Source organism: Elaeis guineensis, chromosome 11 (assembly GCF_000442705.2).
Source record: "Elaeis guineensis isolate ETL-2024a chromosome 11, EG11, whole genome shotgun sequence".
Classification (NCBI taxonomy): Eukaryota; Viridiplantae; Streptophyta; class Magnoliopsida; order Arecales; family Arecaceae; genus Elaeis; species Elaeis guineensis.
Window position 1 is genome coordinate 106,223,205 of NC_026003.2, and position 72,089 is coordinate 106,295,293.

Consider the following 72,089-nt stretch of genomic DNA (forward strand, 5'->3'; position numbering starts at 1 on the left):
TAAAACGGGAGGTACCCAAGGGCTTGGTGAGAATATCGGCAAGCTGATCTTGGGTGGAGATGAACTGAACAGATAGTTGATGTCTTGCAACACGTTCACGAACGAAATGAAAATCAATTTCGACATGCTTCGTGCGAGCATGGAAAACAGGATTGGCCGATAGATAAGTGGCCCCAATATTGTCACACCATAGAATCGGGGGATCATGTAAGGGATGGCCAAGTTTCTGAAACAATGACTCAAGCCAGATAAGTTCAGCTGATGCATCTACTAAGGCTTTATATTCAGACTCTGTGGACGAGCGGGCAACTGTTTTCTGTTTACGAGATGCCCAAGAAATGAGGTTGGGGCCGAGAAAGATTGCATAGCCTCCAGTGGAACGCCTATCAGTCCCACTACCTGCCCAATCTGCATCCGAGAAAGCTTGGAGAGAGCGAGAGGTGGATCGGCGAATGTGTAACCCATGATCAGCTGTAGCTTGAAGGTACCGCAAGATGTGTTTGACCATAATCCAGTGATCAGTATTAGGAGACTGCATAAACTGACATACTTTATTCACTGCAAAGGAAATATCCGGACGTGTCAATATAACATACTGAAGAGCCCCAACAATGGAGCGATACTGTGTGGGGTCCGGATGGGGAGCACCCCCTGAATCAGAATCCTTTGTCATGGCCATTGGGATCTGAACAGGTTTACAATCAACCATGCCTGCCTTTAAAAGAAGATCTTTAATGTAGCGATTTTGAGATAATAATAATCCAGTAGAGTTCCGAACAACCTCAATTCCTAAGAAAAAATGGAGATCACCAAGATCCTTAATAGAAAATTCCTTAGCAAGCTGTTGAAGGAGAAGAGAGATCTGACTGGAGTCATTGCTGGTTACCAAAATATCATCAACATAGATGAGCACATAGAGGACATGAGACCTCATCCTTAAAATGAATAAAGAAGGATCAGTTTTGCTGGCAACAAACCCTAGTCGGAGAAGAAACTGGGAGAGACGGTGAAACCAGGCACGGGGTGCTTGTTTTAACCCATATAAAGATTTGTGGAGATGACAGACATAATCTGGATGGTCGCGGTCCTCAAACCCTAGCGGTTGGGATATGTAGACTTCTTCTGTTAGGTTGCCATGTAAAAAGGCATTATGAACATCTAATTGTCAGATGGACCAACCTTGAGAGATTGCAATACTTAGAATAGATCGAATGGTGGTAGGTTTGATAACCGGACTGAATGCCTCGTTGTAGTCGAGGCCAAGTTGCTGATTGAACCCTTTAGCAACTAGACGCGCTTTGTAACGCTCGAGAGACCTATCAGCTTTTCTATTGATCCTGTACACCCATTTACACCCATCAAATTTTTTTGATGAGATGAACGTGGAACAAGAGACCACGTACCATTACGAATTAAGGCATTAAATTCTTCAGTCATTACAGCACGCCACTTAGAGTGTTTAGAGGTTTGAGTAAAGCAAGTAGGTTCTATGGTGAGGATAGTGATGGTGAGGGCGGATGGCTGGTTGGAACGGGATCGAAGTACCATGGAATGTGACGGGTGGGTTAGGCAGGTGGGTCAGGGGAGGTTTTGTCTTGCTGGGAGCTAGTTGTAGGGGAAGGCGTAGGAAGGGAAGGTTTTGCTGATGTGAAATTGCAATAGAGGTCAGTAAGTAATCTGGTCCGAACAGGTGCAGAGTCGTTAATGCTAAAAGGGCTTGGAGTGGGATCGGTCATAGGAAAAGGTGTTGAGGCAGACCGAGAAAAGGGGGATGCAGCCGATGATGAGTTGGACAGACGATGCAAAGAAGAATGTGAAATCGGTGGAGGAATGGATGGTAGTGGGGTGGCCTCTTGTAGAGGTTGAAGTAATGTAACGCCCCAAGGTGGGGAAGAGGGAGATGATGGTGGTGGACAAGTTAATGAAGATTGAGATTGAAAAGGAAAGGTAGATTCGTCGAAGCGAATGTGCCTAGCGATATATATACGATTTATTTTTAAATCGAAACATCGATAGGCACTATGAGAGGGACTATAGCCGAGAAACACACACGGTTGAGACCGATACTCCATTTTATGTCGAGTGTAAGGACGAAGAAGAGGATAGCAAAGACACCCAAAAATTCATAAGAAGGTATAGGATGGTGGTTTGTTGTGAATGAGTTCGAAGGGAGATACATCACTAGAGACTTTAGATGGCATCCTATTAATGAGAAAAACAGTCGTTTCAAAGGCATAGTGCCAGTATGACATGGGCACGGATCCATGAGCAAGAAGGAATAGGCCAGTTTTCGTAATATGACGGTGACGACGTTCGACAGCCCCTTGTTGCTCGTGGGTGTGAGGAGTAGCAACACGATGGGTAATGCCAATTTTACGAAAAAATTGAGGAAGAGAGCAAAATTCTCCTCCCCAGTCAGTTTGGATTGATTTAATAGTACGAGAAAAATACCGTTCAACCAAGACTTGAAATTGTAAGAAAGTAGAAAATACATCAGATTTGTGCATTAATGGATAAAACCAAATATATTTACTTTGATCATCAACAAAAATTATGTAGTAGCGGTGTCCTAACAAAGATGGAGTAGGGAAAGGACCCCAAATATCACTATAAATAAGATCTAATGAAAATTGACTGCGACGATGGGATGGAGGTAAATGCAACTTACTAGACTTGCCTAATTGACATGAGGGACAAAGGGGATGAAGATGTGCCGACTTGCAGGGTAGATTATTGATCTTCACCATGGAGCGAAGCAAGCGATAATGGGGATGGCCCAAACGGTTGTGCCAGCCATCAAGAGTGGTGCTCTCGGCTACGTGAACAGATGCAGACAACGGAGAAGGGCTGGAATGGAGAGTGTATAATCCTCATTTACTCAGACCGGATAACACTATGGTCTTGGTAGTTCGATCCTTCACAAGAAAATGAGAGGGATGAAATTCAAAAAAGATATTGTTGTCTTTTGCAAACTGTTGTACGGAAAGTATATTTTTAGAAATAGAAGGAACGTGTAAGATGTTAGATAACTGAAAAGAAAGAGAAGAGTAGGGAGAGGAAAAAGAACCATGACCAATATGTGATATATGTAATCCCTTACCATTGCCTACATGCACCTGATCAGGACCAGTGTACTCATCATAGGAGGACATAGAATGAATGTCAGGAGTGATATGGTGAGATGCTCCTGTATCTGGGTACCAAGTGAGGGCAGTGGAGGGGTGAGGGGTAGGGAGAAGTGGTGGATTAGGGTGATGTTGAGATGGATTTGGATTTGGATATGGTGAATATGAGAAATTGGCATTGGGTTGTGGAGAGGAAAAGTATGGATATGGTTGCTGAGGGCGATAGAAGCAGGTGGCATTAGAGTGGTTGTTACGATTGCAAAATGAACACCATTGAGAACCACGGCCACCAGGTGGACCAAAACGACCACGACCTCGACCAAACTTGCCACGTCCTCCACGACCTCGAGTAAAGCCATGGTCAATAGAGGGCCTAGGGTCATTAGAAGAATGGACAAACCGTTGAGCAGTATTGACGGTAGGATTGGTAAAAGTGGCATCGCAACAGTTAATTTTCTAAATGCCCGCATGCTTTCATGGCTAAGTAACAGCCCATGAAGTTCAGTGTATGTCGGAGGGGTGTGTCGGTTGAGAATGCCAGGGACCGCATCTTGTAGATCATCACATAGAGCACGCAATACATGAAGATTAAATTCGGTTGGCTTGAGGGCATTACCAGAGGCAGCAAGTTCATCAGCCACAGCTTTGGCACGTCGGAGCAGAGAGGTGACGGTCTCATCTGGCTTTTGACGTAGATTCTGCAACTCTAGATACAGAGACATGAGCCTGGTAGGAGATGCTGAACCAAAGGCTTCATGAAGAGTGGTCCAACACTCAAAACTAGTCTCTTTGTCAAGAAGAAGAGGAACCAAATCTTCAGATAATGAAGCAACAAGAAGGCTTATGAGTTGGGCATCTTGTTATTGTCAAGCAGTAGCGGCAATCGGATCGATGGGCTGTGGGTGAGAACCATCAAGGAACCCAAACAGGCCTTGACCCTTTAAGAAGGGAGTAATTTGCTTTCTCCAGATTAAAAAATTGGATGCATTTAATTTGATAGATAGAAAATGCTGTGCCGATGGAAAGGTGAGAGGGGTCGTTGTGTTGGGTGGAGGAGGAGAAGAGGGATTGGAGGAGGTGGAGATAGATGAACTGATGGCCATGAGAGAGCACAGAAGGAGGAAGAAGAAGAGATGCTTGTTGGAGCTTCAAGGCTCTGATACCATAAAGAAGGTAATATCTTTATTAAGGATAATTTCTGATTCTTACTTTTTATTATTCTCTAATAGGAGTATATATAGATTACAAGGTCTAGCTATTGTAGCAATTACAAGAAGAAGGAATATCTCGATTACATACTAAGTAAAGAGAAACCAAATGTAGAATAGCTAAACAAGGAGAAAGATCAAATAGGAGTGCCAGCCAAATATGAATATGTGTTGACTTGCTAAACATAGAAAAGAGCCAAATAAGAGTGCAAGCCAAAATAGAATGTTGGGTTGGAATGAGTGTGTGCTGATACCTCTAATGAAATAGATGAATTTAAGAATTAAGAGGATTTCCTGTAAAAAAATATTGGGTGGATGTCTGGTCAAGACACCACTTCCCAAGATCTTTTCGGTACTGCACGATGCAGCAGGAAGAAAGTAGAAACAAAACAAAAACAATCAAAATACGTGGATCAGCCACAAAAGAGCTCACCTTCACGGGACATGCAAATTTCACTATGAAAAAGAAATATTACAAGAGGAGATGTTACCCTCAACTCTCATACATCCAATTTCTCTCTCACAGAAAGTTTCTCCTTACAAAAGCTTTCTCTCTAGGAAGATCCTTCTGAACCTCTGAAGCGACCGTTGTCTGCTGTCCAAAAATCTCCCTGAAGCTCTTTTTCTCACAGTACCACACGTCTCTCTCTCTTCAAGAGTACGGTCACCTCTGAAGCCCATGTGCATCCATGGTTTCTTCTCCCGTGAAAAACCAAGCCACAACCACCACCAAAGCCATTGTTCCCTATGCAGGCTCTTTTAAAGGCATTAAACACCTCTTAGATTAGGATTAGGAATCCTAATCAAGCTTAAAAACCTCTCCGACCGTTGGATCAAGACCGCAAGCCTCCTAGAGCCGTTCGATCGCAATCAGTCTATGGAATAGCACCATGGACCATGCGAAATGCATGGGAAATGCCCACACGGTCCACGCACTGGGTCATGGACCATCCGGTCTAGGTGGACCGGGGTACAGGCCCTAGGCGCGGCACCTGGGCCGCGCCTGCACCGGGCGCCTGGGCCCGGGCCGCGCCCTGCGTGCACACCTGGGTCGGGCCGCACCCTACGTGCTTGGCCCGCGTGCTGCCGCATGCTGAGCGGCATCTCGCCTCCTGCGGCCGCGCCGCCACCGCTCTGCCAACCCGCCGCTGGCCGTCGGTGATCCTCCATCGCCTCAAGTTTCGTGCAAGCTTTAAAAGCATGTATCTCGGCCATCTAGACTCCATTTGAGATGATGTTGGTCTCGTTGGACTCTATTTTTCGTGGCAAACCTCGCTGTGGCTCAATGTGGATCGAATCTTGAGGTATCAAATCCTAACAATCTCCACCTCGACTCGATATTCGACCTCCTCCTAACTCTGAGAGTTTTTGGATCTCCTCGCCCCATGCCCTGGGACAATCACCTGCTGATCATGGATGGGCAAATATAGAAGTCGAGCCAGGCCACTCAATTTCATCTCCGTCGTATGCTGTGCTCCTCTTGACCTGAGACCTACTCGGGGCATCATCCTGCGGCAATAGGAATCTCACCTTGCGACGTCGCCTCTCTTCCTCCCGAGTCTTCTGTCTCATGCCTAATCCATCTCCACCTAAAGCTCCACCTTGCTCTGGGCTCCACCTGGCTCTTGAAGCTCCACCTCGCACTAGGCTCCCTACCAGGTAATAATATCCTCTACTCCCCTTCTTCCCCTCCAGCACAATCCTATCACCGCATAGCACCCTCAGGATTTCTCCACCAGCTACCGTCCTGTAGCCTCTCGAATCCAATCTGCTAAGTAAGATAAGACTCCGCTTGAAATTGGGTATGTATCGGATCTCCCCCAATCTCCTCACTACACCATCATGTGTCCTTCAGCTGACCGTCTCGATGCCTCTGATTGCACAGCTCAATCTATCTGGCAGATATACGATGCCCTTATTATTTTTCAAGGAGTCAAACTGCTCCTCTCTACAACATACATGATGGATGCATGCAGAATCTAATATCCACTGCTGGAAAGAAGTAAATACCTCATCAGATATCTCTAGGATATCTCCCTTTGAATCGCTGCCGGCTGTCGCTACAGCAACCACCGTCCGATTTTTGAGTTGAGAGCAATCTCTGGCTAGATGCCCCAACTCCTCACATTGGTAATATCTGATTTTGCTCAAATCCCTCCTGGACTTGGACCGCCCTCGTCGCGATCTCCTGTCGCTCCATCTCTTGCATCCTACTTCTCCAGAAGCCACCAAAGCTGAGCTACCACCACCTGAGCTCGAAGCCAGATTCTCTCTCCTGAGAACCTCATTCTGGAGTATCGCCGCGGTGACCTCGTCCATCTTGATGGTGCTCTTCCCCACTAAAAGAGCAGTCACCAAGGACTCATACGAAGGGGCAAGCGACGCTAGCAAAACCAGCGCCCTGGTCTTCTCCTCAACATTCTCATCAACGCTGAGGAGATCGGTGAGAATCTTCTGAAAGTGGCTTAGATGCTCCTGCACACTCTATCCCTCAACCATCCGCAGTTGGTCAAACTACCTCCAGAGGAAAAGAGTGTTGGTGAGAGACTTCGCTATATACAACTCCTCGAGCTTCGATCACAGCACCACCTCGCTCAGCACATGGATCACCACCTCATCCGCTAAGTACATGCGGATGGTACTCACCGCCTATATTTGTAGTCATTTCCAATCCCACACCTCCATTGTGGTCGGCTTCTCACACAAGAGAGCATCGATCAACCCCTGTTGGATGAGCACGTCTTTCACCCTTGCCTGCCACAAGAAGAAATTGCTCTTTCCATCAAACTTGTTGATCTCCATCTTAATTGATCATGTCTTCTTCATCTTCAGTCTTGCTCACCACCGCTGCAATCTGCATCCTTATATCACCTCACTCTGATACCACTTGTTGGATGGATGTCTGGTCAGGATACCACCTCCCAAGACCTTTTCGGTACTGCGCGATGCAGTAGGAAGAAAGAAGAAATAAAATAAAAATAATCAAAATACGTGGATCAGCCACAAAAGGACTTGCCTCCATGGGGCATGCAAACTTCACTATGAAAAAAAAAATATTACAAGAACAGATCTCACCCTCAACCCTTGTACATCCAATTTCTCTTTCACAGAAAGTTTTTCCTCACAAAAGCTCTCTCTCTAGAAAGACCCCTCTGAACCCCTGAAGTGACTGCTGTCTGCTGTCCAAAAACCTCCCTGAAGCTCTTTCTCTCACAGTACCATACGTCTCTCTCTCTCTTCAAGGGTACGACTCCTTTGAAGCCCGTGCGCATCCACGGTTTCTTCTCCCAAGAAAAACCAAGCCACAACCACCACCAAAGCCATTGTTCCCTATGCAAGCCCTTTTAAAGACCTTAAACACCTCTTAGATTAGGATTAAGAATCCTAATCAAGGTTAAAAAACCTCTCCGACCGTTGGATCAAGATCGCAAGCCTCCCAGAGCCGTCTGATCATGATCGATCCACAGAATAGTACCGTAGATCGTACGAAACGCATGGAAAAAACCAATGCGGTCCTCGCACTGGGCCATGGACCATCCGGTCCACGATGGACCGGGGTACAGGCCCTAGGCACGGCGCCTGGGCCCGGGCCGCACCCTGCGCGCATGCCTGGGCCCGGCCACGCGCCCGTGCGCGGGCCGCACCTTGTGCACCTGGCCCGCATGCTACCGCACGCTGAGCGGCGTCCTACCTCCTGCAGTCGCGCCGCAGGCCGCCGGCGGTCCTTCATCGCCACGGATTCTGTGCAAGCTTCAAAAGCACGTATCTCGACCATCCGGACTCCATTTGAGGTGATGTTGGTATTGTTGGACTTCATTTTTCGTCGCGAACCTCGTTGTGGGTTCAATGTAGATCGAATCTCAAGACGTCAAATTCTAACAAAAAAAATCTATAAAAATCTCTCCCACCATATTGCTCGAGTCATGGTGGCAGCCATGCATGCAATTCCAATCAATCCTTTTCGAGGACTTCCCATGAATGGAAGAACATTCTAGCATCACTTCCACCATTGTGGAAATAGAAATTGTTAAGTAAAAGATTTTGAATTTTGGGAGGATATATCGCCAAAAGACTTTTCTCTTTGCCAATTCTATCCTCACCTTGTTAGAATGCAGCAAAGGGAACGTCATAGTTGCTTTACAAGGGAATTATTGCAGCCCAATATGGAGAACCAAAGTTAGGCTTCCACTACCAAGAATGGCAATGACAGAGCTCATTTCCATGGTGGATATTCTACTAATCTATATGCCTTCCACTCAAACTGATGCCATTTGGAGACAGAGAGAACTCTTCAGCCCACCAGTGCATTTCTCTCTATGGTCTGATTAATAGTGTCTTAACAGCCCTTTCCTTCTTATTATATGTTCATCTTCAAAATATCTAGATGGGTTGCCAAAAGAAACATGGATTCTTGTGGAAAGGGAAGGAGGTGTAGAATGGAACACTAAACGTAGTAGATTGATCATGATGCTGGCCCAAAATCAAAAATAAATACCAATGTAAAAAAAATAATTATAGAAAAATAAAAATTGGAAGAGAAAATAATTTATTAAAAGAAAAATAAATATCAAAATATCACAAAAGTGCCTAACGAAGGAGTCTCCACATGCATAAATAATCTCTCCTCTCTTTTTTGTCTACACCCTTCTCTATGATTTTCCACACACTAAAGAGAAACTAAGAGTCCTTTTAAATAGACCATCATATGGGTGGGAGTTCGACTCCTTTGGCTCACAAAATAAAATCCACTGCAATACAAACTTTTAGTCCTATTTCAAATAGAACATACAAAAAATAAATAAATAAATAAATAATCTTAGTTGGACATGTAATGATTCTCAACACTTTTCCTCATTGAGAAGTCCATACTGACAATGTTGAAGTTATTGATATCATGAAGTACCATCATAGCCATCTCCATCATCGCCGAAGTAATAACAACATGTAGTAATTTGTCGAACCAATAATTAAATAGCAAAACTTTTTAATTGGCTCAAATAATAATTCCTTTGCTGGCTTGTCCTTTTCGATGCATATATTGAAGATGATGATATCCTATAGTACTTCATCTCAGCACCAACTCTATAGTCATGATGTCGAGATTTCTTCGAGCATCCAGCTCATCTCAATGAACATCAAGTTATAGATTGTAATAACTATAAGTATCGATCATTACCTACACATAAGTAAAATTAAAAGCAAAAATTTGATCATGTCCACATGCCCCTGCTTGGGTTGCTTCAAGTATCTGCCTATAATTGAGTTTTTCTGAATATGGAATCAACTTCTCATGCATAGAGTCTTCTAACAGCCAAAACCTTAGAGTAGCTTCAGAATCAACTAGTACAAAGATACAATAAGAATCATCTCCACCAAGCATATCTTCTTATTCTTTGATTTCTAAAATTACTTCCAATTTAGCTAGTTCTTCATCTTCATGACTCACTAAATCCACATAAGAAACATCTAAATTTTGGATAGGTTCAATATAATACTCTTTTGCATGATTTGATTCCTTGTTAGGGATCTCTATAACTAGATCAAACTTTAGCATCTTTGACTCTTCCTAAGAAATTTCAAAATCCATGAATTTTTTAATTACAATCTCTTTTGAACTTGATGTGGTAGCCATCTGATCAAACTTTTCTTGTTCAAGATTTTTTTTGGACTTGATTGATCCTCAACCTGATCCACCTTGTCATACTCTGAATCTTCAGAACTTGATCAGTCTCTAACTGATTAGGCTCCTACTATTTTAAATCTTCATCTTTAAACCAATTTTGTTCCTCTTCGAAATTTTTAGAAAAGCCTGAAATGAGAATCCACTCTTCAGATAATTTTTTATTGTGATTTTTTACATTACTAGAATTTAGGTAGATAGCTGCAAGAATATCCCATACTTTCTTTGGCTCTTTTGCATCTCTTGAATATGAAGATAATTTTCTTTATCAACTGTAATTTAAAGAATCTATATTACCTTTCTACATTTCAGATTCTATCTTCTTCTCACCATCTCATTTGTTGGCATCATATTTGACTTCTCCAAAATATCCATAAATCTTAGCCTTTCAAATAAGCTCTAACAAGAGTTTTTCAATATAAATAATAGGTGTTGTTCAACATACGAAGACAAGTGGTAGTGGTAAAAGTAGTCTTACTAATGTTGGTAAGATCAGGCATCTCGTAGTTAAACCTATTGATAGAGATAGTAATAGCATTGACCATGATAATTCATCTCCTAAATCACTAAAAAGAGTCTATATGCTTATACCATCGTAAAATGAATTACTAAAAGCTCTTCAACTACAACAAGATACAAATATAGGAATACCAACAATCAAGTTGTCACTCCAGAAAAAAGCACTCCAAATAAATTTGATCGAAGCTGCAAACCACTCAACCACTTTCCAAGCCTATGACTCTAATATCATGTAGAGCCACAAACATGAAAATCTTCACTCTGATACCATATAGAATAGTATGCTACACATAGTAGATCGATTGTACCAGCTCAAGATCTAAAATAAATAGTAAATGAAAAAATATTTATGGAGAATCGTAAGAAAAAATAATTATAAAAGAATAAAAAATTGAGAGAGAAAAATAATTTATTCAAAGAAGAATAAATATCAAAATCTCACAAAAAGTGCCTCGCAAAGGAGTCTCCACATGTATAAATAATCTCTCCTCTCTCTTTCTCCACACCCTTCTTTATAGTTTTCCACGGAGACACCAACGGTTCTTTTAAATAGACTACCATATGGGTGGGAGTTTGACTTCTACTTTGACTCACAAAACAAAGTCCACTGCAATTCAAACTCTTAGTCCTATTTAAATAGAACACACATAAAAAAATAAATAAATAAAGAGAGTCCTAGTTGGACACGCAATGATTCTCAACAGGAGGTTGTCAATGGATTTCATTGTTCAGTAAATTAGGATAGTTTATGCAGGAAAAAGAAAGAAGGGGATTTGAGATTAAAAAGCACTAGGAATTTGAATTTTTGCCTTACTTTGCAAAATGGGCTTGGAAATCAATTAAAGGATAGGATACATCATGGTTGAAGTCGATCAACAAGGCTTATTACTCTCCCAAGAAACTTGGGATACATATCAGATGATCTTTAGCCAATCTCTTACCTCTTGGAGGACATTAGCAAAGAATTGGATACATTTTAGAACCGCATATCCTTCATACTGGGTAATGGTGAAACCACCCGCTTCTAGGAGGAATTCTTCAGATGCATCACACCGGAGGTGGCACAAGTTAACATGGAATATTAAGCCTCAATGAATCAAGGTAGCTTAAACTTTTGCTAGACTTTCTCCAATATTAGAGCTTCAAAATTGCAAACATGCTGATGTGGAAGCTTACCAAAAAAGTAACTTTATTGTTAATTCATACTACAAGTTCATCAACCGAGGTGGTATTCTCTGTCCATTTCATAAAGCAATATGGAAGGCAGCAGCATTAGATAAAGCAAAATTGTTTTGCTGGCTTGCTTTGAAGAATATATTGCATATGGGTTAAGTCCTTTCAAACAAACCAGTCTTAATTGCAAGATATACCAATATGATTACTATTTTTGGTGCATTTTAAATTTGAATTTAAATTTCAAACATCAGCCACTGATAGCAGGTTTGATTCATACAATCATGAGATATGCCAACATCATTTCTAGTTTTGCTGTAATTTAAATTTGAATTAAAATTTATAATTTAAACTCAAATCAATTGGATCAAATTTTTCATTTGTATTCTATATAATCATGAGTCTAAAAATATAGTATAATACAACACTGCAGGCAATGTGCGACCACTATTCTCGTTCTCCAAAAATCTAAGAAGAGCATGGGCTAATTGATCACTACACTTTAGTGGCAAATTTGGATTGACAGAAGCTCAAGAATTTTTCGAAGAAAATAAAATCTTCTATCAATAATGTTCTAAGTGAAATCCTCTCATGTAGACCTGGTCATAGTGATTAATTTTCCAATCATCATACTTCATAGTTCCATCTGTAATTATGTAAATAAACTTCTATTACTTCAATAAATAGGTCTCACTTCCTCCATTTCCATAAAAAAATTCTTAGGTCAATTCAAAGTAGCATCCCTTTATATTTTTTTGAAAAAACTTGGACAATGTCCATTTTTCACAAGAAAGTTATGCAAAGTTCGAACACCACTTAAGATTCAAGTCCTTACTCTATTTAGGATTCAAAATTATGCTCAATACAAGAGAATATTTATAGGAAAACTGGGCAGAATTTAGGTATCTTTTTTCTCTTTAATGGACCACTAGAATCCACAGTCAATTGCTCCTTGATTGTAGCTTTATTAAAACTATCTGGTTGGACATTCATTTGTATCCCAACTCACTCATCTTCTTATTTCATGGAGGAAGATGTCATTTTTTTAAAAAAAAAAAAATTAAGGTTCATCTTAGTGGTTCTAGGGTTTTCATTGGAGTCCAATGAACCTTAGGACATCTTTTAATGTAAATTAGGAAGAAGAGATAGACTCCCATTGAGAGTCTTTTTCTTCCATCTCATGTACCCAACTTGTGAGCTTCTTTTTTTCTAAAAAAAATCTTGCTTTCAGATTCGTACGCATCCAAGATTCTTGTTGGTTCATGGGTCAGTCAATGGATCGGGCCTTTACAGTGGATTCTCTACGGTATATATTTTGCAATATGAAAACTACATATTAATTTGGATGGGTGATATGTTACCTATTTTAGAAATAGATAGTTGTTGCCCATCATGTTAGCAAGAGAAACATGGTTGGCATCTCAAATCTGTCGTCCATCCACATATGTATAATCTTCTATAGTGTAAACATACACCCCAAAGATCCTAACTTGTATAATGGATTGTGTTGCTGCCATGCTTCGGAAGAGAGATAACGAGGTCAGTCTGGAACCAAGCTGGAGAGCCTCTAAGGGTCAAGTTGTAAGACTATAAATAGACTTGTAAAAAAGTCCTAGAACTAATAGGATACCCTCCGATTTTAGGATCCTTCGATAATTAAGTCAGCCATAGCCTTAAGAATAGATAGTGAAAACAGAGAAATAAATGCAAAAGGAGTGATTTAGATTGGAAGAATAAGAATTCAAGATTTTCTTCTGTAAAAAAAAAAAGTTCGACAGAGTTTGGGCTCTGTGAGTTATGACTTATCTTTCAGAGAGTATCATGTCTCTCTTTATATAAAGAGACTTGTTCAAGCCGTTAGGCTATTGAAGAGTTTGTTAGGTCGTTCGAATATGTTAGCCTGTTAGTTTATTGTAACAAATGACCAGTTATGTGAATTGTGTTGCTGCATGCTTCAGAAGAGAGATGATGAGGTCAGTCTGGAACCAAGCTGGAGAGCCACTAAGGTCAAGTTGGTGAAGACTATAAATAGACTTGCAAAGAAGTCTAGAACTAATAGGATACCCTCTGATTTTAGATCCTTCGATGATTAAGTCAGCCATAGCCTTAAGAATAGATAGTGAAAACAGAAAATAGAAGGCAAAAAGAGTGATTTAGTTTGGAAGAATAAGAATTCAAGATTTTTTCTGTAAAAAAAAAAGAGTTGACAGAGTTTGGGCTCTGTGAGTTATGACTTATCTTTCAGAGAGTATCCTGCCTCTCTTTATATAGAGAGACTTGTTCAAGCCATTAGGCTATTAGAAGAGTTTGTTAGGTTATTCAAATATGTTAGACTATTATTTTATTATAACAGAATAACCAGTTATATGAAGATCGTGGGTATTTTATCCTATGTGAATGGTAGCTGTAGTATAGCTGGAAGACAACTGTAATAGAACTAGACAGTAACTAATTTAGTATATCCGATTCTGGGTTACATTGGTTTAGGACCGACATCCCTATCTATAGATAGGTATAAAGCTAAACTAATCACAATATTCTATCAAGATCCAATCCAAATCAACTCAGATTGGTATAATATCAGGCTTAAAGCCAAACTAGATCAATATTTTATCGACTTGACTCAGAAGTGGACTTGGTCGATGTAATCTTCCCTCTTGAAGTTGCCACATAGCCAGAAGTCAGTTAGTTACACCAACATATTGCCCCCACTTCCAGATCCGAAGTATGCTCTTCACATCAAATGTGGAAAGTAGAACAGGAGATATTTTCTGACTTTTGTACCAGCAATATGTGCCGTATGACAATTGATAATATTAAATTTTTTAATCATTCAAAGTGATACACCGCTTTTCAAAAATGACTCATCAGCACCTTTAGTAATTATAAGGGCTTAAAAAATCAAAGCTCATTATTACCTAGGTGGTTATGCCCTAGTGCTCATTTGCTAAGTGTCACCTCATTATTGGTTATTTCAACCATCATGTGGATTAGGCTTGCATGGCCTAATTAGGAAGAGGTATGCTGAACAGTCTTTTCTCAGAACCACTAGATCACTACCAAGTATCACTGATCCAACAGTGGACGGAATTGATCTGAGCCATTGATGACTTCTATAAATAGGTCTGTACTTAGTTCAAAAATCACTTCACTATTTCTCTTACGTGGAAGCGTTGTCAGATTTTTCCAGAGCTTTCTAAGTGCAATCAGAGCAGGGAAAGAGTTCTTTGGTGCCATCGAAGTCAGGGAAGAAATCATTGGAGTCAGAGAAGAGTTCCTAAAAGCCTCTTAGAACTCTTTTCCGTTCATTAGTAGATTCCTTTGTTCCCATTCTTTCTCTTATGTAGTTTTAGAGTTTTTAGGTTTCATCATCTCTATTTTTCTTTTCTAAATAGATTTCTCCTTCCTTTTTGCTCACTTTCTCCTTCCCACTTTATCTTTTTCTTTATTTTTAAAAAATACCTTTACAATAGTGAGATAAGTCAGGATGATCGAGTACCTCGTCAACTCAGTCTCAGCTTAAGTTCAAAGTAAAATTCCATCTTGAATGATAGTCGAGGTCGGTACTTCAAGTCAGGAAGATCCGAAGTCTCTTATAAGGGATTCTTGGATTAATTCAGTCCTGATATCAAGCAATCCATCCTTTCTGATTCTGATCTTCAGGAACTAATATTATATTGCTAAAAATTTTCAACTTATAGATCCAGGTCGGGATGACCGATTACAAAACCTTCAAAAAATTATGTCGCATTCTACGATGAGACACTCCGATCTGGACTTCAATTTTCTCTACATCCTTCATTAGTAATATTCTGGATTTTTATGACTCCATCCAACTCAAGTAACTCCGAATGTCATTAGGATAATCATTATTTTGATCATTTGTTGTCAGTTTGCTATATAGAACTTAGAATTTCTCTTTCAGGTGCTGTTCATCCTAAAAAATATTCATACAAAAAGGCTGATGATACTTTTCATCTCGATCTAAATATAAATTCGGTCCCAACTTTTCTTCTTCATCCATAATTGGAAAGCCATTTCTTTTTCATATCTTCTAGTTTTTCTTGGTGTTTTAGTTGTAGCTAGCATAAGCTTGAGCTCAAATGAAACTCCAACAATGAGGTCTTGCCTAGGATGAGGAGATTTTTCAGAACTGCTAGATATAAAGGTATCCAGATTAAGCCAACTGGTGACCGATCAATCTCTTTTTGACACCAACATCAGCCAAATCTCTCCTCAGAGTGAGTCTGATGTCAAATTTTTTCTTTATCTCTTCTCTCTCCCTTTTTTAACAGAGTTTTTCCCTTTTATCGTAGTAATCATGAGGTTTGATCCGAAGAGTAGGTAGTGGAGGTGAAGAAGAGGAAGTAGGACTCTAGCGACCAGCCTACTACCAAAAGAAGCAAGAAAACTTCGATGAGCTCCAAATCAATTACTTCTCGACTTCTCCAATCCCAGCTCCATCCCAAGTCTATCCCAATCTTTGTAGTACCACCACATTGAAGACTCAACATCGGCAAACTATCGAGGTGGCCCATCTACCTTTAAGGAGGTGACCACATGCCTAAGGCAAAACTCTTCCCCAGCACCACCTCCAACATCAAGAAAATTTGGTTGGTTAGTAGGGCAACAGCAATAGCCTACAAAAACCTTCATCTCCTCCACCTCGATCGAAAGAATTGATCTTACTCTAGTATCTTTGTTAGAGATGCCAAGGCTCGGCTGAGATATTTTCACTGCAGTCTTGCCCCAAGAGATCTGGACGTGTGGAGGAGAGACTACATGATTGAGCAAATTATCAACCATGGTTTCACAGGCTTGCTTGATGTAAGTTTCTTCAGCCTGAATACTTTTTTTTGTACCCTTTTATATGGTTACTTACCGACCTCACTTTATTTGCAAGTAGAGTTAGATCTCAAGTTAATACATGAGAATTTGATTGGCTCTATGAAAATAAGAAGTCCTTGGAAGAAGACTCAAAGTCAGTATGACAAAAATAAGATGGTTGAAGAGAAGGCAATCAAAGAAGTCAAAATAACTGGGGCTTGAAGAAACAATCCAAGAGAAGATAGGCCAAATAAAAGAGAAGAAGCAAACTCTGCTAGACCAGCCAAGAAAAATAGAAGAGCATGAGGAGAGATGCGAGTTGCACAAGGAGGTCGATAAGATCTTTGAGTTGGAGGCCAAGTTAAAGAGGCCGAGAAGACCATGGCAGCTTGGGACAAAAGCATTCTCACATTTCAACGAGAGGCTAAGAGACAAAAAGAGAATGCTACAGGTATAGAGGATTATAAAGCTTCAGAGGCATCTTAAGATGAAGTTACTGAAGCTTCGAAGGGGCATTCACTTCAGATTCCAAAGTTACAAAAACTTGATAGAAAGCTCTTTCCTGACCTTGATCTAAGTAAAGCTACTTTCGAAGCACCATCAATACAGCAACCAAGTAGATCTTGAACAGGTGGCTGAGGTTGTCAAACAGTCAATGTCAGACACCACTACTGCTGCTGTGGCCCCTAGCCAGTTGTCGAGATGACTCAATCTCTACTAAAGCTCCACCTGCCAAGGTCCCGATCATCGAAGTTATATCAATAGAATCTCCAAAGGTTGACAGAGATCTGGTTCTAGCCCCTGCTCCTCCATCTGACAGACTAAGGTTGATGCCTAAATTTACTTGTATTTTTTTTTTCTTTCTAGATTATTGTATTAGCCCAATAGGGCTTTGTAAATATTTTTTTATATTATGAGAGAGCTTTTCTTAAATGTCCTCCCTTTTTCCTTTTATTGTCACATTAGATTTTCCGACCTAATTCAACCCAATCTGGTTTTGATGCCTTGAAAAATCCTTTAGATTCTCTTAAGTCATTCATGATAAATAACAACTGATTTTTGGTTAGATCAATCATAAAAATAACAACATATGGACCTTGGCCAAATTAACAAGTCAATATGGCCTTATATAATAGGCATCTAGTTATTGAAATGAACCGATCTTTAACAATCAGATCAGCTAACTGAAAATAAATCAATTTAAAATATTTAGTTATTCATAAGAAGTTCAAGGAATACCTCCATCTAAACTTGAAGTGGGCAGGTTGGGTTTTGTGCATATCTAAATGAATTTTAACCTGTGATGCCTTGCTATTGTTAGATGTTCATGGAGTTGATTGCAAAAATCAAATGCTTTAGAGTAAATATCCATGAGATCGATTTAAAGATTAGGTATCTTATGTTTATCATTTATGAGGTTTAATTCGAAGATCGAATGTCTCACATTTATCATTGATGATGTCCAATCCAGAGATCGGATGTCCCATATTTATCATTTGTGAGATCCAATCTAGAGATCGAATGTCCATTTTTATAATTTATGAAGTCCAATCTAGAGATGGATATCCCACATTTATCATTTGTGAGGTCCAATCCGAAGATCAGATGTCTATAATAAGTTGTCCTAGTTTGGTTGGGATTTTTACAACCAGAGTTTGACTTTTTTCCAACCTCATTTGGATGAACTTGATCTTTTCTCATTCTCATTTGGCCGGATTTCATAGCTTTTTTTGAACATAATTTTTTGTTCTATCCTCATTTGGCTGGACAGCATAGCCTCATTTAGATAGATTTTTTTCATATCATCCTTGTTTGGCCAGACAATATGGCCTTATTTGGATGAATTGGACTTTTTTGATCAATTTTTTATTGATTAGTTTTGGACATGATCTTAATAACATCACCCTTATTTGATTGATTGTTATCGATTTGATTTTAAATAAAAGAGCTCCTCACAATACTTTGATGAGAATCCATCTTCATTGGGACAAATATTAAAAGCTTCATTGAAAACTCAAGATAATATATCTTGAGATTTTTAGCATTCCGAGTCCATGGAATAGTTGAATCATTTAGGTTCTTGGTTAGGTATGCTCTTGGATGAATCACTTCGGTAATTCGATAGGGTCCTTCCCAATTAGGAGAGAGATTTTATATTCTAAGGTTTTAAGATTTTAGCTCGATGAAGAATAAGATCTCTCTTATTAAAAAGCTTCGGCTTCACTCGAGCATTATAATATCTAGTTACTTTCTGTTTACAAGTTGCATACGAATTCGAGCTCTCTCTCTAGTTTTATCAAGTAGATCTAGATAGGTCCTCAGTCTATCTGAGTTACTTTTTACATAAAATTTTCTATTCTAGTTATTTGAAGATCGATCTCCATATATAGATATTACTGCTTCCACCTCAAAAGTGAGCTTAAAAGGTGTCTTACCGGTTGGTCTCCAAGGTGTAGTTTTATAGGCCCAAAGAACACTATAATGTTCATTCACCCATAGTCTCTTCACTTCAGTGAGCCTTATTTTCAAAACTTGAAGAATGGTCTAATTGGTGACTTCGACTTCTCTATTTGACTATAGATATCCCATCGATGTAAATCTATGGTCTATGTGAAGCTTAGAATAAATTTTTTTAAACTTCAAATTATCAAATTATCATCCATTATCCATGACTATGACTCGAGGTAAGCTGAAACGATAGATAATTGACTTCTAAACAAAGTCTTGCATCTTTTTCTTAGTGATTTATGTCAGAGGTTCAGCTTTTATCAATTTAGTAAAATAATCAATAGCCAAAATCAAAAAAAAATTTTGACCTATTGCCATTGAGAAAGATCTGAAGATATCCATTTTTCATATAGCGATAGGCCAAGGTGCTGTAATAGAAATGAATACGATTGCAGGCTGATGTTGGATATTAATGTACCTTTGGCCCTCATCATATTTGTTGACAAGATCAACATCATCTTTTTGGATAGTCGATCAATAATAATCTTATCAAATAACCTTATATGTTAGTGATCTGTCCCTTAAGTGATTGTCATAGATTTCTTCATAGACCTCCTAAAGAGCATATTAGCTTTCAGTCGCAAGTATCGAAGTAATGAAAATGAATATGATCTCTTATATAACCGATCATTTTGAATAACATACCATAGAGCTTGCCTTTTAATTCTTCTTGCTTCCATAGGATCGGTAGGTAAAACACCCTTAGTAAGATAATCCATCAATGGATCAATCCAACTTGTTCATAATCAATTTATGCAATTGGTAAAACTTCTATACTAAGTTTTTCAAGAACATCAATAAGAATCTTTTGATTTAGTTCGAAAAAACTCAATGTGGCAAGATGTGAGAGAGCATCAGCTCAGATATTTTTTGATCTTAGAATTTGTAAGATTTTTAAATCTTCAAAATTTTAGATAATTTTTTCACATTCCACAAATATTAAGACATTATAAGATCTTTAGCTTCAAATTGACCTCATATCTATCCAATGATAAGTTGAGAGTCAATGAAGATTTTCAATCTTTTGACTCCAATCTCTTTGGCCATTTTGAGTCTAGCAGTAAGAGCTTCATATTCTGCCCCATTATTTAAAGTATTAAAGTTGAATCTCAGAGCATACTCGATAACAACACCTTTCGGGCTAGCAAGAATTAAAATAGCTTCACTTCCTTTCAAATTTGAAGCTCCATCAACATGTAATACCCAATAAAAATCTTCAATAATCTCTTTTGAGCTTTTCGAGGTCGATTTTTCATCAGGAATAGAACATTCCATAATAAAGTCAACTAAGACTTGAGCTCTCAATGAGGATCGAGGTTACTAATGAATATCAAATTCATTAAGTTCAATCACCCATTTGGCAATCTGACATGAAGTGTCAAGTCACTGTAGGACTGATTTCAAAGGTTGATTAGTCAATACAATAACAGAATAAGCTTGAAAATAAAGTCGAAGTTATCAAACCAATGTGATAAAGTATAAATCATTTTTTCTATTTTAATATATCGAGTTTTGGTATCTTAAAGTAATTTGCTAGTATAATAAATTGATCTTTATGCTTCTACATCATCTCAAACTAAAACCAAACTAATGGCATTAGATGAAATAGATAAATATATGAATAATTCTTCACCTTCAACTAGCTTCGATAGTAGTAGAGGTGACCTGAGGTACTTTTAAGATTATTGAAAGCAATTCAGTACTCTTCTGGTCGATTGAAATTTTTGATTTGTTTTAGAATTTTAAAGAAAGGGAGGCACTTCTCAGCCGATTTAGAGATAAATCGATTGAGTGATGCAATCCATCCTGTGAGTCATTATACCTTCTTTATTGTGATTAAATATTTTATCTCAAGTAGTGCTTGGATTTTTTCGGGATTAGCTTCTTTCTCTCTTTGAGTTACAAAAAAATTCAAAAAATTTTTCGATGTCATTCCGAAAGTATATTTGTTGGGGTTGAGCTTCATTTGATATTTTTGAAGTTCTCTAAAAGATTTTCGAGATCGGTAATATGTTGATCTACTTTGGTACTTTTGACCAGCATATCATCAATATATACTTCTATATTATGACCAATTTATTGCTTGAAGATTTTATTGATCAGACATTGATATATTGCACCTATATTTTTAAGATCAAAAGATATCATTTTATAACAATACAAATCTCACTTGATAATAAAAATTATATTTTCTTCATCTTTGGTGCCCTTCGATCTGATTGTAGCTGGAAAAAGCATCTATAAAACTCAGTAGGATATGTTCCAAAGTGGCATCAACAAGCTGATTGATTCTTGAAAGAGAAAATTTATCTTTGGTGTAGACTTTATTGAGATCGGTATAATCAACATAGATCCTCTATTTTCTATTTGCCTTTTTAACCATGAAGACATTCACAATCCATTTTGGATATTGAGCCCCTCTGATGAAGTCAGCTTTCAAAAGCTTATCGACTTCTTTATTTATAGCTTTTTACCTCTTCAGAGAAAAACTTCTTTTCTTTTATTGCACTAATTTGTGCCTTGAGTCGATATTCAACTTGTGCATAATGACATAGGCAGGAATTTCTGGTATATCTAAAGCAGACTAAGCAAAGATGTCAACATTTGCTCTGAGAAAGGATATCAATCTCTCTTTTAGATTAGGCTTTAACTAAGATCTAATCTGAACAGTCTTCTCTAGATCTTCACCTACTAGAACAGTGATAAGTTGCTCAATTAGTTTAGCTTGATTTTTGTTGATCTCAGGATTATCCTTCTGATCATGTATTTCAATTGGTAGGGCTTCTACTGGTTTCTTTATCTTTGTAGCTATCAAGAAGTATTGTCTAGCAAGCATTTGATCTCTTTGCATTTCTCTAACTCCATCTTTTGTTGAAAACTGAACTAATAGGTGATAAATGGAGACCATCGCTTTAAGAGCATTGAGTCTAGGTCGGTCAAGAATGGCATTGTAAGCTGGTATTATTTTGACAATTAGAAAACTGAGCCATATGATTGACTGATGTGGTTCTTTTTCTACAGTAATAGGCAGGATGATTTCTCCCTCCATAACTATAGGATCTCTAAAAAATTTGACCAGCAGAGTGCCGACCTATTTTAATTGATCAAATATATTCATTTTTTAGAATGTATCGTAGAACAATATATCGGTAGAGCTTTCATTATTTACTAATATCCTTTTTATGTCATATTTTTCTATTGTCATAGAGATGATAATAGCATCATTATGAGGAGTTTGAACTCTTTGAACATCTTCATCAGAAAATGAAATAAAATTGCCAGTACACTTTTTCTTTGCAGAAGGTCTTTTAGCTACCTTTCAAAGTCTGTTAAGATCTGAAATCATGTTAATGACTCCAGCAGTAGGCCGATTGTGTTCAGCATTATCATCGGACTTCTGATGTTGTTCAGGAACTTACATTGCCCGATCTCAAACATATTTTCAAGTTGATCTAAGTAAATTAGGACTTCAATTTCATCCTTAAGCTGTCGATATTCTTCATTGTCAATATCATAATTTTGATGGAAGCAATAGTACTTTCTTTTATCTCTCTTCATCGTTGGAGCTTTCATAGGATTGGGCCAATGAAGATATCCTTGATCCTCGATTTTCATCAAAATCTGGGCACAAAGAGCAGATAAAAGAGTGTAGGTGCCAAAACATCGAGGTAGACTTTTAGACCTCAAATTCTTCTGAGGTGCACCAGAATTATTTCCTGATTGATCTCCATGGTCCTCTTCTCGAGGCCATTTTTCTATTCTTTTTTTTTCATTTGTCGGAGTATGCTTTCTTCTTCCTCAGCTTGAGCACATATTCGGACTCAAACCAGCATTTGCTAGTAGATGTTCGGATAATTTTTGTTAAAAGAGAAGATCAGACGATTGATTTGGAGTCTTTGTTTTAAAGCAACCATTACAACAAACTCATTGAAGTTTTTTATTTCCACCATAGTGGCATTAAAGCATACTGCATACCCTCAGAGAGATTCACCTACCTATTGCTTGATGGTAAAGAGATTGTTTGTGCTCTTTAGGTGAAATTGATTATTGCCAACATAAGTGACAAATAAACTAGCCAGTTGTTCAAAAGAAGAAATAGATCCTGGTTAGAGTCTAGAAAATCAGATCCTTACAGATTTTTTTAAGAGTGATAGGGAAGATGACGCAAAGTAAGGCATCGAACTCTCCCTGTAGCCTCATAATAACTTTAAAATCTCTAAGATGATTTAGAGGATCAGTAAAACTATCAAATGATTTCATCGTTGATATTTTGAATTGGAATGGAACCGGCTCACTCAGGACTTCCTAAGAAAAAGGGGATCACAGATTGAAATATCTTATACTCTAGAAATGGCTCCCAAGCTGTACCTCCAATAGTTTTTTTTCAAGATCTTGAATCTTTTGTTCAAAACCTTCCTTCCAGTGTGATTTTGTATCGTGTGAAGTTAATTCTCCTTCAAAAGATGGATTAGTACATGTAAAGCAATGATCATGATGAAGATCTTGATGAATCGATTGCTGGATATGCTGGGATTGAGCTTCTTGAGGAACTATCTTTTATTGTTGTTCTGTGGTATGTTGGAGCAGCTATATAATGGTAGTGAAAACTTAGACTTGCTGAACTAGAAGACTGAAATATTGTAGATCGACCACAACTGAAGGTTGAGCAGTTTTCAGTACATCTATTGGAGAAGATGGTGTGAGCAAGGAATGGTTTTGTGCCTTCTTATTCACCATTTCCATAAAAAATTTTTTGATACCCTTCCTCTAACGTCAATCTATTACTATCATGCTCTAAAAGAAAGATGAAAAGATTAGTCTAGAATCAAACTAGAGAACTGCTAAGGGTCAAGTTGGTGAAGACCATGAGTAGACCTGCGAAAGAAGTTCTGAAACCAGTGGAGTACCCTCCGATTTTAGGATCCTCCGATAATTAAGTCAGCTAGAATCTTGAGAACAAATAGTAAAAAATAGAAAAATGAAAGGCAAAAATAGTGATTTTACATAGAAAGAATAAGAATTCAAAGTTTCCTTCAGTGGGAGAAAAGAGTTCGACAAAGTTTGAGCTTTGTAAGTTATGATTTACTTTCTAAAGAGTACCCTATCTCTCTTTATATAGCGGAAGCTTGTTCAGGCCATTAGAAAAGTTTGTTATGTCGCTAAAAATTTATTAGGCCATTAATTTGTTGTAACAGAATGGCCAATTGTATGAAGATTATAGATTTTTTACCCCACGTAAAGGGTGGCTATAGTATAGCTGGAAGATAACTGTAACAAAACTAGATAATAACTAATTTAGTATATCCAACTCTATGGTACATCAGTTTAGGACCGATGTCCTACCTGTAAATTGGTATAAAGTCAAACTAATCAAAATTATCTGTCAAGACCCAATCCAAATCAACTCAGATCAACACAAAATTAGGCTTAAAGCCAAACTAGATCGGTATTTTACCGACTTGATCCAAAAGTTGACTTAATCGATGTAACTCTTCCCTCTTGAAGTTGCCACATAGCTAGAAGTTGATTTGTTACACCAATAGATTGGGCTGCAACCTTCATCTTCCAGCACTATGTGGATGCAATTTCGACTCACATGTTGGCTGCTCTAACTGATTTTAGAGATATTTTATTTTCTAATTTTGTTGGATTTATTTATACTAGACTAATATAAGTTATTAGTACTTATGAAAAAGAAAAAATCTCTAGTCCACTCTTTTATAGGTTTGCTAGTTATAGTGATAACTTTTTGATGATATCATTGGATGTTCGGATTGTATCTTTCATGTAAAAGAATAATTGATCTTCTTTCTCGATGTTGATAGTTCGATCATGCCCTATATGCAGAATGATGTGTGATCGAATAGTGGATTTGTGCAAAGGAAGGTGGATCATTCTTTCGCATGAAATATGCAACCCCTATCCATAATATGTGACCTCTCAACTCAAAAAAAAACTCCCACCAGAAGGTCTGTATTCTCCATCCCTCCCCTCCTCCAGTCTCCTTAAGGTTTCATCCCCACTGCTGCTCCATCCTCTCCTCCACCATAGGATTAATAGGAGGTCGGCGGAGATGCTTGCAGTGTCCACCGAAGGGCTACGAAGACCCATCGAGGCCCCCTGAGCTCTACGATCCTCCGTAGGAGAAATTGAGAAGAGAGAAAGAGAGATAGAGAGAGAGAAATTGACATAATAAAGCCAATAACCTATTACTGATAAATCCATTATCAACTTCATCGTATGTCGGATTTGTTAAAAAAATCCAACGAAATAGGGATGAAGCCCCCATTTTGAACCCATGGTGGCTACGGCGAGGTTTTGGACTATCTGACGGCCTCCCTACCACTTTCCCCTCCCTTCTCTACCCTCCTTTCCCTTCTCTTTATCTCTCTCTTCTCAGTTTTACTCATGAAGGACTATGGAGATCTGGAGTCTCCATAATCCTTCGACAGCTTTGGCAGGCCACAATCGACCATTGCTAGCCTTCCCCTCTTCTTCCTCCTCTCTCTCTTCCTCTCTTTCCTCCTTTCTTACTCCGTTTCACCGGCGCTTCAAATTGGATGCTTGAACCATGCTGATTAGCCATCGATATGGTTCGACATATCCCGAACCGTCTAATTTTGGTCGATTCGATGAACCATGTCCTAAAGAATATATAAGATCTTAAAATCCATTACAACCTCATTATCATAAATAATAACGATCTTAATTTATAATAATTAGTAAAATTTGTATAATTATAAATTTAATCATCATTCAATCATCCGATTGAGTATCAATGATACTATATATCCATCTCTTTGCCCACAAATCTAAACTACAGCCAAGCATGAGCATCCTGCAACTCTACTAAGAAGAAAAAGAAAATTGGGAGGGTGAGCTTTATGGCTCAATAAGAATCCCCACAAACTCACACCAATATAAAAATATGATTGAAAAATAATAGATAAATAGTGTCAAAGAGAATATAAACCACAAAATTTTATGTCATGTTTCCAGTATAACTCAATAACGATATATATAAAAACATGCATCATATACTATTAAATATTCATCTTTCCATAAGTGATATACCCCACATATCATTAATTAAAATCTCTTTTACTTAATTATACTTTTATATCTTATCATCCATGTCTCATTAACATGATTCATATTAATCAATAGTTGCCTTTAGGATTTTAGACTAATCATAGTCATGCTCTAGCCCATAACTGGCAAAGTCAAGTACTACATTCCTATCCGTGGTAGGACTATTTTCAATGCCATGATTATCCATAGTGTCATGTTCCTTCCCATAGTGAATTATTCTCAATACCGCATTCCTATCTATGGCAAACTAGTATCAATGTCACATTTCTATCCATGATGAGGCTATTCGCAATTTAATGTGGCTAATCCAAATATCTCTTTCTTGATCATCAATTTATTAAATCTAAATTATATCAAAAAAATATTGTATTATATTATATTCTTTTCAAGATTCTTAATAATCGATGTCATATCCCAAACCATCTAAAAAACCATCAATATTTGATACAAATATATGATACAAAAAATATAAATAATCATACTAGCAATCATAAGACAAATATCAGTCATAAGAAACCAAAATCATTTAATGAAAGTTAACATATATATCAGTAGTTGTGTCCAAAAATCCTTACCTCAATGACAAACTTAGTCGCAATGTCTACTAGTCTACATCTAGTATGTCCAATCAGTCAATATGATTCCAACTTGTTCTTGATCAACCATCAGTATAAGAAATAATAAATTATTATTAGATTTCTAGTTTCAAAGCTCTAATATCTTAATTACTCTTAAATCTAATTTCTATATCTACTTAACTCAAGGCTAAATAAATATAAAATTTGGGTTATATCTCGATTTAAGAGCTATAATGTAGAACATTTTGCTAGTCTTTTTTTTTTTTATCAAATAACTGCACTCATCCACAAATCAAAGTTGGATATAGAAGAGATTCGTATGGGAACAAAACTAACCAGGGACGCTACTTAGGGCCTGAATCAGTTAGAATTGTGCAACCCAATTTGTCAGGTCAAGAAATCAATAACCCATCGAAGTAAGGATGGTAGATTAAGGGTTGCTAATTATGGGTTTCAGGATGGTCAACAATAATAGGAATGAAGGTCAATGCCAATTTGGAACCTTCTACTGAAATCAATCCGTGGCCTCCATTGGCCATTAAGGTACACATGGAGAGAAAATCTAAGTAAGAGAGAACACATGGAAGGAAAATAGAGGATCTTGTCTTCTTTTGTTTTTTTTTTTAGTGATAGAATAGAGGACTAGTCCACGGAATCCCTTCAACCAAAATTCCCTGAGACTAACCTATAGAGAAAAGGAAGAGAGAGGTGAAAGAAAGAGAGAGATTAGGGAGAGAAAATGAGAGGGGCTTTCTCTTTCTTTCTTAAAATAAAGAAAGGGAACAAGATGCAATGGAAGACGACAACTAGAGGAAGGCAACCCATGGCAGCGGTGGTTGTTGCGGCGACTACTGTGGCGAGGGCAGTTGGCCAGTGGAATAAGAAACAGAAAAATAAGGGAGGCCTGTTGTTCATAAATCCGGCGACTTGCCGGCCTTAATCATTCAAAGAACAACTTCACGAGACTGGACAGAGGATGGAGAAGAAAGATTCAGCTCTTACATCAACTCTAGTGAGATTTAATGGTGGATTAGCAAAAACTCTCTAAGAAACCCTCCATGGAAGCACTCGAATCCTGGCTCTAATCGAGAGATCTTAACCCAGTTTTCTTATCAGACTCCAAGGACTCATTTGGTTCGTGGGAGAAACTTTTCTTTACAGAAATAATTTTTTTTTTAAAAAAATTTAGCATATTTGATTGATCATGAAAAAACGACTTCTTACAGAATAGCTTATATTTGGTTAAGCACTTATTTTTTTGAAAAATATTATATAAAATATATATTATACCCTTCATAGATATTGGATCATATATTTGTACTCCTAAATTTTATATAAATTTTAATATTATATTTAATATAAATATAATATTAATGTATGATAATATAATATTAGATCATAATATTTTATTATCTTAATATAATACTAATATATATTAATAGTTTAATATAATAAGTTATTAATATAGATATAAATATAATATAATATTAATATATTAATATAAATATTATATTAATATTAATAAAAATATTATATTAGAATAAATATTAAAATATAATAAATATTATAATATTAATATTAATATTATATTAATATAAATATAAATCTTAGGATAATATTAATATAATATTATATCACTATTCAATATTTATCCTAATCATTCATTAATATTTTATAAAATTTTAGCTATAAATCTTAAAAGGATATTTTTGAAAAGAAAAAAGTATCATCAATTTTCATCCTATGCAAGTGTTAAAATTGATCTTCTCTATGGATTTTCACTTCTCATGAAATGTAGAAAGTATCTTTTTATGAAAAAAAATTTTTTACTCTCTTTTCTTAAAACTCCAACTAAACAATAAGTCTTCTCTCTACTTTTTAAGAATTGCCTTTTCTCCTTCCATTTCTCATGAATCAAACGAGTCATAAGAGGAAGAGCCATCTTCCATCGGACTCGAAGAAGAAAGTGACTCGTATTTCTTTGTCTTCCCCAACTCATATATATTCTTCTTGTTTTGGGTCAAATAGGATGGCCGAAAGGGCCAGGCTTTACAAAAAGTGAGTAGCTTCAATTGCCTTGCTAATTGAGATATTGTGTGCAGAGAGTAAGTGGGTTTGGATGTCAAGAATCTTGAATTGAACATTGCTGTGCAATCGAAGTGGGCATGGAAATTCATAAATGGATCTTCAAACCTTTAGTGGAGATAGGTTAAGTGGGCCCACTACTTGAGGAGGCTAGGCATGTACGTTGCAAAAAATTCTATAGATTCTCTCAAATTTGGAAGGATGTGAACAAACATTGAATGCGTTTTGGAGTTGTGTCGCGTTCAAGCTTGGCGATTGGGTGGAGATTAGATTCTGGGAGGATAGCTGGGCCTATTCCCTTTGTGGATTTATTCCAGTACCTCTATCAAGGGCAGTCTTGAAAAATTGTATGGTTAAATCGCAACGATCAGCCGGGTGGCCTCTAACTTTGAAGCAAATGGACCGTCTTGAAACCATGAGCACTTTCCTTCCAATATCAGACCAACCGGACATGGGATACTCCGACTTGGAAGCTATCTCAATCAGGATTCAGGTATATTCACTGGTGAGTCCCTTTACAAATTCTTGAACAATGGGGGATTAGCGTGCCCGTATTACGGAGTGATTTGGAAGGCTCCAATTCGAATGAAAAAGTCAAAAGTGTTTTTGTGGTTGACGGTAAAGAACAAAATTCACACAAGTGCCAATCTTGCCGAGGAGTGGAGAATTAGTTCAAGGTGCACACTTTGTGGAGCAAATGAAGAGACGGTCTACCATCTCTTTTTCAAATGCCCATTTGCGAGGAGCTTGATGAATGCCTTGAAACTTCAGTTGAGAATCGAAGGATGCCTTCTTCCTTGATCAACCTCCGAACCTCCTAGAGAAGAAAGAAATGTTGCGCCACCAGGATCCGATATCACAAGATGTAGCAGGAAGAAAGAAAAAATAAAATAAAAAATATAATATAAATATATAAATCAATCTCAAGCCTACCTTCACGGGGCGTGCAAGCTTCACTAACGAGAGAATAAAATAAAACCAATATAAGAGGAACTCACCATTCAACTCTTGTACAAGAGTCTCTCGTAAAAAAATCTCAAAATTCTCACAAAAACTCTTTGAAACCTCTGTTAAAGCCCTTCTACACCTCCAGGACGTTACCAGTTCTCCAACGCAATAAACGATTCGTCAATCGAAGCTATATAGGCTCCAAAATCACAAAGAACATTGTTTCAGTAGGAAACAGAGTCCCAATCAAGTTTAGAATCATCCGTGGCTGTCCAATTGTGATTGGCTTGCATCAAAGCCATCTGATCATGCAAAATACCCTCTGATCATATCTGATCACTCTCAGATTCATCCTCAGCCGTCTGATCGTGATCGGCTGTGATCTGGGCCGTTAGATAGCGCACAAAAGCCTTTGAACCGCAAGTGGACCACGACTTCAATCCACGCGGCTCCCATGGACCGCCAGCACCCCGCGGTCCATGGTGGACTGCATAGGGGCGCTGGCTTGGGTGCTCGCACGCGCTGGGCCCGCCTTTGCCTGGGTCGCACACGCCCACGCTGGGCCCACCCACACGTTGGGCCACGCGAGCCTAGGTGTGCGCATCTCCGTCGAGCCCGACGGTGGCCAACGGCGGGCCAGTGCATGTCTCCATCGGGCCCGATGGTGCTCCGCAGGTCCCCACCGGCCCACAGTCGGTCGTCGCCACCTCGTACACAATATCGTCCTCTTTTACGCATATCTCCTCCGTCTGGATTCCGTTTGGACTGTTCTTGGGCCTGTTGGACTCCATTTTTCATCCTGAACCTCGCTGTAGGCTCAATATGAACCGAATCTTGAGGTGTATTTTCTAACAATCTCTACCTCGACTCGATATTCGGCCTCCACCTGTCTCTAAGAGCCTGTGATCTATCTCACCCCCATGCCCTGGGGTATGCTTGCTGTCTCATAGATTGGCAAATGTGGGAGTCGAGCCAAACCGCTCGATTCCACCTCCGTCATGGACTATGTCCACTCTGACCAAAGATCTGCTCGAAGAAGTCTCTTACAGTAATAAAAATCTCACCCTACGACATCACCTCTCGTCCTCCCGAGTCTCCTGTCTCATGTCCAATCCACCTCTACCTGGAGCTCCACCTCACATTAGGCTCCTCCTGGCTCCTGAAGCTCCATCTCACACTGGGCTCCCCGCTAGGTAATAATATCCTCTCATCTTCTTCTTTCTCTCCAGAATAATCCTATCGCTACACAATACCTTCAAGATTCCTCCACCAGCTACTATTCTGTAGCCTCTTGAATCCAATCTGCTCAGTGAGATGAGATTCTTTCTGAAATCGAGTATGCATCGGACCTCCCCTAATCTTCTCACTGCACCATTATGTGTCCTCCAGTTGACTGTCCCAATGTCTTTGATCGCACAGCTCGATCCATCCAGCAGATAAACAGTGCCCTTGCTACTCTTCAGGGAGTCAAACTGCTCTTCTCTACAACATACATGATAGATGCTTGCAGAATTTAAAATATACTGCTGGGAAGAAGTAGATACCTCATCATATATCTCTAGAGCATCATCCTCTAAGTCACTACTGACCGTCGCTGCAGTAGCTCTCGTCCGATCTCTGAGTTGAGGGCAATCTCTGGCTAGATGTCCCAACTCATTACACCAGTAACATCTGGTCTTGCTCAAGTCCCTCGTCCTGGACTTGGACCGCCCTCACCGCAATCTCTTGTCACTTTGTCTGCCGCCTCCTGCTCCTCCAAAAATCACCAAAGCTGAGCTGCCGCCTGAGCTCGAAGCTGGGTTCTCCCTCTTGAGAACTTCATTCTGGAGAATCACCGCGGTGATTTCGTCCATTTTGATAGTGTTCTTTCCCACTAGAAGAGCAGTCACCAAGGACTCATATGAAAGGGGAAAAGATGCTAGCAAGACCAGTGCCCTGGTCTTCTCCTTAACTTTCTCACCAATGCTGAGGAGGTCGGTGAGAATCTTCTGAAAGTGGCTGAGATTCTCTTATACGCTCTGTCTTTTAGTCATCCGCAGCTGATAAAACTGCCTCCAGAGAAAGAGGGTGTTGGTGAGAGACTTCACCATGTACAACTTCTCGAGTTTCGACCACAGCATCGTTGGAGAAGTCTCGCCAAGCATATGGATCACCACCTCATTCGTTAGGTATAAACGGATCGTACTCACCGCTTGCATCTAGAGCCACCTCCAATCCTGCACCTCTATGGTCGTTGACTTCTTTTCGTATAAGAGAGCATTGATCAACCATTACTGGATGAGCACATCTTTCACCCTTGTCTGCTACAAGGAGAAATCGTTCTGTTTATCAAACCTGTTGATCTCCACCTTGATTGTGCTTGTCTTCTCTATCTTCTATCTCGTTCACCACCGCTACAACCTATGCTCTGGCACCACCTTGCTCTAATACTAATTGTTGCACCATCAGAATCCGGTACCACAAGGTGTAGGAGGAAGAAAGAAGAAACAAAACAAGAAACATAATATAAATACGTGGATTGGCCTCAAGCCTACTTCCATGGGACGTGCAAGCTTCACTATAAGAGAATAAATAAAATCAATACAAGAGAAACTCACCACTCAACCCTTATATAAGAGTTTCTCACAAAAAATCCTTAAAATCCTTATAAAAGCTCTTTGAAATCTCTATTGAAGCCTTTCTGTACCTCCAGAATATCACCAGCTCTCCAACGCAACAAACGGTTCGTCAATCAGAGCTATATAGACTCCAGAATCATAAAAAATACTATTTTAATAGAAAATAGAGTCCCTATCAAACTTAGAATCATCCGTGGCCGTTCGATCGTCACCAGCTCGCATCAGAGCCATTCGATCACATAAAATATCCTCTGATCATGCCTGATCACTCTCGAATTCGTCCTCAGCCATCCGATCATGATCGGCTGTGATCTGGACCGTCGGATCGTGCACAAAAGCCCTTGAACCTTGCGTGGAAAGCGACTTCGATCCACGCAACTCCCATGGACCACCAGCGCCCCGTGGTCCACGGTGGACCGCGCAGGGGTGCTGGCCTGGGCACCCACGCGTGCTGCGCCAACCCATGCACATGCCCACACTGAACCCGCCTGCGCCTGGGCTGTGCGTGCCCGTGCTGGGCCCACCCGTACATTGGGTCGCATGCGCCTGCACACGCGTCTCCACCGGCCCGCCGCCAGCCGCCGCCGCTTCGTGCATAGTACTATTCTTTTTCGCATGTATCTTCTCCGTCTGGACTTCGTTTGGGCTATTTCTGGGCTCGTTGGACTCCATTTTTTGTTCTGAACCTCGCTGTAAGCTCAATGTGGATCGAATCTTGAGGTATATTTTCTAACAGAAAATTCCCTAAATCTTCAAGGAGTTGCGCTGACCAACTGGTGGCTATCTTGTGTTAGGTGGTCTGGAAGGAAAGGAACAACAGTCTTCTTAAATAAGCAATCAACTATCGACACAGTCTTACAAAAAAACCGTGTCTTCGTTTTATATGTGGAAGAACTTATGCACCAAGGCCAACATGGCAGGTCATGAAACCTTATGGAATGGTCTGAAGGGGTTGCTACCCCCCTGTGGTCCCAGGAGTGGCAAGGGCCAGCTGAAGAGTGCCAGTTAAAAATTCCTAGGGGAGGAGCTTGCCACACCTCCCCATCCCTCAAAATCTGGCGCTGTGCAACCTTGGGTTTTAGGCTGTTAGACTTCCCTGTTTTCATTACCTGCACTCTGTTTGAATCTCCTTCCTCCTGTGCAAATAAATTTTTAGTAATAAAAGCCAGGTGGCAGATTCTCTGCTTCCCTTTCACCAAAAAAAAAAAAAAAAAATCATGCTTTGCATTTATAATAGAAACTCCTTTAATTTTGGATCTATTACATAGAAATGAAAGATATGATTGCATTGCACAAGACCTTGGTTCTCTGTAGTCTGTAGAGCCTTGCATTTTCTTTTTCTTCCCTGCAATGATGACTTAGGTAGTAGCAGAAAACTTCTACTTATATATGGTGGCTCAAACGCTTTGGAATCTCTTGAGAAATTTGTTCCTACACCTGCTTCCTAAATGTTTTATTTAAAATTTTTGAAAGACAAGCTTGCCTCTACCGCAACTAGAACATGCTCCTGCACCCACACTTGCTTCTGGTAACTAAGCCTACAACCTGGAGCCCTCCACCTTTTGTTATTGCTGAATGCAGTCATCTTGAGTCTTTTGCCTCCCGTTATAGCATCATGTGTATGTCCGCTGTAAATGCAAAGGAGGCTTATAAAGTTCTCCTTGTTCTTTGTGATCAGAGTGATCTCGGATCACATTCTGAAGGGGTCATTGTGCTTTGCTTCCTTAATTGGTTCAGAAAATGTGGGTTCTTCCCATGTTTTTCAGTGTTTGACTACCATGTCGCAGTTATCGAGAGCTTAGTGTTTATTTGTAGTCATAATTTCATCGGAGGCCAAAGAATTAAAGGGTTGCTGATTATAACTACTGCATGCACTCTAATGTATGCTTTTACCCTATTTGAAAGCATAAGCTTTCACCAATGGTTTCATGGAGGAATTCTAGGATAATTACCAATCCTGGTGCAAGCAGGGGCTTTAGATTCATCCCATAATTACGCATAACATTGTGAGATGGAGCTCTAGGGAATAAAGCAGTCTGTGAGGATGTCTATCCAACCAATTATAGTAATTATTTTATTTCAACTATTTGAAGCACCGAGGTCCTAACTATTCTGTCCGTAAATGCTTGTTGTGTGTTGTCTGTCCAATTTTTGGTTTGGAAGTACCATGCTGGTGTTGCCTACCTGATCCTTGATGGAACCTCTTCACATATTACTTGCATACATGGACTTAACACAAAGAAGTGGCTCCGAAATAGACACCTGAAATTTCCCCTGAAGAATTCGATCGGATAAATTTTAATTCCTCTGCATAAAACAGTTAGTAAAGAAAAAACTTTGCCCAACCTTGCTTTTAGTTTAACTCATTACTTATAATAATGGTGGTATAGATCCATGTTGATCCAAGTGAAAAAGAGAAAAAATTTTCTTCAATCTGCTCAACTCGAATTTTAAAATAAAATAATATAAGATATTAAATTTTTTTTGAAATTGAGGTTTAAGCCATTTACTTTCATTAAGGATCGTAGTACTTGTTGAGAGCTTTGTTTTGGTGCCTAATACACTGAAAAAGAATGCAGATTGAGCATGTTACAGCTTTTAAAAGTTTGAGTTCATGATTGAGTGCTGAATGTGGTGCTTGCTCAATCTGATCTAAATCTATCCTGATACGAAACATCTAGCTGAAGAGTACTTGAGCTAAATAGAGTGCAAGAAGTAGTGGAAGCCCACCTAAATATGTTGGAGTGTCAAAACGGAAGACCTAAATTTCAAACGGCCATAACTTTTGATCCAGAAAGAATTATGGGGCCGTAATATATCAACAAAAAGCTCGTTTCGAGCTCTACAATTTTAAACTAGGTTGACCTATTTACCCCAATTTTTGGTCCATCATTTTAGTGGGTTTCAAGGCTGTTTGAAGTTTGGATGTCCGTCTTTGATCTAGTTTCACATTTTTAGGTTTTATTTAATTTTTAGTTAGACTATTAGTTTTATTTAAATATTATTATGTTATATTTACGAAACTATCCTTATTAGGATTGAGACACTATAAATAGCATTATTCTATGTTTATTCGGTACTTATCAATAAAATCTCAAAATTATTTCTTCAGTTGGAGTATAGGATTTTTTTTTCTTGGTATCTTAAAAAAATTCATCTTGTGTGAATCCTTATTTTTATTTGTTAATGCTGCATCATATTCGACATAGTCAAAGTAGTCTATAGTGGGTCTAGTGATCTTTCCAGACCATATATAAGGTCCAATGGGGAAAATAAAGCATTATCTTGTTTCTTCCACCCTCATCTTTGTGTCTCTACCTAACACTCAATTGGGATAAACCCAATAGCCAAGAAAGATATGGCTATAAAAATTCTTAGGTGAAGAAAAATTGTCACACGTGTTTACCACTAACCTTATAGCTTTGAAAATTCTTAGGGGAAGAAAAAATTTGACATGTGTCTTCAGGTCAAATAAGATTACTTGGTAGTCAAGTCGGAAGAGATTCTTAAAGGTTTACCTCCCTCATCTTTGTATCTCTACCTAACACTCAATTGGGATAAACCCAATAGCCAAGAAAGATACGGCTATAAAAATTCTTAGGTGAAGAAAAATTGTCACACGTGTTTACCACTAACCTCATAGCTTTGAAAATTTTTAGGGGAAAAAAATTTTTGACATGTGTCTTCAGGTCAAATAAGATTACTTTGTAGTCAAGTCGGAAGAGATTCTTAAAGGTTTACCTCCCATAAAAGATGTGCCGCACTAGATTGATTTGATCCTTGGAGTCAACCTGCCAAACCTTCCGCATTACAGGATGAGTCCAAAGGAAGGGGAGATTCTAAGAGAAAAGGTAGAATCGCTGCTACGAAAGGGGCTAATTCGAGAGAGTATGAGTCCATGTGCAGTACCCACATTGTTAACCCCTAAAAAAGATGGTAGTTGGCAGATGTGTGTTGATAGCGGGGCCATTAATTTGATTACAATAGGATACAAGTTTTGAATTTCTAGGCTGGTGATATGCTAGATCAGTTACACAGATTTGTGGTGTTTTCAAAAATTGATTTGATGAGTGGGTACCATCAGATTCGGATTAGCCTAGGGACGAGTGGAAGACTGTCTTCAAGACAAAAGGGGGGCTGTATGAGTAGCTGGTGACATCATTTGGGTTGTCTAATACCCCGAGTACTTTTTTGTGATTTATGAATAGGTTCTGAAATCTTTTATGAATAAGTTTGTTGTTGTTTATTTTGATGATACTTGATTTATGGTCACGTGGAAGATGAGCATATTGAGCAGTTGAGGGCTATACTGATGATTTTGTAGGAGAACAAGCTAGATATCAACACGAAAAAATATATTTTTATGACTGACAAATTATTGTTTTTAGGCTATGTTGTGAGTGCAGATGGGATTCATGTTGATAAGGAGAAGGTGCGTGCTATTAGAGACGGTCGACTACAAAAATGATCTTTTATAGGAGATTCATTCGGGGCTTTAGCAATATTATGGCACCCATCACTGAGTGTCTGAAGAAAAATTTTGATTGGAATGAGGCTGCAGAGTGGAGTTTCACATTGATTGAGGAGAAGTTGAGCAGTGCACCTGTATTGACACTACCTAGTTTTCAGAAGCTATTTGAGATAGAGTGTCATACTTGTGGAATTGGCATTGGGGCTGTTCTATCATAGGAAAAGAGACCAATAGTATTTTTCAGTGGGAAACTGTGTGATGCTAGGCAACAATGGTCCACATATGATAAAGAATTTTATGCTTGGGAGCTTATTTGGTTGGGCAGGAGTTCATCCTTTACTTTGATCGTCAAGCTTTGAAGTATTTGAATAGCCAAAAAAGGATAAGCAATAACATACATGTGAGGTGGACTACTTTTTTACGGAAGTTCTAAATTCAAATTAGTGTATAAGGCTAGAGTTCATAATAAGATGGCAGATGCTTTGAGTAGACAAGCAGCTTTATTGGTGACCATGTAGCAGGAGATTGTTGGCTTTGATTGCTCGAAAGAGCAGTGTATAGATGATGAGATTTTGGAGAAATCAGGCACATGCGCATTCAGAAATATCTCGCTGAAGATTTCCACATATATGAGGGTTTCCTGATGTGATTGTAATCAGTTATGTATTTTCTGGTCTTTCTTGCAGGAGAAACTTATTCGTGATTTGCATGAAGGCAGCTTAGCAGATCACTTGGGGTGAGATAAAATAATTGCTGCAGTAGAGGGGAGATATTACTCGCCCCAGTTGAAGAAAGATGTTGGTAAATTTGTTCAAAAATACTACACTTACGAAACAACTAAGGGACAAGCATAGGATACAGGATTGTATCTGTCTTTGCCAGTTCTTGGGAACATCTAGGAAGATCTGTCCATGGATTTTGTTCTTGGCTTGCCCCGCACCCAAAGAGGTATGGATTTTGTATTTGTTGTTATTGATAGGTTTTCTAAGATGGCACATTTTATCCCTTGCAAGAAAACTTTGGGTGATGAGGATGTTGCTAGGTTATTCTTTCAAGAGGTGGTTTGATTGTATGGCGTGCCTAAAACCATTATCTTAAATAGAGACAACAAATTCTTGAGTCACTTCTGAAGGTCTTTGTGATGAATATTTGACTCTTCTTTGAATTATAGCAGCTCAACTTACCCACAGATTAATGGATAGATTAAATCTCTTAATCATACTCCAGACAATCTGATTCGGAGCATCTATGGAGACAAGCCGAAGTAGTGGGATTTAACACTTGCACAAGTAGAGTTTGCATATAATAGTGTGCAACATAGTGCTAGAGGACAATCGCCATTCTTAATAGTTTATTTGCAAGTCCCGAGGCACGTGGTGGATTGAGTATTCCTAAGGGACTTGAATTTAGTGATGCTACTGAGAGGTTTGCAAAATAGGTTCAAGATATTTAGACTGAGGTGAGACAAAAGCTTGAAGCTGCTAATGCTAAGTATAAAGTATCTATGGATAGACATCACAAGGAGAAAATTTTTGCTGAAAGGGAAATGGTCATGGTGTTCATTTGCAAGGGAAGGTTTCCAGTTGGCACCTGTAGCAAATTGTAGCAAAAGAAATATGGGTTGTACCAGATCCTATGGAAGATCAATAATAATGCCTATGTTGTTGTTCTATCTGATAATGTGGTGTTTCCAGGACCTCTACTCAAGGGCAAGTTTTTCTAAGTAGAGAGAAATGACGTGGAATATCTAGTTGAGGAGTACTTGGGCCAGATGGAGCATAGAAAGCAGCGGAAGTCTAAATAAATGGGCTGGAGCATCAAAATGGAGACCTAAACTTCAAACGGCCATAACTTTTGGTTCAGAAAAAGCTATGAGGCCCGTAATATATCAACAGAAAGCTCATTTTGAGCTTTACAATCATAAATGAGGCTTAGCTATTCACCTTAAAAATTCAAATTCCATCATTTTAGTAGGTTTCGGGACCGTTTTATGTTGGAATGTCTGCCTTTGGTTCGATTTTATTTTTATAGCTTTTATTTAATTTTTAATTGGACTATTAGGTTTATTTAGATGTTATTATATTATTTTGAATATTTTATTATTAATAAAATTAATCTTGTGTAAATCCTTATTTTTATTCACTAACACTGTGCCATATTCGAGCACAGTCAAAGTAGTCCATAGCGGGTCTAGCGATCCTCCCGGACCCCATGTGGCGTCCAATGGGGAAAGTAAAGTATTCTCTTGTTTCTTCCCCCTCATCTTTGTGTCTCCACCTAACTCTCAATTGGGATAGACCGAACAGCCAAGGAAGATACGACTCTGAAAATTCTTAGGTGAAGAAAAATTGTCACATGTGTCTACCTAAGCTCAATGCTTTGAAACTTCTTAGGGGAAGAAATATTGTCACACGTGTCTTCAGGTCAAATAAGTTGGAAAGTCTTCTACTCAGGCCAAGCCATTGAATTTCATTATTATCATCGAAGGTTCATAGAAAATGTGAAATCATGTGATGGCGATGGAACGATCTTGTCAAACAAGTTAGGAGCCCTCACAACCGCGATATGAAATTTTTGTATCATTAAGAAATTTTTGTTTCCCATGAGAAGTGATATTATGCCTTCAAAGTAATCCTGTGAGACTTGCATTTGGCAAGCATGGGAAAATTTAGGATCTTAGCCACTTTCCTCTGTCTTTCCTTCTTCAACCTCTTCAGTGCTTCCAATGGAAGAGATATTATCACTCCAGATCAAGCTATGGAAAATGGGGAGGCGTTGGTTTCAGCCGGCGGAACCTTCAAATTAGGCTTCTTCAGTCCTAGTGGTTCGACAAACCGATACTTGGGGATATGGTACAATAATATCCCAATGCAAACAGTTGTGTGGGTTGCCAATAGGAATAGCCCGGTTACAAACTTCCCTGCAGTTTTAAATCTCACTGCTGATGGAAATCTCGCCCTTCATGATAACACCAGCAATGTCATCTGGCTAACAAACACCTCAAATGTAAGTGATCCCACCGTTCAACTCTTGGATTCAGGAAATCTTGTCTTGACTGATAATTCTAGAAGATTAGTGTGGCAGAGCTTTGATTATCCATCAGATACCTTTCTTCCTGGCATGAAGCTTGGATTTAATCAACATCTTGACTGGCATCTCACATCATGGACGAGCCCCTCAGACCCTTCTCCAGGGACCTACTCCTCCAAAATTTATGGATACCGTGAAATAGGGATATGGAATTTGACTATCCTTAAGTATCGAAGTGGCCCATGGAATGGCCATGGATTCAATGGCTTCACAGATATGAAATCTGCTGAGTTTTTTAGCTTTAGATTCTTCATCAATCAGGAAGAGGAATACTACACGTTTGAAATCATCAACAAGTCTATATTATCGCGGGTGGTACTGAATCAATTTGGAGTGGTTCAGCGCTCTGTGTTGCTTGATCCAATCCATGGATGGAAACTCTACTGGTGGTTTCCAATGGACCAGTGTGATGAGTATGCTGAGTGTGGAGCCTTTGGAGTTTGCAATACCAATGACTCATCTGTGTGCAAGTGTTTGAGAGGGTTTGTGCCCAAGTCACCAGAAGATTGGGCTCTCAGAGATTTCTCTGATGGCTGTGTGCGGAGAACAGCTCTGCATTGTGGAAGAGGAGGGGATGGGTTTCTAAAGGTGACTGGACTGAAGTTGCCAGATACTTCAAATGCTATGGTAGATCGAAACATGAGCCTTGATGATTGTAGAGACAGGTGTTTGAAGAATTGTTCTTGCATGGCCTTTAATAGCTTTTCCGAAGACGGAAGTGCATGTCTCACCTGGCACGGTGATCTCATAGATATTAGAGAGTTTACAGAAGGAGGGCAAGATCTATATGTGCGGCTTGCATCTTCTGAACTAGGTATGTCCACTGGAAATATGAAGGTAAGGAGAGGGGTTGTGTCTTTTGCGTGAAAGAAGGATTCACCTTTCTTCAATGAATCCACCGTTGGATTGTGCAATAGTGACTTCGAGATCTGTGCAGATGGATGAATGGAGGATTTCAGAGTTCTTCGAGGTCTGTATGGGGCACAATCCAATGGTTGACATCGTGAAAGAAGATCGATCATTCTTTCTCGCGAAAGATACAGCCCAAACTGGAAGGTAAAAGGCCTTATTTTGGTCCGGCATATGCTAAGTTTAGCTGCAAGACTTGTGTAGCAGCTTCATTTTTACCAGTTGATTGGTTAAGAAAAATTCCATGACTCAAGAAGAGAGATTTGAAGCCTGCTACACAAGTTGCATATGTATGTTTTAGGGTATAGCTGTTAAGATTATGGAAATTTGGTTCTGGAAATGCTTGGGAAAATAGTATTTCTCAGAAGTTCTCTATAATCTTCTCCGTTGCTTTCCTACCATGGTATGCCATGCTGGTTCTCTTATAATCTTTTTATCCTCCAGAAATCTTTCACTTGTAAGCATTAAATGAGATGAATTGGGTTTACATTTATATGTACCAATAACCAAGGGAGTAACTTTGGTTGAAATAATTACCATACTGGCCTGCTATAGGTTTTAGGGTTATTCTAATATTTTCGCATGAAAATGTGAACTCTTATGTTAAACAGGGGCCTTCTTTTCTTAAAAAAGAGGGCAGGGCTTCATGTAAGTACCAAAGACTTTGGTGTGGTAATAAAAGAAAAAAGAGAATTTTACTTGTTTGAATTTTAACTTCATTGCTTTATGATTACGGGTGTGCAATCGCATGATATTTTTGGGAAATTTGTTTGGCATTGTACATGTCTAACTACATCGTATAACCTTAACAAATTAATTTATGTTTCAGCTGAGTGGCTAGTGCATTGTAAACAACTTACTTTCACATTTGCTTCTTTAAGCTGCTCTTTTGCAGAGAGAGCCCATGTATACTGGCATATATATTGCTAAACTTATTTTGCATTAAAATGAATTCATCTAAAAGTGATTACTTCAGTTTATATATCGCAATTAATTAATTAAAAGCATGACTTTCTATGTTTTTTTGCTTTGTTCACCTTCGCTGGATTTTCAAGAATCATTTTATGTGACAATCATAGTATTATTTGTTCTATAACCTATGTCTAACTTATTTTTCTATATATCCAACATTATATCAGGTTACAGCTCAATATTTCTTATTCAACAAAAAAATGTTATGCAGATACAATACAGGGCAATTCTAGTAAGAAGAAGAGTGTGATTTTCATTGTTATTCCCATATTATTGGGGTTTCCCCTATTGGTGTTCCTTGGACTATTTATATCAAAGAAGAAAAGAAAAGAAGGTAAAAGTACTCCTTTTCCTTTGCTAATGAATATATGACTTGTTTTTTCCCCTCTATGTTGTAAATTCAATTTTTTTCTTTGATGATTCACTACTGCAAAGATAGCTCTAAAAAATGTAATGCAAGTAAAATTAAGCATGGACCTTAATATAATTAATTGGTTGTATTCAATAATGAAATGCCAGGTATACTAGGTGATTCTTTTCCCCCCAAAGAAAGCAGAGGAAAGGAGCTGGAATTGCCTCTATTTGATATGTCAATGATAAAGAGTGCTACTGATGACTTCTCCTTCAATAATGAACTTGGAAAGGGTGGATTTGGCCCTGTTTATAAGGTAACTGATTTTCTGATAATAGGAGAATATTATTTGACTCAACGTTTGATTTGAGTACAAAAACATTGCTTTCTTTAAGATTATGTTGTCATATTAGAACTTAAAACAAAAAATTAGCAGGGTCAGTTGAGAGATGGGCAAGAGATTGCTGTTAAGAGGCTGTCCAAGGATTCTGTGCAGGGTTTGGATGAGTTCAAGAATGAGGTTTTCCTGATTGCCAAACTTCAACACAGAAACCTTGTAAGGCTTCTTGGTTGCTGCATCCAACATGAGGAAAGAATGCTGATATACGAGTACATGCCAAACAAGAGCTTGGATGCCTTCATATTTGGTTCAGCCTCAACTCCTATATTATTTCATTATATGATGTTTATTTGTGATGCAAGATTGATTAACATTTAATGGCACATGTGCGATACATGAGCAAATTTGGTTAAATTTTTTTTGATGTGGACCATGAATGGGTCAATCTTATAAATTTATAGGAGATCAGAGCCATAATGGTTACTCTTGTTAGTTCAGTAATGAAGAAAAACCAATAAGAACAATAATTTCTTGTATTATAATATCTTCTCAAAAAATAAGAGATGCATTAAAATAAGAATATAAATGAGACCTAGTGAATAAAAAGAAATATATTAATATCTGTACTGAACATTTCATTCTGAGTTTATGGAATACTTTTTCTAAGGATATGTTTGTCAGTCATTTGCTTAAGAACGGGCATCTTTCTCCCAAGAATTCTGTTCTTCCTCCATATCAAAATTAAAAATTAGAACTGCTTGGTGTTTAGCTTTCCAATATATGCATAAACTTGAAAATGCATAATTGTAGGATCACAAGGAATGATAAGAAAATGTTAGCGACCTACCATAGGAACCACATTACCAGATTAAGTTTCTAAAGTTTGGTTTATATCTGTTTACTATCTGTTTATTGTGTTTGACATGTTAATGCAATGTTAATCATGGTTTCTGAGACTTCCATGCATATGAAAGATAGTGTAGAATTACTTTAAATGCGCATTTAACAATTAGCTAAGTCAGACCATATCAGTATACTTATGATGGCCAAAATTTAAATGTTGGACCAGATAAAACAAAAGGTGAATTGTTGAGTTGGCAAAAGCGTCATGACATCATTATGGGAATTGCTCGAGGACTTCTCTATCTTCATCAAGATTCTAGGCTAAAAATAATTCATAGGGACCTGAAAGCTAGCAATATTCTGCTCGATAAGGACATGAATCCCAAAATTTCAGACTTTGGCACTGCAAGAATTTTGAAAGGAGATGACAATCAAGAGAACACAAGGAGAGTGGTTGGCACATAGTAAGTTATACTTTTTTATGAACATTCATGCAAATATACATGCATTAGAATTATTAGATCATATAATAATTGTGCAAATGGCATGCAGTGGCTACATGTCCCCAGAATATGTAATGCATGGCATCTTTTCAGTGAAATCTGATGTCTTCAGCTTTGGAGTTATTATACTAGAGATCCTGAGTGGTATGAAAAATAGAATGGTGAATCAAGCACAACCCTGTGTAAACCTTTTAGGATATGTAAGTATTCAAATGAATGCTACAATACATGTACATTATTCTTCATATTATTGGTAAATTGCTAGATCATTTCAATATGTCTATGATTTTGTGTAGGCATGGAGACTTTCGGAGGATCATAGATGCTCGGTGCTACTTGATGAAGCAATAAAATGTTCATACCCTACGTCTGAAGTATTGCGATGTCTACAAATTGGTCTCTTGTGTGTGCAAGAAAGAAGTGAAGATAGACCAACGATGGCAGACGTAGTTGTTATGCTGAGCAATGAAGGGGTGGCACTGCCACAGCCCAAAAGGCCTGGTTTCTGCATGGATGGAACTTCATTAGAAAGAGACTGCACTTCCACTGAGCAACATTCACATACAGTAAATGAGATCACAGATACATTGCTTGTAGGCCGATAAAACACCAATCTCAACAAGCAAATTAGCCACTTCTCATCCCGTCTTGGATAGATTCTTCTCTTTCTACCCATGGAGTTTCTTTTGGCTTTTTTTTTTTTTTTTTTTTTGATTGAACTCAGTGATTTTTCCTTGATTTGGCCATCATGGTAGGAAGGCCTGAGTATTTTCATGGCAATCATTAAATTGCCAATCTCCGCTTTTGCCTCCTTCCGTGTGTTCATGTTGAAAGTTATGGTTGATTTATCCACGTTGATCATTTGCGTTTACCCTTACTTTTTGTAGCAAATTCGGTATGACTCTTCCCTCTTCCATACCAGCATTTATAAATTGGCATTTATAAGTAGCTAGTAGTTTATCATCCGTAAAGAGAAGATGAGAAATTCTTTGTCCTCTTTTGGTGGCAGAAATTGCATGTACTTCTCCTCTCCTTCCTGCTATCTTGTTAAGACGAGATCAACCTTTTGCATAAATCAAGATGACAGAATAATATAGAGGGTCACCTGGTTGGAGGCCTCTTGAAGGAGAAAGAAAAATAACCTTTTGCCCTTTATTAATGAGAATAGGATGAGTCATTGTTTTTATTATGTGATAACTAAAAGGATCAATTATTCAGGGAGATCAGCATTTTTGTAGCCTCAAGACAAACGAACAACTAAACAATAGGATGATATGTTTCAGCAAGCTTGCACCAGATCTGGTTTCCCTTAATGCATTTCAACCTTTTTTTAAACAAAAGATGTTGCTTATTTTTTGAGCAAGAAATAAAGTCTAGATGTAACAATATTAACTTCACTTTAAAATTCACCTACTATAAAATTTGAATGTAGCATTATAATCAATGATATTTCTATCTTGCCATCTAAACAAGCTATTCGAGTTTGAGCAAAGTCAAGTTTTAATAGGATAGAGTTTAGTATGCTGACATGTGAGAAAGTTATATATTGTCTCGATGCATAAGACCGATGTTTAAATGAAAAGAAATTCTTTGTGGTTCCCGCATGGGGCTGGTAAATTTTTTTTTTTTTTTTTGATGCGTCGCACCTCGATCCTATGCGGCTCTGCACCGTCCGCGGTGCACAAAGAATTTCGCTTACATGAATGGACCCACAGTATATAAGTACCATAAAAATTGTTAAACTTTTTTATATAGGGTTCCCATTCCTCAACACGTATGATAGGCTACTCTGGATTAGATGAAAAAATAGTAGTTTTATTAATTCTTTCATATGTTCATTTTATCTTTAGATTTAAATCATTTTCATAATGTTTGATGGATTAAAGCAGAATTAAAAGATCTTTTTTTTCCTATTTTACCCTCCCTTAATCAGGAATCAAATGTAGATTTGTCTGCAGATTTCTTGTGGCCATGGACCGTACGTGTCATTTGTTCTTGCAATTTATTTTTCTTAATATGTAAGCCAACCCAACGGCATGCGAGGCATACTGGGGGACACATGGCCATGGGCTCAAAGAAACCATGCTCAAGTACATAGAGAATGAAGCTTAGCATGTGAGCCGCGCTATGTATGGAGATGAAGCTCAGCATGTGAGCCACGCTATGCATGACATGACATGAAAGTAGATGGCCCCATTGGACGTCTCTTAAAACTGTGGAAATGGTAATGGTAATTAGACAAATCAGCTCTTAATCGTGGATACGTTTGGTCGGAAAGTATTGAGTTTTGAAACAAAAATAAAAATATGTTGCTCCTATTTTAACTATTTGTTTGGAGAGTGTTTCATTTTAATTTTAATTTTAAAAGATTATAAAAATATTTCAAATTTTCAAAATTTAATTTTGATTTTTTTTAATATTCAAATTTTATTTTTATTCTAATTTTAATTTTAATCATAAATCAAATATATTAAAAAATATAATTATTTTTATTTTTATTTTAAAATATTTTAATTTTAATTTCAATGGTAAGCCAAATGCAATTCCATAATCGTTGGTCCTAGGGTTGATTTTTTTTTTTTTTAATATTAAAATCTTCATCGAGTGACTAGGAAAGGAATGTGTGCCTCGCAATCAAAAAGAATTAGTGCGTCTGACATCTATTTTATTCCTTTTCACCACTATCTAAAGAAAAGCTAATAGGGCTCTGAGTACAACCCTACTTTTATATATTGGAGGACAGTCCTTACCGAGGAAAAGATATGGTCCGAGTCATCATTCTTATCGGTTCGTTGGGTAGGAGATTTTTATTACCCATGCTCCCGCAAAATAATAACTTGATAAAAATAGTTCTACAAATGCTCTGAAACTTTTATATTTGCCTTTTTTTTTTTTCTGAGAAAAGGGGAAATATTAGACAAACCTCATCACTTTGAAAAACAAAATAGAGAACAGAAATCTAAAACATTACAAAAAAAAAAAAGAGTAAAAAAGACATAAAAAAATACAATGCAAATACTGTGAAAGGTGGTTTAATATTTTAAGCAAGGGCTTCAAAGTGTAGTGTCTTCCATATTTTTATCTAATATAATTAAGAACTAACCAAGAAAATTTTCAAGAATTTGTTGGAAGTACTATTGTTGATCTTACTATTTATATTTTTGATATATCTTATCCCCTGCTATAGGATTAGGATCCTTTTTTTGTCACCAATTGAGGGGCCCGTGGCTCCTATCATGTCAATATACTTGCTTTTACATCCTTGCATTGTATATACACACATCATAGACATATTTGCATATATAAGCTGGATTATATACTTTACATTAGTCTTTTAGAGAAAAATTTAATGATTCAAAATCAATGATGCACCATCTAAAAAATCAAATTATTAAAATTGATTTACACTACGAGAATACATAGAAATCAAAAATCATTTATTTTAATATTCTCTAACCTAAGCACCAAGTGGATGCAAATTGAAAAGTTTTTAATAATATAGTATTATATTTTAATATATTTTAATAATTCAAATGTAGTGAATTTAAATATATCTATATTTTAAGTGATTAATAAAATAAATTTATAATTTACCTATTCATATTAAATATTTTAGCATATTAGTTTATTTGATACAGTTCATTTGTGTACATATTCGATGTATGGATGAGATACAATCAAAGTTAGATTAATCTTGGTTGATAGATAATTTTTTATAATATATTGGCTCCAACAGTATGAATCTTCAATTTGGATCATCATTCATTGATTTTAAAATTATTAAATTTATTATAGATTGAATATAAAATATGTAGTCCATCTCTCTCTCTCTCTCTCTCTCTCTCTCTCTATTAATACACGTATGCATACATGCATGTCCATGGTTGTTCATATAAATTTATATTCTACATTTAAATTAAGTACTCTTCAATTTATAAGAAAAAAATTGTAAATGTTTTATGTATTGTTTGCAAAAATTTCTCAAAATAGTTGAGTCATTGATCAAGCACATGGATGGGTATTTTAACCAATGCCAACAAAAAAAATTCTATTTTTACGTTTGATTTCTATAAATATAATTAAAAAAAACCGATCAATTTTTTTTATCTCAAAAATTTTTTTATTATCTTTTTTTTCTATTAATTGAAGGAGGCTGAGAAAACAACCACTTGTCATCTATCAAAAAATGTAATATATATATATATATATATATATATATATATATATGTTAGAGATTGTAAAGAATCTAAAAAAATAGTTACATCATACCTCGAAGGTCAAAAAAAATAATAAAAGGCTCTTCATCCACTCAAACATTTAGACAATTTTATAAGTCTATTCTAGATTCTTAAGAATTCTGTGATTATTTTAAAATTGCAAAGGGTGGAAAAAAAAGATGCAAAACTTGCTCGGCAATTTTTTATTGTCATGAAATGAAATATCATCAATATATTTATATATCCTTTACTGCTACCAAGGCAATAGCTAAGAGTTGGCCTCCCTCTCTTCCTGTGGAGATTCTAAAAATGAAATAGCTACACTATTAATGGACAGCTTAGACCTGGTTGGACAGCAAGCTTGTTAGGCCATGTTGGATAACAAACTTGATAGCTTGATTGATTAGGAAACCAGTCAGACTCATACATTATTTAAAACTTGACTGATAAACAAGTCTAGCCTAAAATTTTTGGTTTGAAAACACAAATAGAAGCTGAAGCTAAACTTGTTAGCAAATTCATTTGGTAAATAAAAGAACCAGCTTGAGTAGTTGTTGGCTTAGCTCATATGCACCTTAAGTGTGATGTTTGCAATTTGAACTAATGCAAGTAATTTCAGTATGCATAGGAATAGAACGGTATGATTCAACAAAGTTTGACACATGTTAATATGATTCTACATGGTTTGGCTAGATTTAAGAGTTGTACTTCATGACTTGATGTAGTTTACTTGTTTAGGCTTGATATGTTTCATAATGTTGTACTGCTTTTGAGTTATAAGTGAGCCTCTAATTCATTTAAATTAATTTCAGTTAATTGAAATATGTTTGCATTTAAACCTTTAAACATTAAAAGTGGTATCTGATTCTCGATATACCTTTGAGCATCCATCGTCTAAGCTAGTCGGTGCAATGCTATCAAAGAATGCATCCTATTCCCCTTTCACCATACATGTAGGCAGAAAAAATTATAGTATGTCAGCCTTTTATTTTATTTTGGAAAATTACTATACTTGTACACAAAATGTCAACTTTTAAGTTACGAGCAAGCCTCGAATTCATTTATATTTGTTGGGTTTGACCCAAGCCCATAATGGAACTTGGACCGTCCATAATGGGCTTGACCCAAGCCCAGCTCATTATTTCAAATATTTCTGAGGGGACAGTTTCTTTTGAAAGTTAATTAACTTCCTTTATAGTGCACAAAATGCACCCACGAACTACATGTTCAGAAGCATGCAAGTTATACACGAGAAAAAGGTGCTCGTGTATGCACTGAGCGATGCCGAAAGAAAGAAGTAAAATTTTTGATAAATACAAGTGGTGTTCGAAGTGATCAAGGGGCAATTTGGTTGTGGACATATGGGTATTCGTCCAATCACGCGGCAACAAGTTCGATCGGTGAAGAAACATACACATTATCATGGAGTAATCTCAATTGTGAAACTTGAGGTATGATTCCGCAAAACCCAACATTGGTATCAGAGCTATGTTGATTCTCTTGTATTTGTTATATCTGATAGAATGCTATGTATATCAATAAATGGTATGTCCTGAAGAGAATTATATTTTTGCACAAATTACACATATGTTGATATGTTAATTATCTCGTATGATTGATGAAAGTTTGATTTTTTTTGGGCCATATGATTTGTGAGTAAATTGGACCCCAAGTTTGAAAAATCTAAAATTTCTTAGCCTTATTTCTTTTTATACAAATATTTTCATGCTATAATTCTTTCACCATAATTCTTTCACCATTAGAAAGAGTATAAAACAAGCTTTCCAACAATATATCATGGGTAATTTTTGGAGTTCTATGGAATTAGATAAGCATATTAGATTGATATTCTCTCTCTATTTTTGCTCTTGATATAAATGTAAAAATTGGATATGGAAATATTAGTGAAATATTCTACATACATTGGAATATTATAATTTTAGTTCTGAATTATTCCTGATTTTATGTTCTTTCATGTTGTATGTGTGAATTACCTAGATACAATGGTACGAAGGATTCATATGAAGAGTGTTATTAGAGGAAAAATAGCCAAAGAAAGAAAGATGGCAAAAGAGAGGAAAAAGATCAAAAATATATTCTACCATAAAATTCATATGATTGATCCGAATATTTGTTTGGTGTCTCATGCTAAATATTTGAGGTATCTTTTTAATGAACATGAAAAAAATGGAGGTGAAGATATCTTTAGGAAAGTAAAGATCTTGATCGATACCTTGTCGGATGCCCCGAGATACTGGTTGAGGATAATATGAGAAGATCTCAATATTGACCATTTCGATGGTATAGTAGAGGCACTCAGTGCATATCCATGCAGCTCTCAAAGAGCTGATTTTGAACCGAGAGGGTTGCGCTCTTCTATGACGTTGATTCAAACGAACCTCGAAGAGAATCGAGAAACATCGAGAGATACATTTTATTTCTTGGTGTACTTGAGGCGGAGGAAGAGAACCGACTAAAGAATGAAACCTGAATATTTTTTTTGTTGTTTATTTTATTAGCATTGACATCATATGTTTTTTATTTTATTTTAAAATATGTTGTTTTATTTTATGTGATGTAAATATATGTTGGTTGTATTTCATGAACTACATTATTATTTTATGAATATTTTAAGCATATTATTAAATTAAAAAAATACTTAATTAAGTGGGGTTCCTTTGTGGAACTATGTACTTTGTGTAATGTAGCTAAGTAATGGTGATTAAATGTTGAGTCAAGGATGATGATTGAAAATGTAGTGACCTTTCAATTTCTAACTTTATATTTAATGATCATTGCTTTAATGATCATGTGTGCAAAAGTAATGTATGATGTGTTAAGGATTAACTGCCTGAAATGTCTCTTTATATAGTAACTAATCATGGCTGCAATAAAGAATATTATAGCTAGCTTGAATAAGGGTGAGAAATTGAATGGTGAAAATTATGATATCTGGCACTGAAAGGTGCAATTTGTGCTGAAAGAACAAAAAGTGACAGAGGTTTTGAACCAAGTCATGGATGACCTTGGTGAAAGGAATACTACTTAAACTAGGAGAGATCAACAGGCTTTAAAAGCTTGAAAGAAAAATGATCATATAGCTCGTGCTATACTGATCAGCTGTATACAAGATGATCTCATAAGAGAGTTTGAGCATTTTCCTACAGCACATGAGATGTGGCTTGCATTGAAAGAGAGGTATGAAAAGAGCACTCTTGCTAGGCTGAGCACACTGACTATGAATTTTGATACCTACATGAAAAAGTCTGATCATACCATGAAGGAACATCTATGGATAATGTCAAACACAATAAGTGAGCTTAAGTTAGCTGGTCATGTTCTCACTAATGAACAACAAGTTCAAGCTATCATCCGATCCCTTTCTGATAGTTGAGAATATCTAAAAGTCAACTTGACCATAATGAAAGCATTAGGACATTTGAGGATGTCATGAATCATTGTATCCTGGAGAATGAACACCTAATGTCGAGTAAGGATGTTCCTCATCATGCTTATATGGCTGAATCTAGCAAGGAAGCTTCGAGCTTCAAGAAAAGATTCAAGAAATGGAATAAATATAACAAGAAGGGAAAGGGAAAGGAAACAGGATTGGGTCCAAAGAAGTAGAGTTCCTTCAAAAAAGAAACTGCTTTAAGAAAGATAAAACCAAGATGAAGTGTTTTCGTTATCGAAAGAATGGACACTTTGCTCGGGAGTGCACCGAGCAAAAGAAGGTTTGGTCTTGTTCTAATACTCATAGTAGTATTTGCGTTTCTAGCCTTGTGATGCTCACTGAATCTTTTTTTTATGGATTGTAGACTCAGAAATAACAGATCATGTAGCCAAGGATTGAGGGTCCTTCATGGAGTACCACCGAATTCTTGCTGAAAGCAAGTGGATTTATGTGGGTAACAACTCAAGGGTTGAAGTTAAAGGCATCAGCATATGTAAACTTATTTTGCATAGAGGTCGAACCTTATACCTACATGATGTGTTATATACTCCAGAGATTCGGCGAAACTTGATACCTATGGTTGCTCTTCTTTGTTTAGGTTTTACTTTGAAATTCTATAATGTTGATTTAAGACTTAGTCATGGTGCTTATTTTTATGGCTCTGGTTATGTTGTTGATGGTTTTGTTGTATTGGATGTGGACCCTATTATGTACAACTCTTGTATTAATAGTTGTTTTTTGTTAAATACCTCTTCTAGCAATGAGAATGATGATGTGAATATATGACATACTAGAATAGGACATATTGGGTAGGATCAAATGAATAGATTTATAAAAGAAGATCTTTTGGGACCATTGGATAAAGTTGATCTGCCTACATATAAAAATTGCTTTAATAGAAAAATAACTAGAAAACCATTTGAAAAGGGAACTAGAGCTAAATATCTATTGCAATTAATCCACTGATATTTATGATCTGATGAATATGACGGCAAGACATGGAGCTCTTTATTTTATCACGTTCATTGATGATTATACTTCGTTTGGTTATGTCTATTTGATTTCATATAAGTCTGATGCATTGGAATGCTTTAAGATGTATTTAAATGAAATAAAAATTAATTAGACAAAAGAGTAAAGACTCTTAGAACTGACTAAGGATGTGAATATTTGTTTCAAAGAGCTATGCAATAAAAAAAGAATAAGAAGGCAATTGACTATTTCTAGGACCCCTCAACAAAATAGAAGCTGAAAGAAGGAATAGAATCTTGTTATAAATGGTTAGGTCTATGATGGCTCAAGCCAACTTGTCGATTTTTTTTTGGGAGAATGCATTGTTGACTGTAGCCTATATCCTTAACCAAGTACCCTCCAAATCGGTTAATAAAACTTCTTATGAACTGTGGACAGGTAGAACACCTAAACTGAATCATTTGCGACCTTCAGGGTTAGCAGCGTATGTTCACGATTCCTCACATAAATATGAAAAATTGGATCCTCAAGGAAAGAAATATGTTTTTATAAGGTATTTCGAAAACTTGAAGGGATACATATTTATAGGTGAATATACTGATAGGAGTTTAACTGAGATAGAATCAAAAGATGCCACATTCTTGAAAAATGAATTTTCTAGTAAAGGTGAAATTGATCGAGACTTCATTTTTTATAAGTTAAATAATTTGGGTAACGTAAATGTTCATAGTCATGAACATGGCATACAAAGAGAGGCTCGTGATATTCATGAGCTGAGTGGGAGCAATACATTACCTAGTAAATATGATTTACAAGAGCTTCGTAGGAGTAGTCATAAAAACATACCGAACATTGGTTTAAGATTAAAGGTGAAACCTTCATGGTTAGTCCACAAAATAAGGAGGTCATAGATAGAAGAAGAAATGATGAGGATAAAAGTGAGATCTTGATGGTTACCCCACAAGATATTGAGGAACCCAAGACAGTAAATGAAGCTCTCTCTTGCCCTATCAAACAAAAGTGAAAAATGGCAATGGAACAAGAAATGGAGTGCATGAAAGAGAATAAAGTTTGGGAGTTAGTTGAGTTACCGCTTGGGCTAGAGCAATTGGAAATAAATGGGTTCTCAAAATCAAGAGACAGAAGGACAGATCAATTGACAGATACAAGGTTCGTTTGGTGGCAAAAGATTATACTCAACAAGAGGCTATGGACTATGAGGAAACCTTTTCATCAGTGATGAGATTCACCTATATTCACCTTATACTAGCCATTATAGCATGTTTGGATTTGGAATTATATCAAATGGATGTTAAAACTGCTTTTTTGAATGATAAACTGGATGAAGAGATTTATATGGAATAACCTATTGGTTTTATTCAAGAAGGCCAAAAGCACAAGATATGTAAGTTATAAAAATCTATCTATGGCCTTAAACAGTCATCCAGGTAGTGGTATCTCAAGTTTCATCAGATGATAATATCATATGATTTTAATATGATTCATGAGGACCATTGTGTGTATATCAAACGATCCATCGAGAAATTTGTAATTCTATCCTTGTATGTTGATGACATACTACTAGCTGAAAATTGTAAGGCATTTGTGTTAGCCATAAAAGAATGGTTATCATCAAAATTTGACATGAAAGATTTAGGTGAAGCAAACTATATATTTGGAGTTAAAATTCAAAGAGATCGTTCTAGAAAGATGATTGCTCTTTCTCAAGAGCCTTATATAAAGAAACTTTTTGAATGTTTTCGAATGGAGAATTACAAGCCTATAAATACTCCTCTTACAAAAGGTGAAGATTTAAGCCTTGATATGTGCCCAAAGACTCTAGAAGAAGAAAGTGAAATGGCAAGGTTACCTTATTCAATTGCTGTTGGGAGTTTGATGTATGCTATGTTGTGTACACGTCCTGATATATATTATGTCACTGGATTAGTTAGCAAATTTCAATCGAACTCAAGAAAAGGACACTGGAAAGCAGTAAAGAGAATTTTAGGATATTTGAAAGGCACTATCGATTATTGTTTATGCTATGATGGGTCTGATTTGCGCTTGGTCAGATATTCTGATGCCGACTTAGCTGGTGATTTAATAGAACGCAAATCGACTTCTAGTTATGCATTCTTGCTGAATAATGGTACTATATCATGGAGTAGTAAGAAGCAATATAGTGTATCCATATCGACAATGGAGTCTGAGTTCGTAGCAAGTTGTGCTGCAGTGCAAGAAGCTATTTGGTTAAGAAGATTCTTTGATCATTTAGGGGTTACTGGAAATTCAAAGGATCCTATGACAATTTATTATGATAATAAAGTAGCAATTATTTTTCTGAAAGACTCCAAATATCATTCAAAGATCAAATACATTGATTACTGTTACTTCTTTGTGAGAGACTTTATAGAAAAGAAAGAAGTGGCGGTGAAGTATATCTATGCATAGTAATGTAACGGATCCTTTTATAAAGCCTCTTCCAAAAGAAATGCATGATAGGCATGTGAATGCTTTGGGATTACATAGAATGTAAATGTTGTTTTTTTTTTCATATTGTAATCTTGTCAAGTACTCTGTTAGGTTGTATGAAAGACATAAGTTTGTCTATAAAAATATACTTGATGTTTTGGAGATGAACTGTAATCCTCTGTTTTGAATGCACACACACATAGAAAAATGATATGTGAGTAAATGGTATGTCAAGCAGGCTTGAGATTGTTTTCTCACATGAGCAATTACCTCTGACACCGAGGTGTGTGCAGAGATGAGACTCTTAAGCATGAAATGATCCTTAGGAGAGATCAAGCTTAAAATAGTTATGAGTCACCTTGATGTAAAATCAAGATGAGGTCAATAAATGTGATATAAAAATATATTGACCAACGTAGACATCTCACGATCCACGAAGCCTATTGGAGGCTAGATAAAAAATCTCAGTTATACCTGATATTGAAAAAAGTAAATTAAGAGTATCTCCCTCTGAGATTTCGGGTTAGTTAAATAAAGAGGACTAGCTGAGGTCTGCATGGTGTTCATTAATATGAGTATTATAAATTATATTAACATATGCTCCAAGAAGAAATTTAAATATCGTGGCACGTGATTCATACCACGTGTGCTAAATATCGACCAAAGAGATAGTGGGAGTGAAATTGTAATTATGAAAATAAATTTCTGCTCTCCACTATATGAGATCCTAGAGGTTATAAACCTCTTATAGTACCCTCAAGACTTTCGATTGTATTTCAAAATTTTGATCCAGTGACTGCTACTTTAGCATGTTTCCTCCAATCAAGAATGATGCGGCCTTCGGGATATGTTAGGAAAGCAGCTAGGTTAAGATAGAGAGATTCGAGTAAGAGAGGAAGATCAATTTGTATTCACATCGACACATGCATTCTCCTACCAGATAGTCATGTCTATCTTAAATAGTTATAACCTGATTGTGAATATATGTTGGGAGTCAAGCATGATTTTTATAAGAGATTAAAGATACTTGGACTGATGTATTTAATTGAGTAATTAATTGAATCTAAGGTATAGAAAAATTATTATTGTGGCTTCTGTGTAACCTTAACCAATGTATAGTAAGCTTAATGCAGGTGTACTCACTGGTCGCACGACCAGTACGCTCGTATGAATTGATCTGTTGAGAATTGCTTGCAAATAATAGATATAATATCTACATGGGATATACGAGTATAGAGATTGTGTCAAGCCTATAATGTGTGAGTGGGAGATGTTGGATTTGACCCAAGCCCATAATGGGACTTGGACCGCCTATAATGGGCTTGACCCAAGCCTAGCTCATTATTTCAAATGTTCTCAAGGAGAGAACAATTTCTTTTGGAAGTTAATTAACTTCCTTTACGGCCCACAAAATGCACCTATGAACTACATGTTCAAAAGCATGCAAGTTATACATGAGAAAAAGATGCTCGTGTGTGCAGTGAGTGGCATCGAAAGAAAGAAATAAAATTTTCGATAAATGCAAGTGGTGTTCAAAGTGATCAAGGGACATATTTAGTTGTGGATATATGGATGTTCGTACGTGGCGGCACTTTCGATCAGTGAAGAAATACATGCATTATCATGGAGCAATCTCGATGTGGGACTTGAGGTATGATTCCACAAAATCCAATAATATTAATTTTAATTAAATAGCCAAAACAACTTGCAGATAACCCTAATTTTGAAAGCAGCAGGCTTCTAATTTTGTAAATTTTATGTCGAAGCTAATGATATGAATAAAAGAAATGAAGATATAAGGTTTAATTTCTTAATATACTTTTGCATATATTTTTATCATTCATTATCTAAGTTAGTTGGTGCAATGTTAACATCAAAACATCACCTCCCACATCCCCCAAATAGAAATCCTTGTTCAATTTGGTGTATTGACCTTTCATTTTATTTTCAAAAGTTACAATGCCTAAAGACAATTTGCAATTTGACATCCATGTCTGTGTCAAGTAATTGAAACCCGAAAAATAATTTATGGAGAGATGCTTCAGATCAATGCTTAAGCATATATGATCTCTATGAAGAAAAATATTACAAGATATGAGGAGAAAAAGAAGAGTATTGGAAAGAGGAGTTGAGGAATTGTACAATCTCACTATTCTCAGAACTCAAAAACAGAGCACGTTTATAACCGTTAGGTATTTATACACGTACTCAACAATACTAACCCTAAATAAAGAACTTCCAATACCATACCCTCCAATCTAACTAAACTACTCATTATATCAGTAAAAATAGAAAAATTAGAATGAGTTCATCATAAAATTACAATAATATAGGCTTACTAGTTTTTGACCAGAAAACATTGGATGGCTAAATTCTATGATAAATTGCATATCTCAAAAATAACTTTTTTCATAAGTATAAGATCACTAAAGATGTAATTACAATAATCTATGCAGATTGCACTAGGTTTGACTTGTTGATCGCATCGACTGTATTTGAATTACGTGTTCTCTTCCTATTGTGAAGAACCCTCCTCAAGTTTAGAGATGCTTTCTCGTGTATTTTTGAATCGATGACATGGATCAGAAATTCCTCTGATTGAGGACAATTTTTACATGAAAATAATGCAAGCAATGTTTGGCGTTCTTAAAGTTTCATAATTATCACATCCCCCTAATTAATAATTATCACATCTTTATATACAAAATAGTAAATATTAGGCTGTGTCATAAATCATGTTCTTATCAAATAACCATGGTATGTCAAATTATTGAAATCACTGACTTTTTGATTGCCGCTGTTAAAAATAGGCAGTACGCATATGAGAAATGGTGTTGCTCAAGAGTCAGACAATTTTCTAATCCATCATATAGATCGTTGAGACATGGCAGAACAGATTTGTCCCCTTTTTTTTCAGTTTATTGAGAAACCTTTTGCTTTCTCATTCCAAAAGTTTGATCAACTATGTTTTTGTTTTATTTCTTCATTGAATTCTAAACCGGATATGCAAACACATGATCAGAACATGTGATGTAGAGAATTACATACTGAAACTCTTCAATGAACATGAGGCAAAAATGGTTCAAGAAAACCGATACAACGAGCCAAAAAAGCATAAAGAAGAAACAAAAGACAAAGGACAGCTTAACACTCACAAAAGCCAAGAATTAGACTTGCCTATAGTTTCAACAATTTATCATATCTTCCTTCTCTTTAGCTTCCATCTTTCTTCTTCTTGCTTATGCTTACAACTTGACCTCAAGTTTGTTGGCATCTTCGATAAGCAAATCTGATTCTCTCGATGAGGATTACTCTCATACCAATCAGTAGAAAATGACGCCATCGGTCTCGATCAACGACTGCAATGAAATCCCCTGGAGAAATTGAGATATTTAGGAATCTGTCATTGAATTCAGCTCAAAATGTTATTCATAAGATGAGGAAGGAGGAGGAGGTTAGCTTGAGTTCTCACTTTATCACTGGACAGCGTAGATTGCTTATATGGTTTCTATGTGATGGATATCTCCACTTCCCATAAGAAAAGGAGAAGAACCAAAGCGAAATGACAGATGTCATGAGGCCTACACCTAATGATTTCCATTAGTTTATTGCCAATTATGCCTACAGAGTATCTTGAGCCAAGCCCAAGCAGAATTCTAGTATTGAAAAGAAATAAACTATGCAATTTGCTCTTCAACTTTTCTACTATGCCAAGATGTTATCTCATTAAATTCTCACCTAAAGTTTGCTTTTCCTATATGGAATCCAAGGCTGGATGTCCTACTTTAAACAGTTAATTGGTGGGGCTTGACTCATCTACTGAATGATATAGTGTTAACATCCCCACGTTAGCATTCATATTGCTTTTAGGAACAAAGGAAGAAGAGAACAAGATGTTGACTTTAATGGTAAATTTTGAAGTCCATGCAAGATCACTGCCAATTTAGATTCTCTGCATTGTGTTGAGATGTCCATTTGAGTCTTTGAATGTTCTACTTTTCAAATAATAATTGATCCAACAAATCTATTGAGTTGCTAAATAATTACTAATTAATCTTATTATCCTCAATAATAATCTTAATTGATGATTTCTTATATACCTAGAACGACCTCACAAATTGTAGATGCTAATTTGATAAGAATCTGTCAGATTGAAGCTATAGCATCATCAACCTTTTCATTGGTGACAGATGGTTATTAAAACTTGTTAGTGCAACAAATTGATGGCCATATTAGATCTATAACTTGTAGGTGAAGGTTCACCTATGACATTTTAATTGCACACCTCTAGCTTGTCATGGTTCTTGCATCAAACACAAGGAGGTGATAAGCATGCAGCATGTTGCAGGCTGTGGTTCAGTATGTGGGTAAATTTTGCTTAAAGTTGCATGCGAGTTCCGTATTATTTTTCTTATATGCATACCATACAATTTTTGTTGATGATTTCAAACTCACAAGTCATTGCATACTAGCCTGGTGAGGATAGTGGTGTTCTTTGCAAACCTTTATTGAGAAGTCTTATCATCGACAAGTTTTGATGACATTAGAAATCAAATTTGGGTCATTTCGCACTAAATATTGTACAAATAAGTTGCTCGATGTAACCTAAAAGAAAGGATACATCTCCTTCCAGTCTAGCTACCTTTTTCCAAGTCCAAGAGACTACACTCAGCAATTTTGGCATCACTGGAAAAGTTGAAGGACCCTACAAATTATGTAGCCTATAATTCACTGATGACAGCACCACCATGGTAATTCTACATATGAGAGGTCAAAGTTCATGCTAAATTTGATGCTGAAACAGCTAGGGTTCCAAGTAAAAATTATCCAATGAAAGTAAAAACATGATGGTACAATGAGCTCCATCTCATGGAGCAGTACTGAAGGCAAACCCGTCATTATTGAATGTAAAACTTTATTGAAAAGGTGGTTTTCATGTGGAAAATCTGAAATATCTCAACAAAAAAGATAAAGGACTGGTCCCCATGTTTACTCCATGTGGAAGCGATTATTATATCATCCTTTAAAGCAAATTCCAATCACTTTTGTTAATGCCCCACTTTCTAGGAGATCAATTTTATATCAACAACTTGTTCCATGAATTTTGCAATCGCTTACTTTGTAAGCTTGTTTTTCCAAAGAACCACGAGCACCAATTGTTCTCAACATGACCCCAATTATATAAAATATATTGTTCAACCACCCACCTTCTCTCTCTCAAAATTGTCACTAGATGGATTTTTTTTTAAAGAAGAATACTTGCAATTTCTCTCAACAAAACATTCTTGCAATTGGAGTTTGTAGGAGTAGCTTGTGGAGGGAGGATATGCAAGAATCTTGTTTAGTGCTAGCTGAGAGGTAGTGTTGCCCCAAACTGAAGCATTTGATGGCTTGATCTCTGCATAAGAACTAAAGAAAGCTCTTGAGTCCTGGTCAGAAACCAAGTACTTATTTTAGTCAGGTATTCGCAAGGGCTAAGGGGAAGGATAAGAGAAATTATTTAGTACGGCATATTATTAGGCCAAATATCGCTGGTTTTGTTTACAATTAAAAGTTTTGCGTGCTTACAAGACATCCACATGGCCTAAGAAATCCACCAAAACTTCTGCTTGGGACCACCAGAGCATAATCAACCATATTAAACGAAGAATCTTTCTATCAAAACGTGCCGCCTCTCTAGCTTTGATTAATATATTTGCATAAGTTTGAAGCATCATGCTTGCAAGCTATAAGGATCCGTATGGATATATATTTAATCCCATATCAGTTATTCACTAAGAAGATTTTGGATACTTATACAGGATCAAAAATCCAAATAATACTTTTTAACTATCTTTTTGTCGAGGTTCTAGATTTTCACAAATGGTATCAAAGCCAATCTAATCTATAGCCTATCTGGATTAGAAAATACTATAGTACGGATTCATTAAGATTAACCATAAACTGATCTTAGTATTTATGAATAATTTATATGGATTTAGACCCTTAGCTTGATCAGGACATCAGAGCTTAAGCGGGAGGAGTATGTAAAATTTTCGTTCTGCTATGTATTTAATCCCACACTAGTCATCTTGGCATTATTATGTATACATATATAGGCATCAATTATTGATCACATTACAAAACGGTAGCTTCTTGTGCTACCAAGTCTTTTAGAAAACTAATAAGGGAAGTAACATCATTCAATTTATAAAAAGAGGCTTGCAATTATAGAAGGTTGGCTTTGATTTTTCTCTTCATGAGATAGATGGTCTGGGGAACACCTGACATTTCACTGAGGAGATTAAATGAGAAAAATAGTTCCCATGAGCTTGATCATGTTAGGTACATGTTGGACTACAAGTGATGCTTCATTAGATAGAACTTATTCTTTAATTATGAGCAAAGCTGTCATGTAGATAAAGGTTGCATTTCAATGATTTCCATATTTTTTTAGTAAATTAGATGAATTAATTAGTACAAAATATGTTATAAATTAGAAAAATAAAATATTAAAAAATTAGGTAGGAAAATTTGTTGAACAATCCTACAATATAGTTTTAGTGTGATTGATAATATAGCTGGCCATCCAACCAGCAGCATTGTTAGGTTCATCGGTTAGGAATTTGGAGTATAATTGGTTCAGGTCAGGGCTGATTAGGTCCGAAAAATTTGAGATCGGATGGTCCAAAATTGGTGACCGACGGATGGCTCTCTTTGTGACACACTGATGGTTAGCAAACTAGGAGTAGTGATTGTCTACATTATTGGGCTTCAAATCATCAATTAAAAGGTGTTGCAGATTACTCAAGCATATGCTTGAGTAAACCAGGAGATAGATGACAGCCATTCACTTTTAAAAGGTGAGGGACTATCCAATCATGCACAGCCCTTTGTATTGTAAAACACACACTGTAGATGATCTCCTCTCCTGACACAAAACGGCTTTTTCATATGCCTACGTAACAACGTAAGAGTGAAATACGAAATAAATCTTTAGCATCTACGTTACAGATTTAAATTCTGTAACACCTACTTTATAAATGCAGTAGTCAAATGCAAAATAAATCTGGTTCTTCAATTAAATTTGAAATTTAAATTCTAGAGTGCAGCCAAAAATCTTACCCACACACATCCATATCATGCATGTCACGTGCGACCAGTTGAGCCAAGGGAGCACGTTGCATGTCTGTATCAGTCAAAATCTATAATGCCCAACATTAAATACAAGTCTACTTGCATTTAGATATCCAATATAAAATTATTCAAGTTATATATATTTTTTAAAAAAATTAAACTTTTTAAATAAAATCATAAAAATAAAAATATTATGACATCACAGTCTTGCAGTTAGGTGACGGTGATTCTTTAGCTTTATCTGAATTTTTTTAATATATTTTCTTTGGAAACATTAGGGCTTTGGTTGAACTGCCTTCCGTCCCTCCTTTCCAAAGAATAAAAACAGCCTTTTGTCAAAATGTGATTAGGAATCATCCATTTTTGCTATTAGTGAAACTTAACCCTAAGCAGTGCATGTAGCAAAAGCGGAAAATATTCTTTAGGTCTAACTAATGAGGTAAATGTGCTCTTCATGAGTTCTTTAGCGTAAGCCTTACCAAAAATTTAGTGATTATTCTTCAATTACACTAATTAGTAGTTTCATTATATATGGTCCTCGTAGTAGCAGTATTGTTGTTCTATAACACAATTCCATTCAAAAATTATAATTTGAATACTGTGTTTTCAGTAAGAACTGATCCGTGGTAGAAGCACTCTACGGCTGATTCAACGTTAATGGCAGCAAACTATTAATAAAGTAATGACAAAATTGAACTGCCTCTAGCTACCAACCTATTTGACTATATATATGACAATGAAAAGGTTGGAACTATACTATAAATGAAAATGAGAAAGATGGAACTCCACTGGAGTCTTATGTGGAAGGATATACATTCCTACATACGCATATGCATGCATGCACGCATACATATAGCTTTCTCTCTTCTAAATAAAGAAGTTGACATGTCATATTACTTGTTTTAAGTTATTTTTGATTAATCTCAACCATTTACAAAAGAGAATTTGCAATATATTTATGATCCTATAGTTGTGAGCTTGGTCCTCGTCCGATAAGAAGACTGTGTAGAAGCCCGTCAACTACACTAGCAGGGTATTGCGGGATGTAGAAATCAGATATTTTAGGATGGAGAAAATTGCCTATGTTTAGTTGACCTCAGCATGAAGGCTCCAATCTTACTTCCAGGCATACTCTATCACTATGCTGATCGATCAATCCCGAAGGTAAGTTTTACAGAGGCTTGATACTTCGAGAAGGTTGACCAAGTGGGCTATGGAGCTCAAGAAGTTCGATATTCACTACTGACCCCCACTGTCCATCAAGGCCTAAGCATTGACAAATTTTCTTATGGAGTATACACTCCTGGAGGAGATCGAGGCTACACCAGAATCTTTTGACTATAACAGGGAGCTCTTGTATGTTACATATTGATAGATCATCCAATGTTGGTCTAGGCACTGATGCTGGAGTGATCCTCGCCAGTCCCAACAGCATTACGGTAGAGCATGCCCTCTATTTCAATTTCAGAATTTCAAATAATGAAGCGGAGTATGAAGTGCTCTTGGTCGGGCTAAGGCTCGCGTGAGAACTCAGAGTTCAGTGTCTTAAGGTCTTGAGCGACTCCCAACTAGTGGTTGGCCAAGTTTGAAGAAAATATAAGGCAAAGGAACCTTTTATGGTACAAGAAATAATCCCTTCTTTCAATAAGTTTGAGACTTTACAGATATCTAGATCGAAGAATGTTCGAAACGATCTACTGTCGAAGTTGGTGATCTTGGAATATGCTGATATTCAGAGGCCAGCCTACATGGAGATACTCGATAAGTCCAACATCAAGGAAGGGCAACCTGAGTGATGGATATAGGTGGTGGACCATGAACCAAGCTAGATGGACCTGCTTGTGGGTACCTATAATAATAATTGTTGTTGGAAGACCAGGTCAAAGCTCAAAGTGTTAAAATTTCAATCCATGCAGTATATAATGCTTGAGAAAAAGCTATACAAACGATCCTTCTCCATGCCTCTTCTTCGCTATCTCCGATCCTTTGAGATAGAATTGCCCTGTGTGAAGTCCATGAAGACATTTGTGGCAACTACTTAGGAGGTAGGACTTTGGCATACAAAGTCCTATGGTAGGGATATTACTGGTCGAGCATCCATGAGGATATAATTGAGTTCGTGAAGTGCTACAATCAGTACCAGCAACATTCTAATGTTCACACTTGCCGGCAACTCCACTCACTCTAATCAGCTCTCGTTGGCCATTCACTTAATGGAAGATGGACATCCTTGGTCCTTTTCTGTAGGCCATTGGGCAATGAAAATTTCTTATTGTGGTAATCAACTACTTTACCAAGTGGATTGAGGCTCAGCCACTTGCCCAGATCACTAAGAAAAATGTCTATGACTTTGTCTAGACATGTGTCATTGATCGCTTCAGCCTGGCTCAGGTCATCATAACCAACAACGGCCGACAATTCGACAATGCCTCCTTTTAAGAGTTCTACCAAAAGTTGCATATTAACCAGTTCACCTCAGTCGGATATCCCCAAGCAAACGGAGAAGCTAAGATGATCAATCGGACCATTCTTCAAGGCTTGAAGATCTGATTGGACAAGACCAAAGAACTCTAGATAGACGAACTACATAGTATTCTTTGGACCTTCCAAACCACACACTAGCTCCCGATGGACAGGACGCCATCCAATCTTACCTTCGAAATCGAAGCAGTCATCCCCTTGGAGATAGGCCTATCCTCGCATTGGGTGGAGGCCTTCAATGCTTAGAGAAATTCAAAAGGCCAATGGATAAACCTAGATCTTCTAAAGAAAGTTAGAGAAAAGGTGCGAATCCGAATGGCAGCACACCAGCTACGTGTTATGCATTCCTACAACTCCAGGATGAAGGAAAAGCACTTTTGACCTAAAGATTTGGTGCTCAGGAGGGCTGAAGTCAATTAGCCAATCGAATGAGAAAAGCTTTTGCCCAATTTGGAAAGACCTCACTATATCACCGAGATAGTGTGCTTCAAGATCTATCATTTGGAGCTGTTGGACAAGATGCCCCTCCCTCGCACCTAGAATTCTACCAATCTCTGGTCTTACTATAAGACCAATCCTACAATAAAAATTTTAATTTTTCTTTGTGCAAAAAAAATATTGTTGAGTGATGCAATCTGGATATGCAAAGCCTTAAGCCCAGTCACACCAGAGGGGTAGAGTATGCAAGAAGTCATTTTCTATCCAGAGAAGGTTGAAGGATTGGATCATGAAAGTTCTAAATGAGCTACCATGTCTCAGGCCAGACTATCATGCTTGTGGAGAAAGCCATAGGAGAGCCTTGCCCCAGATCAGATCACCATGCCCATAAAGCCTCCACTGTCCAGCATGCCTTCGATAGTGGAAGGCTCTGAGCCTCGAAGAAAGAGTATGCCTACATAGATAGAAAATCTTAAGAAAATTCTAGATGAGCTACCATGCCTTAGGCCAGGCCGCTATGCTCGTCAAAGCCCTAAGATCGTCTTTGTTAGATAGATGTCTTAGAGGCTAATTTGACTAACACATTTATTCTTTTTAAGATATAATTTTATACTTAATTTTATTATTTATTAATAAAATTGAATAGTTTATTTTCATTCATATTATATATATATCCATGGATCGTCTAGAGAATTCATAAGATGATGACATATATTCTCTAAAGTTGAAAATTTGAAGCCTATATCATTGGTGATTACTTTCTAAATTATTCCTGACGATGGATTATCATGGAGATGGTGATTAATCTGGTAAGATTAGTGCATAGATCGCTCTCCTTTTAGGTAAACGAGTCTCGGATCTATAGAATGAGTCACTAAGTGAAAGTACAGATGGTTGTTAGAGAACAAACATCTCGAACATGATCAATACAAAAAGTCACTTAAATATCTACTCACTCATTAGTGACTTTCTCGATACTATAATGATGTGATAATTCTTTGATCTGCGATGCCTCAGCTATTCACAATGAGATTACTGTAGTTTAACTGTACATATATTTGATCCTCAGTCATATAAATCTTTGCGGTACATGTTGGCTGTAGTAAATTTATTATAGGAATAGTATATGTACTTAGATAGGATCTATCGATCTTGACAGATAAGGAGTAGTTATATGTAATTTATGAAACTGAGTTCTGAAGATCTTAACCATGGTAGTGTGAATAATAGAAAAAAAATTTTATAAGATTTTACAGTATGAATTCGAATTGAATAAATTTTATATATGACAGATGATGGAGTTTGATGAATTTTCATAATCTACGTCTTATCGAAATTCATAATAGAAAAACTGTATCATATGATAACTACGTCTAAGATATTTATTACCTTCCATTCTGTTGGATTGCCACTACATACTACTAGATATCATAACTAGATTGTGAGATTAACGAGAATTATTTTGATAGTCCATAATTCTCATTAGGTGAGTTGAAATTATTTTAATCCATTAAAAAGAGTTTTAATAATATTATTGATGAAGATCATAATATATCTTACTACCGTACAAAATAGAATCTATAGGATCACACATAAAAGGGAATAGATCAAGAATTTAAGATTGGGCTTGAAAAGTCCTAATCGAATTAAGATTTGTAAAATTTTAAAAGATTTTGAGTTTTCAGGCTAGCACATGGTTAAACCCTAGATTTCTCATATCATTAGGAGTCCTTATGTAATAAGAATTTTAATTTGATCAAAGCACATACCTAATTATTAATCATGCAAGAGAGAGAGGACGCCATGAGCTTGAGTCCTTCTCAAATAAGGATTTGAGGAATTAAAAGAGTTGGACTAAATCAAAAGGTTTGATTTGGTCAAAATCTTATGGAACAAGGACTCCTTTTTGATTTGAGATTTGATCTTATATTAAAAGCCCAATGCCAACTGATCTTAAGCCCTTTTTGTGCACCATACTTTTACTTAAAAAGTCTTAATATGGAAAGGAGAAAGTGCCAAGTATTTCATCTGCACAAGGACTCTTCTGCACCCCCTATGATCACGTGAAGGAGGTTCCTTATGCGCGTCATATCCTATGTAACAGGAAATTTTAATCTAGGCAAAACTCTACACACCTAAGGGTTTTCAATGCATGAAGAGTTCATGCCTATAAAAACCCTAAGGGGCTTCAACATGTGGTGTTGAAAAAGAAAGAAGGCTAAAATCAGATCCCTCTCCAATGCCTCATATCCTTTCCTCTCTTCTCTCTTATGCCTATAGGTGGGACACCCAAAGGGTTGGAGGGCTTAGAAAATTTTTCTCTCTTCTTTCTTGCATCTTATGCCCAAGTGTTGGAGAACAATCAAAGGCTGCAAAGAGAAAATTGCATGTTGTTTTTCTTGCGAAAAAAATCAAACGAGTTGGGGAGAGTCCTAGACCTTTCCTATGTGGATGCCTGTATAGGCCGGACGATTATAGAACTGTGAAAACATCCGCAATCATTTGATTGCGGTGAAGAACTACTTGCACAAAGGTGAAGATTAGATCTTTTTCTTTTATTTTAATTTTAATCTTAACTATAAGGGATCTAGTATTTTTGAGATGCAATCTCTTGCATAAATATTCAGATTAAATAGTTTTAATCTCTTTTTCTTTCCGCTGTATTTTAATTTTGTATCTTGCATGCAACCCTGATTTCCTTTCAAGTGGTTTCAAAGCCACCCTCATATGATTAAGATTAAGTTTTTAGATATGAAAATTATTGATTATGATTGCTGATTTTATGGTTCTCCTGCTATGATGATTGATCACAAATAATCAGAATCATGAACTGAATGAACAACAGATCATTTAACGTCATGCAAGTCAATTATGTTGATATCTAAATTTTATTTTTCATGAATTAGATGCATGAGATGATGATCATGGATAAATTCTTTTTAGATCTGTGATGTGTTCTATGATGTAATCATGGTGTTTGCGAGCACTATTAAATTTATGTATTTGGAGACCTGCATGTCTTATTAGATTAAATCTAATATTTGTATCTTGGGTGCCTGCATGCATCATATGATTTATATATTTGGAGACCTACGAGTCTCACTGAAAGGGTTGTAATAATTGTTATTACTTTTGATCTTCTGGATTGTATTCTGTGATAAGTTTGCACACCAATGGTTGATTCAATTGTAAAAAATACATGATGAATGCGGATCCAATCAGAAAGTTGATCAATGATAGATCAAGGAGTTGATCACGATCGGATCAAAGGTGCTCGGGATCAGATCAAAGAGTTGAAGATGATCAAATCAATTAATGTGTATGTGCTTGTAATATGACCCTAAAACCTGATTCTGACAGAGTGGCTCGAGTCTGAATCATAAATTCATGATCATCACTAGTTATATTTTCAGCTGATTAGTTATTTGCATGAGATGTAATAATTAAAAATTAGATAAAATCTAAATTAAATCTTCTCACATATATTAAGTCGAATGATCTTCCATTGTTATATATGTATGGGCGTCATATTAGTATTGACTATTCTTAGCTGGTTACAGTGGTTCAGTAACATCAAAAAGTTGCAACCACCCTATTAGCATGAGATACTGTGGAGTAAAGATACAGTTGGATCTAATAGCTATTAGGTGAGGGACCCAATGATGGCTTTGCAACCATATTTGAATAATAGATTAGATTTAACTAAGGAATAAGACCAATAACTGTCAGGTGAAGCTTATATAACTTAGAGATCGGATATCGCTGTAACATGCTTGAGAAGTATTGGATAAGAATTGTCTACTCATCGATTTGCATGTCACCAATAACTATTAGGTGAGGTGTGCGTAGATTAATGAGACCGCAATATCCACTTAAAACTCTAGTCACAAAGAATTTTTATTTCTCTATCTGAGGAGTGTAAGAGATTCAAAAAAATAGTAAAAAATATATTTATTTTAAAAGATCCTAAAATAAATTTTAAAATCAAGTTTAAATAGCTAACGAGAATCTCTACTCTCTGCAGTTCACCATGTCTACTTCTAACCCTCTAGTCTGAATCCTTGAAACCAACTATTTAACTAGAACTAACTACAAAGACTGACTAAAAAATCTAAAAATTATTTTGAGTTCTAAAAAGCTTAGCTATGTACTCAATCAGAATTCTCCTGTATTGCCAAATCATCCAACCACTGATCAAAAAAAAGTGCTGGATAAATGGATGGATAACAATAATAAAGTCAAGTGCTATATTTTGGCGTCGATGTCCAATGAACTCAATGCCAATATGAGAAGATTTATATGGTGAGTAGAGTCAATCTACGTGCTATAAGGTGTCCAAAAGGCTCAAGATATATGAAGGATAATTTGTCCATAATCATTGTTTGACAATGATTAAGGACTTGAAGGAGCTTGAGAAACTCAACATGACCTTGCACAAGAAATTATAAATAGATTTGATCCTGCAATCTTTACTAATTCATATGAGTAGTTTATAGTAAATTATCAAATGAATAAAATTGGTTGCACCTTGGCTGAGTTGTTAAACATGTTGATGACTATTGAGGTGACCTTAAAGAATTCAAGAGGCACAGTTCTCGCTGTGGAGTGGGCTTCTACTTCTAAAAGAAAAGTTAACTTGAAAGAAAAAGAAGTCCATAAAGAAATAAAAGTCTGAGAGAAAGTCAAAGAAGGAAGCTCCTAAGAAGGCTGCTAATAAGGAAACATATTTTCACTACAATATTGACAGCCATTGGAAAAGAAACTATTCTATATACCTGAAGAACCTAAAGAAAAAAAAAAAGAAGACACAGCTTCAGAAAGTATATCAGATCTGCTCATTATTGAAACTAACCTTATAATTTTTCTACTTCTACTTGGGTTGTAAACTCTGATTTAAGTACTCACTTGTGTACTTCAATGTAGGATCTAAAAGAAAGTAGAGGACTGAGGAAAGATGAAGTGACCCTTCAGATTGGCAATGGGGCAAGAGTAGCTACTGTGATCGTAGGTATCTATCCTCTGTGATTACTGTCTGGATTTAATTTGATACTTAGAGACTGTTATTATGTACCTACTATTAGTAAAAATTTGATTTCTATTTCATCATTAATGCGGGATGATTATGTTTTTAATTTTAATAAAGACTATTATATGATTTATTTTAAAAATAAATTGGTTGCATGTGGTTTTATGATTCACAATCTTTATCACTTATATATGGATGTATCTGTAAACGTATCTGAGCAAGTAGTGAGTACAGTAGAATCTAAGAGATCTAGAGATGAGATAAACCATAAATATATGTGGCATTTCAGGCTTGATCATATTAGAGAAAATAGAATAAGCAAATTAAAAAAATATGGGCTTCTTGGCTTATTGACTTTTGAATCGTATCTAATTTGTGAATCCTACCTTCAAAGAAAGATGGCAAAAATATCCTTTATAGGATATGAGGAAAGGTCCACTGAGATACTTATTTTAGTACACACTGATGTGTGTGGCCTATTTGATGTAGAGATCAGAGATGGTTATCTTTACTTCATTACTTTTATGGATGACTATTTACAGTATAGACATGTGTATCTTATGAAACATAAATCTAAAGTCTTTGAAAAGTTTAAGAAATTCAAATATGAAGTAGATAAGTAAATTAAAAAATCTCTCAAAATTCTTCAATAAGATCAAAAAGATGAATACATTAGTAAAAAATTTTAAAATTATCTTAAAAAAATGACATAGTCTCACAATGGACTCCTAGTACACCTCAACTCAATGAGACATCAAAGAGGAGAAATAGGATACTATTGGATATAGTCCGATCCATGATGAGCTTCACTGATCTTTCATTATTTTTTTGAAGATATGCAATGATGGATCGATAAATTGAAAGAGTTTCAAGCAACTGATCATTGCAGACTCTACTATAGAAGTTGAATATATTGCTATCTCTAAAGCTGCAAAAGAAGCCTTCTGGTTCAAAAAATTTGTTATAAAATTTGATGTTATGTCATCATATGCCATCTCATTATACTATAATAATAACGGTGCCATAACCCTTACTAAAGAGTCCAAGTCTATCAGAAGTTCAAGCACATCGAGTGGTGATTTCACATCATACATGACTATCATAAAAAAATATGTCAAAATATAGAAAGTAAACTTCACAAATAATGTGACAGACCCACTGACTAAGCCGCTTAGCCAGCAGACGATTGAAGCCCATCTTGAGAAAATGGGGCTTAGGTATATGATGGATTGATTTTAGTGCAAGTGAAAGATTGTTACATATATGTCTTAAAAGCTAATTTGGCTGACATATTTATTCTTTCTAGGATATAGTTTTAGACTTGACCTTATTATTTATTAATAAAATTAGATATTTTATTTTCATTCATATGTGTATGTGTCCATGAATCATTCAAAAAATTAATGAGATGATGAGACATATTCTTAAAAGTTAAAAATTTGAGGTACGTGTCATTGATGATTAATTCTTAAATTATTTTCGATAGATAGATCATGACGAGAATGATGATTGATTCGGTAAGATTGGTGCATAGATTATTTTTTTTTTAGATAGACGAGTCTTGAGTTTATAGTATGGGACACTAAATAAGATAGTTGTTAGAGAATAAGAATATCGAGCATGATCAATATGAGAAGTCGTTTGAATATCTATTTACTCATCAGGGACTTTCTCAATGCTGTAGTAGTATGACTAATTTTTTGATCTGCAGTGCTTCGACTATTCATAATGAGATTACTGTAGTTTGACTATGCATACACTTGGTCCCTAACCATATTAGTCCTTACCGTGCATGTTGGAGGCAGTAGGTTCGTTGCAGTAATAAGATGTATATCTACATGAGATCTATCGATCTTGATAGATAAAAAATAATCTTATGTGATTTATGAGACTAAGTTCTGAAGACCATGATCATGGTAGTGTGAATAATGAAAATATACTTTCATAAAATTTTACAATATGAACTCAAATTGAATAAATCTTATATATGATAGATGATAGAGTTTGATGAGTTTTTATAACCTCCATCTTATCGGAACTCATGTTAGAAGAAGTGTATCACATGGTAACTA

The 72,089-nt window shown here is 36.6% G+C and overlaps 1 protein-coding gene across 1 annotated transcript; it reads left to right on the forward strand.

Annotated features, from left to right (window-relative positions):
* Positions 1–39,389: 39,389 nt before the first annotated feature.
* Positions 39,390–44,707, forward strand: LOC105053687 (G-type lectin S-receptor-like serine/threonine-protein kinase At4g27290). Its single transcript, XM_019853649.3, has 7 exons — positions 39,390–40,736; positions 42,015–42,137; positions 42,323–42,471; positions 42,592–42,802; positions 43,565–43,802; positions 43,891–44,041; positions 44,138–44,707. Exons 1-7 carry the CDS (start codon positions 39,491–39,493, stop codon positions 44,444–44,446), a joined length of 2,427 nt encoding a protein of 808 aa, XP_019709208.3. The 5' UTR covers positions 39,390–39,490; the 3' UTR covers positions 44,447–44,707.
* The last annotated feature ends 27,382 nt before the right edge of the window (positions 44,708–72,089 follow it).

Coding starts and splice junctions, on each gene's coding strand:
- LOC105053687 (XM_019853649.3), top strand. CDS start 39,491: ATGGGAAAATTTAGGATCTTAGCCACTTTCCTCTGTCTTTCCTTCTTC. Junction 42,472..42,591: donor GATTTGGCCCTGTTTATAAG/GTAACTGATTTT, acceptor AAAAATTAGCAG/GGTCAGTTGAGAGATGGGCA. Junction 42,803..43,564: donor CTTGGATGCCTTCATATTTG/GTTCAGCCTCAA, acceptor ATGTTGGACCAG/ATAAAACAAAAGGTGAATTG.